Here is a 72,089-nt window from a genome sequence, read left to right as displayed (position 1 = left end):
ATACTTGTAGATCCTATCCTATCTCTTACTACTCCTTCCAATAATTTACCTACTACTGATGTCAAATTTACCAGCCTATAATTTCCCAGATTACATTTAGAGCCTTTTTTAAACAACAGAACAACATGAGCTATCCTCCAATCCTCCCGCACCTGACCCATAGATACTGACATTTTAAATCCATCTGCCAATGCCCCTGCAATTTCAACACTAATCTCCTTCAAGGTCTGAGGGAATACCCTGTCAGGTCCTGGGGATTTATCTACTCTGATTTGCCTACAGACAGCAAGCAGCTCCTTCTCTTCAATCTGTATAGTTTCCATGACCTCACTTATTTGCCCTATTTCCATTGACTCAATGCCAGTTTCCTCAGTAAATGCAGATGCAAAAAAAAGATCTCCCCCTTTGCTTTTGGATCCATACATAGCCAACCACTCTGATTTTCAAGAGGACCAATTTTATCCCTTACTATCCTTTTGCTCCTAATATACCTGCAGAAGCTCTTAGGATTATCCTTCACCCTGACTGCCAAAGCAACCTCATGTCTTCTTTTAGCCCTCCTGATTTCTTTCTTAAGTATTTTTTCACACTTTTGATACTCAAGCACCTCATTTGCTCCCTGTTTCCTATACATCTCTCTCTTCTTCTTTATCAGAGTTCCAATATTCCTAGAGAACCAAGGTTCCTTATTCTTATTCACTTTGCCTTTAATCCCAACAGGAACATTGTTCATTGGTTGCTCATCCATCCCGTTGAGTGTGTCTTTCATTGATTGTATTGTGTTTCTTGGACTTACTGCGTATGACCGTAAGAAAATGAATCTCAGGGTTGTGTAAGGTGGCGTATATGTACTTTGATAAAAATTTACTTTGAACATTAGACTTAATGGGCTGAAAAGTCTATTTCCATGCTGTATGATTGTAGGACTCTGTGCCTCTTTGAACAAGGTCAAAAATGATAAGCCTGGTCATTAACTTAGCCCTGTGTTTTACAGAGGACAAGAGTTCTTCATAAGAGCGTCTGAGTACAAACATAGAAATATCATACTGTAGAAATAATGTTGAGACTATACCCTGAAAAATTATGTATATTTCTGGTACCTTTACAGAAAGAAAGATGCGCTTGCAACGGAGAAGATCCAACAAGGGTTTGTCAGATTGATTTTGAGGCAGGGATCTTTGAGGCAGGAGAAAAGATTAAGTTGACTGTCCTCTGCTCTCATGGGTTTAAAATGATTGGCGAACTTATAGGTACACGTACGATTCGTATGGGGCTGAATAGGGAAGATGTTTTCCTTGACTGGGATGTACAGAACAAAGGGTGGCAATGTGGAAGTAAGTGGTTGTCATTCTAAAGAGAGATAAGTAAATATTTTTTATCCAGAAGATAATTAATCTTTGGAATTCTCTACCCAAGACAGCTGTTGTGGCTCATTCACTGTCAAACACAGCCTTGACAAATCCCACAAAGCTCTAAATGTACACTTAAGACAGAGTGATGGATCTTTAGTTATTGACAGAATCAGGAGGTACTGAAGGAAAAGCGGTGATGAGCTGAAATATTCTATCTGATGGATTATTCTTGCTCTTATGAATCGAGCTGCACAACCACTTTGCTGCTGCACCATTTGGACAGTGATTTCAAAGGCCACGAGCAGGACAATGGAATTTTAATTTACATAAGCTCTCCTGCCTGCTTAATGGGAGTTTAATGAAACTCATCCAAAAATTCACAGAAAAACATTAGCAGAGACATTAAGACAAGTGAAAGAGGTAGGCTTTAGAAGAGAGAATTAAAGGAAAGTAGGCAGTGAAACTGCGGTGGGGGAGGGGGGTGGGGCAGACCCGTAAGCCGCAAACCTCGAGGCTGAAACGACAGATGATATTACCATCAGGAGTGGATAAGAAATAAGGACAAGGATGTAGAAACGCAAACATTAGAAAATCTGCAGATGCTGGAAATCCAAGTAACACACACAAAATACTAGAGGAACTCAGCAGGCCAGGCAGCATCTATGGAAAACAGAGCAGTCGACGTTCCAGGCCGAGACCCTTCAGAAGGACAATACAAACAGTTTGTACCAAAGGATCTTAAAATCTCACATGGGTATTCCTCTTAATGTTGTATGTTGGATGATCTTCACCCCATGTTCCAAGCTTTAAAAGCAACCACGTACAATAAACTGATCTGGAATTGTTTCTCACTCACTCTGCATTCTCCACACTCTCACAGTCAGCATTATATCATGACATGACCGATGGTCTGGCGCGCGTACCTGGATCCACGGCACCCACTACATCATCACGTGCCAGTTTCCAACCGCCTAAAATTGAGGAAAAGCTTTGCTACAGTGGAGGAACTACCGCACGGAACATTCCCCCAAACATACAGGATTGACCTTTGGCAGCAAACAGAAGCCAGAAGCCCACCAAACAATACAGTGCAAGACCCCACAGAAACGTTGCCAGACGGGGCTCTGCTTGACAGACGGGAGTGGTCTGCTCTCAACAGAGCGAGAGCGGGAGTTTGTAGGACGGGAGACAATTTGGTGAAGTGAGGTTTAAAGACCAGCGAGTCCTGTGAGTGTGGTGAAAGGGTGAACACGTTCTGTGCAACTGCCCAATCTCACCTGATTTAGCTGACACTGGCCTGCTCAACATCAACGAGAACGACCGTCTGTCTGGTGTGACAAGCCGTGATGATGATGACGATGATGCTGTACCGTAGTACTCTTCTGGACCGGCACTCAAAGTCTCTGTGTGACTACAAATGTTATTTAAAATTGTGTATACCAGCCGGATGTACAGAACAAGTCCATTCATTGAAACGACAGGAAGGATATAGATTGTCAACTGCTTTGTGTTGAGAAATCTCTGTGTTACCATTTTCTCAGGAACAAGGTAAAAAACTTAATGTGAGGAAAAGCAGTGGTTCATTCTTGGTTATTCCACTCAAGCCCCCTCCCCTTCACCCTTTTACACGGAATCCTGTAGTGTGGCCGATTTGCCTCATCACAATCAGGTTTAATATCACCGGCATCTGTCGTGAAGCTTTCAGCAGCAGCACAATCAATACATGATAATATAGAAAAAAACTGAATTGCAGTAAGTATATATATTTATATTAAATAGTTGAATTCAGATAAGGGTGATGCAGAGAAAAAAACAAATAAAAAAGGTAGTAAGGTCATGTTCATGGGTTCAATGTCCATTTAGAAATCAAATGGCAGAGGTGAAGAGGCTGTTCCTGAATCACTGAGTGCCTTCAGGCTTCTGTTAACAATGTGAAGAGGGCATATTCTGGGTAGTGGGGGTCCTTAATAAGGGACACAGCCATTCTGAGGCACTATTCCTTGAAGATGTCATATGAAATGAATTAAATAGGGCACCACATTAGCATTGTGGTTAGAGAGACACTATTACAACCTAGGACGTCAGAATTCAGACTTCAATTCCAACACTGCAAAGGGTTTGATTCTCTCTGTGACTGCATGGGTTTCCTCTGGGTTCTCCGGTTTCCTCCCGCATCCAAAGATGTACCAATTATTAGGAGAATTGGTCATTGTAAATTGTTCTACGATTATGCTAGGGTTAAATAGCTGGGTGCTGGACAGCTGATCTGTTCCAAACTGTACCCCCAAGTATATAATTACTAAATAAATGTTCACAACAGCCTCTTAAGTACATGGTTTAACAGTGAAATGGGTGGTAACCAGCACAGCGAGGGCAAGAGAGATTTCCACTTGAGCATTATGAAATTGAAGATTGAAGGGAGCTGGTTTCAAGTTCACTACATCATGTCACTAACCTGTTGTTGTGCCTCTCTGCACCTTGTGGTGCGTCGGACGGCAACCTTGCCGTTTCTTTAGCATTTGTCTGCCTTTTTTTTTGTGAGGCCGAGTTGCCGGCTCGACACTCAACCCAGCATGGATGGAAGGCGTGCAAGAAGCCAGCCAGATAGAAATCTGGTGACGTCAGGTAAGGGTGCCACCACACCACTGGCCAAATAATCTCACTAATTTACAGTGGCTGGTTTAGTATTGCCTGTAACTCCCATGTAGTCTTAGCTCTGAGACAACAAAAAATGGAAGGTACAAATCCCATCGCAGTGATTAACCAATAAAACATAGGCTGATGTTGTTTATTTAATATTTCAGTAGTATTAAGTAGCGTAAATACATTGATTAAGCAATCTTTGTTGTTTAATTAATTCGATATGAGATTTGTAAAAGTACCTGTATGTCATTACACCACCACATCATATTGCACGCCTCACTACAGATAAAAACAATGTTTACACACATCGTTCAGGCTCTATTGCTTTTCTTTTGATTACTTTTGAAAACATAACAGTGGAGATGAGGAAGCTTTAAACAACCTGACACGACTACCTACCTGTTGAAGTGCAATGAGAAACTTGAGTTAAAAAGTGCAGCAGGATGTCTGAATTAAAAAATGCAGCATGTTTTCTTTGGAAAATGAGATAGTCACATAAAAAAATAGCAAAAAGTGGACAAATTTATGGGTTCATAAACAATGAGTGCCAGGTGATAATAATCATAGATTGAAAGTAAGCAGAAATTGTTTTATTTTACATTGGCAAAATAGACATACTTGAATGCACATGAGGTAACAGGATATTGTACAGAGTGAATTGAGAATTTTTTTGAAGGAAATGAAATAGCCAACCTTCTTTGGAGCATAGAAGGTGGACTTGATAGAGGTATTTAAAATTATGAGGGGGGTAGATAGAGTTGACGTGGATAGCTTTTTCCATTGAGAGAAGGGGAAATTCAAACAAGAGGACATGAGTTGAGAATTAAGGGCAAAAGTTTAGGGGTAACACGAGGGGGAACTTCTTTACTCAGAGAGTGGTAGCTGTGTGAAACGAGCTTCCAGTAGAAGTGGTAGAGGCAGGTTCGGTATTGTCATTTAAAAAAAGTTGGATAGGTATATGGACAAGAAAGGAATGGAGGGTTATGGGCTGAGTGCAGGTCGGTGGGACTAGGTGAGAGTAAGCGTTCGGCATGGACTAGAAGGGCCAAGATGGCCTGTTTCCGTCCTGTAATTGTTATATGGTTGTATGAAAAGCAAGTGCAAGTTTTGCTGAGTGCAGTGGGATTGAAGGCATACCGTTTGCTTAGAAGCTTGACTGCTCCAACCAAACCAGCTGAAATGAGCTTTGGTGATCTCGTGAAAGTAATGGAGGAACATTTAGTGACAGTGCTATTGCTGATTGCAGAATGCTTTAGGTTTCATAAGCAGAATCAAAAGGAAGATGAGTCCATGTCAGTTTAGGTGACTGAATTGAAGAAGCTGTCTGAGCATTGTCAGTGATGGGCTTAATGATGCACCCAGAGATTGCTTAGTTTTTTGGAATCTTACAAGAAAGCATTCAAGAACATCGTGTAACTGAAGCACAACTCACATTTTAAAGAGCAGTTAAAGAGCTGTATCAATGGAGACAGCAAACAGAGATGCAGTTGAGTTGCAGTCAGAAACGAAAGTGAACATGAGCAAAATTGAAACATCTGCCTGGCGGGGGCTCACATACAGCAGACTAATGCAGGTTTTAATGACGAAACTCGCAGAACATGCAACATGATAGGGTGCGTATAAAGAGCATGGCAGGCAGAGAAAAATAAAAGGACTGTACTGGGAAGAGAAAGCGATTAAAAGCCAAGTTGCCATTTCAAAAAGAACATTAATCGGCACGCTGCTGATGAAAAATCTAGTAATGAAGAATGTGACCACAGGACTGGGTAGCCTCAAGGTTTACAATGTGGAAATTAACATGAAACTAAGCAATATGAAGTGAACGGTAAATTATTTAAAATAGAATTGGATGCTGGCTTGGCTGGTTCAGTTATTCCACAAAATGAGTTTGAACAGCATTTCAAAGTTACTGAACTGAAGCCTGGAGACAACTGAGAACTTATACTGGAGAACAGATAACTCCTGTGGGGATGACATTCATAACAATGAGATACAAAAAAACAACAAACCACATTGGGCTTGTGTGCAGTATAAACAGGAGGGCCAGCATTGTGGGGCTATGATTGGCTGAGACAACTACAGCTTGCTGGGAGATTTTCATGCCACATCCCCTGTAATAGAGTCGACTGAAAGCGAATTAAGAAAGGTGCTGGGTGATGCCCCAGTGGCATTCAAGAATGGAACTAGAAAACTTATCAAGGGTAAAATATTTTTAAATGAAAATGGCACGTTTAATTTTTGTAAAGCCCGCCCAGTTCCCTATGCCATCCGTGATAAAGTAGCCAGTGAGCTCGATCACATGGAGACTGAAGAAATTCTTTCCGAGTTTGAGTGGAGCTCATGGGCAATGCTGGTGGCCCCAGTAGCCAAGAAGAATGGGTCTGTCTGGATCTGTGGTGACTTTAAGGTCAACATCAACCCAATACTGGAATAGATGAATACCCTCTGCCCGGGACAGAGGATATCTTCGCAAACCTTTCTGGAGGAGAACACTGCAGCAAAGTGGACTTAGCTGAGGCCTACCTGCAGATGGAGATGGAAGAAGAGTCCTAAGTGTTTCTCGCCGTGAACACTCACAAAGGGTTTTATCACTGTACTAGGCTTAGATATACTAGGCATCTGCACCTGCACTCTGACTACAGACCACGTTCTGCATGGTTGCCTAGGCACTCATGTGTTACCTGGATGACATCACTGGTATTGGTAAGGATCACAAGGTTACATCTCAAAAATCGCAGGACAGTGTTAAAAGATTGGAAGATTATGGGCTCAGAATACAGCAAGTGTGAATCCTTTAAACCAAGCAAAATTTACGGCAGTCACACTATTCACGCACAAGGGTTATGAAAGTGTGCTGAGAAAATTCAAGCAGTGGTGAATGCCCCAAGGCAAAGGATATGTCACAATTACAGTCCATTTTAGGATTTGTCAACTACTGTAACGGGTTTCTGCCAAACCTGCCTACTTTGCTCCAGCCCTCGAATTCATTACTGCAGCTCGGGGAGAAATAGTGATGGACAAAACAGGGAAATGGCTTTCAAAAAAGAAAAGGAATGCAGAGATGGGCTCTATTTCTTGGAGCACACAAGTACAAGGTCTAATTCAGGAGTACAACTAGTCATGGAAGTGCTGATGAGTGTCCCATTTACCCTTGGAAAAGGAAATACCTGAAGATTTTATAATAAAGGGCACTCTTCTTGACGCGTTCTCCCCAATACAAACTGAGTCTTCTAAAGAAAAAAACACACACTGCCTTTGGTCTAACACAAAATGGCTGGAATGTGCAGCAGAAACTCCAGTTCACCCGTTTTTACCATGCTGGGATGAACTTGCCCTTGATGGGGGCTGTCTTATGTGGGGATTAATAGTTGCTGTAGCATCCAAAAAGTGTTGGAAGAGCTAGATGCCGGTCATCTAGGTGTGGTCAAAATGAAAGCATTGACTTGAAGCTTTGGGATAGGTCATCAAATCGAAAAGCCTGCCGTGTACTGTTTGGGATGCCAGCTCACCCGGATGAAAGGCATCGAGAGCTGTCAGAACTACTTGCTGCAGTCCCAGAGCCAACTCTTGCGACCACACAAAGGAGGTCCCAGAACCTGAGATTGTTTCACAGCCACAAGTCTCACCTGTCAAGCAAAGTGACCCTGTCCGACAAGAGTCAGAAATCCTCCACAGTGATTAAATCTTTAGGCCTGAATGTGGACATCTATGTAATAGAAGTATTATATAATATACTGGATATACATATATGTTTATAAGTTCTATATTGACTTGGGGTTTATAGCTAATCAGGGAGGAGTGAATGAGTATTTAATATTTCACTACTATCTGAGTAATATTTGAAATATATTGTCTGATTAAGCATTCTTTGTTTAAATAATTAATTACGGGTTACAGTATACTGTATGTAAAAGCATGCAAATGGTTTATGCCATCATGCAACCACATCATTTTGCATGCGGTGCACCTTGCTGAAAGTAAAAACGAAGTTTGCACACAGGCTCACTTGTTTTTCTTTCAATTAATTTTATGTTTTGAAGTTACAAAACATAGTGGTTGACACTAGTGATGTACTGAGGGTGTGCCATGCTGTCAGGTCAACATAAAGTTCCTATTTCAAAATAAAGCAGCGATATTAATATTAATATAGCAGGGCAGATCAAGGCAAAGTTAATATGTTTCATAAACTACGTTGTATTTGACCAAGTTATCAAAGTACATGCAATGTGTATTGTAGATGAAGGGGAACTGGTAGACATAATACTTAAATATCTAGGAAGCAGTTCAGTAAGGTGCTGCATCAATGATTATTGCAGAACATAAAGAATCATTGTGACGTAGCAATACATTGGATTGAAGACAAGATTGTCTGGTCAGCAGATAAAAATGGGCAACACATACAAAGTGCTGGAGGAACTCGGCAGGTCAGGCAGCATCTATTGAGGGAAATGAACAGTCAATATTTTGGGCCAAGACCCTTGTCCCTGGATGCTGCCTGACCTGCTGAGTTGCTCCAGCATTTTGCATGTTTTGCTCTGCAGAATCTCATGTTTAGGTAAAAGTGGATCTTTTTGGCAAAATGTAACGAGTGACGTCCTGTAGGGATCAGTGCTGGCGCCTCAGCTTTTCTAAGAAGAAGCCTGGCAGTTCAAGTGGGCATGGTGATTAATGGGGTAGTTGGCTTTGCCTAATGCCACCAGTGAGAGCTTCATTGCCTACCTGATACTGGAGCAAAGGATATCCAGTTACAGTGGGTCCCTGCAGGGACCTGAAAATTAAAGAGGAGAAAGGAGGAAATTCTACTGAGAGAGAATCAGGAATTCTCAACTAAATGACAAGAAAGAGGATCACTGATTACAACCAAGAGCATAAACAAGCCAACCAAGGACAAACTGATTGGGAGTTTGAATCCAGGTTGGTAGAGTGCTGTGGAAATAGGAGGTTCCGTTCTGCGAGCCACTGGTACTGTTACTGAGTACCACTACTACTACTGTACCACTACTGTACCACTACTGTTAATCTGGCCTGAACCCAAACTCCAGGCAGAAAGGAGAAACTGGTTTGTAAAAGAGACTAAATTAATAAATGGAATTAGGAAGACCAGTCAGGAACAATAGTAAAATTAGAGATTTTCAGCTAGAAATTGGTTATCTCGATTCTGCTGGTAAAGGAAATGAAACTTAAACTGCTGCAGCAGAAAGAATGAATAAAATAGGAAGAAGATTTTAACCAGCTCATTCATGGGCACCAGACTCCCCACCATTGAGGACATCATCAAAGGGCAATGTGTCAGAAAGGTGACATCCATCATGAAGGACCACCACCACCCAGGACATGCCCTCTTCTCGTTTCTGCCATCAGAGGGGAGGTACGGCAGCCTGACACGCACTCAATGTTTTAAGAACAGTTTCTTCCCAACCACCATTCAGATTCCTGAACAGACAAGGAATCAATGAACACCACGTCACTATTTTTGTTCTTTCTTTGCACTATTTAATTAATCTTTAAATATATTTCCTATCATAATTGTTTGCATTGCATTATGCTAGCAGCACAAAACAATACATTTCACGCCAGTGATGTTAATTCCATTCTGAGCTAAAGGATGAATTTGGGCCTTTTGCCCAAACTAGAACTTTGTGTGTTTACAGTGAATATAATAAGTAGAATGAATTAGAGGCTCCATTACAGACTGGGGGCTATAAGATAATGACCTGTACTGAGACCAACTGGTGCTCAAATTGAAAAGTCTGGTTTTAAAGCCTTTAGAAAGGGGAAGGAAGCCAGAAGAAGGTTAGATTATTAGTTACTAATAACATTAATACATTATTGAGATGGTATGAAAATCAAATAACTTGCAGATGCTGGAATTAAAATAACAAGGAACCTAACTCAGCAGTGGGAGATGCCTCTGGCCTTGTAACATTTTAATTAATTTATTTATTTCGAGATACGGTGTGTAATAGGCCCTTCCAGTCTTTGAAACTGCGGTGCCAGCAGCCCACAGTTTAACCCTGGCCTAATCACAGGACAATTTACAATGACCAGTGTTACACCTGCAGCCCCCTCCTTTGTGAGAATCACAAGATCACTATTGATTTGGATCAGGAGACCCAGGAAATGAGAGAGGGACGTGCTGAATGTCTTGTTACCCCCGGCCATATAAAGCTACGGGACATGGCCATTGTCTCTTGGGGACGGACTTGTGTATTACAATACTGTGCTACGTGGAAGCCCTCAGGCAATGTGGGCTGGTTGAGGGAGGGATTGCGTCACCCCAACCTGATTGACATCTGAGACCCTGTGAGTCAGGATAAAAGAGGGTCTGTGGGAACAGCCCCTCAGACACACCAGAAGAAACGCTAGCGATCCCGTAATAGCAGAAGCCGGTGGGGAGGCCACGTGCATTCGGTTCCATGTGCCCCGGAAACCGGTGCCCTTTACCATGGAAAAACGGCTTTTAGCTAACAACGGAGAACCCAACTCCCAACGACTCGAAGGATAGATATCATAAAAGGACTGGGGCAAGTTTTAAACCCGTCTTTCCCTCAAACCAAAACGCTACAGCTTGAACGAACTAACAGTGACTTTTATATTTCCATCGGACAATACATTATCCCCTAGACAACGATAGAGCTATTTCTTATTGATTATTATTATACTGATTATTTTATTATTTTATTAATTATTATATTGATTATTGATTATTATATTATTTAGTATTGACGATGTATATTATCTGTATGTTTGCATTGATCTTATTTTTGTGTATTTTTATCAATAAATACTGTTAAAAATAGTACCATCAGACTTCAACGGACCTCTCTATCTTTGCTGGTAAGTGACCCAGTTACGGGGTTCGTAGTCAATACATCTTTGAACCATGGGAAGCACCCGGAGGAAACCCACACATTCCAGATGGAGAAATACAGAGGATGCTGGGGCTGAACTCTGACGTCCCAAACTGTAATAGCATTGTGCTAACTGCTACGCTATCATGGCGCCTGGTAACCATAATACCAGCACCAAAAGTGCAGAGTATTTCATTCCAGAGATAAGAAAGGCCCCTCAAGCAAAAACCTTCCTGCTTTTGAGAGAAGCATTAATTTCCATCTTTGTTTGCTAAAGCTGGCTAATTTGTTAAGAAGCTTATGCACATCATGAGTACATTTATGTTAATTTACTAAAGCATTATGTTATAGAATCAAATCAGTAATGAGCCACATGTAGTTAAATAACTGAAATGGAATAGAATGTTTATGTAATAGTCTTTATTATGTGCTTCAAGCCGCTGTTACATTTTAAAACCACAGTTATTAAGATTCGTGATATGATAAGGCTATCTTTAATGGGATGAGTAACAGGTTGAAATTAGTAAAGTAATCAGAGATGTTCTCAGTTAATGCTGCAGGTGAACAGCATGGGTGTTCAGAACAATCATTTCCATAAAGAGCAAGAGCACTTAGTGAACACCACAGTGGGCAAATGAGATGAGAGTTTATGTAAAGTTAAAGGAAACAATGGGACATTCAGAAGTGTTAATAATAATCCAAGTGCATAATCCTCAGAGGGGTGTCAAGGATATTTAAAAAAGCCAGGGAAGGCAACAGATCCCCACACTCTCCCCACCCAGATTCACCTGAGGCAGGTCTAGACATCTGTACAAACTGGCTCACCTTCAGCTACAGACTGGCTGCATGGCATAATGAGGTCTTGGTGGCAATTAGGTCTAGAGGGTGTTGTTCTGAGACCCTGCCTTTAGAACACTAATTACCTTTTAGAGCAGACAAAACTCGGAGAGTATTCTCACTTTGTGTTAAGGCCAGTGGAGCAGGGTGTGCATTTTTGTGCTTTCAGAAGTCCTTGATATTCAAATATAATTAAAGCTGGTTAATGAATTAAATCAATTAAATTAATTTAAAAACTTAGTTCTTAGAAAAAGATAGATGTAGTAATTCCCTGAATGAGGAGTCCGTACATTCTTTGAAGTTTGTGTGGAATTAGCATGTCACTTAAAACTTTGACAAACTTCTGTAGATGCACAGGGGAGAGAATGCAGCCTGGTTTGGAAACAATAATGCCTAGGAACAGAAAAGTCTATGAAAAGTGGTGGATGCAGCCCAGTCCGTCACAGACAAAACCCTCCCCACTACAAAGAGCAGTATCCATCGTCAAGGATTCCCCACCATCTGGCTATGCCCTCCTCTACCATCAGGTAACAGGTACAAAGCCTTAGTTCCCACACCACCGGCTTCGGGAACCTACAGCCATCAGACTCCTGAACTAGTGTGGATAACTTTTGCACACCTTAACTCCGAACTGATTCCACAATCAAAAGACTCACTTTCAAGTACTCTACAAATCACATTCTCAGACGTTTTATATATATAAATAACAGCCTTTATGAGTAGTTTTTCATAAATTAGGCAGGAGCATTTGAGTGGGAGTTCAATTTGGAGGCATCTGGAAGGAGTCTGTATGTTCTCCTCATAAACCTTAAATCATGCTCCAGTTTTCTCCCAGAGTCCAAGGGTATGTTGGTATGTTAATTGGTTTTGTAAATTTTCCTGTGAATAGATTAGGGTTAAATAGGTAGGTAGTTCCTTGTCCTGCTGGAGATGTTGATGGTGGTGGAGCTCCTGCTGGTGATGCTGATGGTAGTGGAGTTCCTGCTGGTGAAGTTGATGGTGGTGGAGCTCCTGCTGGTGATGTTGATGATGGTGGAGCTCCTGCTGGAGATGTTGATGGTAGTGGAGCTCCTGCTGGAGATGTTGATGGTAGTGGAGCTCCTGCCGGTGATGCTGATGTTGGTGGAGCTCCTGCTGGTGATGTTGATGTTGGTGGAGCTCGTGCTGGTGATGTTGATGTTGGTGGAGCTCCTGCTGGTGATGTTGATGGTCGTGGAGCTCCTGCTGGTGATGCTGATGTTGGTGGAGTTCCTGCTGGTGAAGTTGATGTTGGTGGATCTCCTGCTGGTGATGTTGATGTTGGTGGAGCTCCTGCTGGTGATGTTGATGGTGGTGGAGCTCCTGCTGGTGAAGTTGATGTTGGTGGAGCTCCTGCCGGTGATGCTGATGTTGGTGGAGCTCCTGCTGGTGATGTTGATGTTGATGGAGTTCCTGCTGGTGAAGTTGATGGTGGTGGAGCTCCTGCTGGTGATGTTGATGTTGGTGGAGTTCCTGCTGGTGATGTTGATGGTGGTGGAGCTCCTGCTGGTGATGTTGATGGTGATGGAGCTCCTGCTGGTGATGTTGATATTGGTGGAGTTCCTGCTGGTGATGTTGATGGTGATGGAGCTCCTGCTGGTGATGTTGATGTTGGTGGAGTTCCTGCTGGTGAAGTTGATGGTGGTGGAGCTCCTGCTGGTGAAGTTGATGTTGGTGGAGCTCCTGCTGGTGATGTTGATGGTGGTGGAGCTCCTGCTGGTGAAGTTGATGGTGGTGGAGCTCCTGCTGGTGAAGCTGATGGTAGTGGAGCTCCTGCTGGTGATGTTGATGGTGGTGGAGCTCCTGCTGATGATGTTGATGTTGGTGGAGCTCCTGCTGGTGATGCTGATGTTGCTGGAGCTCCTGCTGGTGAAGTTGATGGTGGTGGAACTCCTGCTGGTGAAGCTGAAGGTAGTGGAGCTCCTGCTGGTGTTGATGTTGGTGGAGCTCCTGCTGGTGCTGTTGATGGTGGTGGAGCTCCTGCTGGTGATGTTGATGTTGTTGGAGCTCCTGCTGGTGATGTTGATGTTGGTGGAGCTCGTGCTGGTGATGTTGATGTTGGTGGAGCTCCTGCTGGTGATGTTGATGGTCGTGGAGCTCCTGCTGGTGATGTTGATGTTGGTGGAGCTCCTGCTGGTGATGTTGATGTTGGTGGAGCTCCTGCTCGTGAAGTTGATGTTGGTGGAGCTCCTGCTGGTGAAGTTGATGGTGGTGGAGCTCCTGCTGGTGAAGTTGATGTTGGTGGAGCTCCTGCTGGTGATGTTGATGGTGGTGGAGCTCCTGCTGGTGATGTTGATGGTGGTGGAGCTCCTGCTGGTGATGTTGATGGTGATGGAGCTCCTGCTGGTGATGTTGATGTTGGTGGAGCTCCTGCTGGTGATGTTGATGTTGGTGGAGCTCCTGCTGGTGATGTTGTTGTTGGTGGAGCTCCTGCTGGTGAAGTTGATGGTGGTGGAGCTCCTGCTGGTGAAGTTGATGTCGGTGGAGCTCCTGCTGGTGATGTTGATGGTGGTGGAGCTCCTGCTGGTGATGTTGATGGTGATGGAGCTCCTGCTGGTGATGTTGATGTTGGTGGAGCTCCTGCTGGTGATGTTGATCTTGTTGGAGCTCCTGCTGGTGATGTTGATGTTGGTGGAGCTCCTGCTGGTGATGTTGATCTTGTTGGAGCTCCTGCTGGTGATGTTGATGTTGGTGGAGCTCCTGCTGGTGATGTTGATGTTGGTGGAGCTCCTGCTGGTGAAGTTGATGGTGGTGGAGCTCCTGATGGTGATGTTGATGTTGGTGGAGCTCCTGCTGGTGATGTTGATCTTGTTGGAGCTCCTGCTGGTGATGTTGATGTTGGTGGAGCTCCTGCTGGTGATGTTGATCTTGTTGGAGCTCCTGCTGGTGATGTTGATGTTGGTGGAGCTCCTGCTGGTGATGTTGATGTTGGTGGAGCTCCTGCTGGTGAAGTTGATGGTGGTGGAGCTCCTGATGGTGATGTTGATGTTGGTGGAGTTCCTGCTGGTGAAGCTGATGGTGGTGGAACCCCTTTTGCTCCTGGTCCTGCTATTGACTCTTAGAACACAGAACAGTGCAGCACAGGAAAAAAGGCCCTTCAGTCCACGACGTGCCAAAACTTTCCCTGCACCTACCCAATGCTGGTATCTCTCCATTCTCTACACATTGATATAGAGTGCCCATCTACGGGCCCCTTAGCCACTTCTGTGGTACCTGGCTCCTCCGCCACCTTTGGCAGCACATTCAAGGGACCTACTGCTTGTAGTCGTCATTTCAAACCTGGGGACAGAATTGTCAGCTGCCTACTCTATCTATGCCTCTCATAATGTTATAAACCTCCATCACGTCTCCCCTCCAGCTCTGCTGCTCCAGGAAAAGTCAACCCAGGTTTGTCCAACCTCTCCTTTAGCTCAGGCCCTCTGGTCCAGGCAAACCTGTTCTGCACCTTCTCCAGAGTCTCCATATCTTTCCTACGATGGGCAGCCAGAACTTAATGCAATACTTCAAGTGTGGCCTCGCAAAAGATGCAGATGAAGTGGCAACATAACTCCTTAACCTTTGCACTGAATGTCCTGACTAACAAAGATGAGCAAGCCATGCACCCTCTTTGCCATTTTGTCAACGTGTGCTGTTGCTGCTGAAGGACAAGCACCTATTGCTAGTGGAATTCCTGCTGATCTTGGACCTACTAGTGCTTCTGCTGGAGGAGCTCCTGTTGCTGCTGATTTGGTTGCTGATGCCTCGTTGCTGTTGATTTTGATGGTGTTGTTGCGGCAGATGGAATTCCTGTGCTGCTGGTTTTGCTGGTGATGTTACTGTTGGAGAAGTTGCTATAGCTACTGGTTTTGCTGATGACGTCTGCTGCTGGGGGAGTGCGTGCCATTCCAATGCCTGCACCCACTGCTGATACTGCTAATCATCTCTGAACCTCAGCTGTGGGCGAGACACCCTGGTAACTGATCAGAGTTCCAGTGTGCAGCTCAGGCATACAGACTTCTAGATTTACTGACACAAGAAAGTCTGCAGATGCTGTAAATCCAAAGCAACACTCACAAAATGCTGGAGAGGCTCAGCATGTTATGGAACCCGCATTCCAGTTCTTGATCCGGTCCGCGGACTCCAGGTCTTCTAGTTGTCCCTCCTGTCACCCTTGAGCCCTGTCACACCTGTGGATCACCGTGGCTTGTTTGGACTCAAGGAGGTGTACCTGATGTCCATCGGCTGGCGGTGAATATAGGGGGTTCTGGGGCTGAGTGGTTGTCCTGTTCCTCTGGCTTGGAGCTCCCCTGGTTAAAGATGAGTTCTTTGAGCAAGTCTGGCAGTTGCCCTGGATCTAGTTCCCTTCCTATCCCTTGCCTCTGTCGGGCAAGCCAGGCTGGACTGCTGTTGTCCGGTGGGGGTCTCTGCCCCTTTCCATCCCTCGCTGCTGATGGGTTGTGCCCTGCAACCTACCCAGGTGCCCTGTGACCTGCTCAGGCCCCTGTGTTCCTGCCTGGGAGGTCAGGGCCCTGCCTAGGAACTCCTGAACCTTGCCTGAACTCTGGGATCCTCCTGCCTTGCCTGAACTCTAAGACTCTCCTGGAACCCCAGAATCACCTTGAATGTCACGTCCCTCACGCACACCACGGTCACCACATCTTCTCTATTGTTTAGTTGTTCCTGTCCTGCCCCTAGTACTTCAGTGCCTGCGTCCTGTGCTTGGGTCCAGCCTCCTGTCCCCAGATGACACAGCAGGCCAGGCAGCACCTATGAAAAAAAGGAAACAGTTGAGGTTTCAGGCTGAGACCCTTCATCAGGACTGAGCAGGAAGGGGGAGATGTCTGAATAAAATGTGGTGAGAGGGGAAGGAGGTTAGCTGGAGGTGATAGGTGAAGCCAGATGGGTAGGAAAGGTCAAGGGCAGGTGAAGAAAGAATCTGATAAGAGAGGAGAGTAGACAATAGGAGGAAGGGAAGGGAGAGGGGACTTGAGGAAGTAAGAGGCAGGTGAGAAGTGAAAAATCAGAATGGGGAATAGATTGGGGGAGGGGTTAAATTTGTTTACCAGAATGAGAAATCGATATATCAAGCCATCAGGTTGGAGGCTACCCAGATGGAACGTAGGCTGTTGCTCCTCCACCCTGAGGGTGGCCTCGCCCAGGCACAAGAGGAGACCATGGACTGGAATGGAAATTGAAATGTCTAGCTGAGGTAGATTCTCAACACAAGTACAAATGACCGTCGGGAGCAGTTGTGTGGTACCAGATTGGATGGAAACATTTTCCTATCGTTTCTCCAGCCCCACAAATGTTGTCATGTTCTCACTTTGCTGTTACAGTGAACTCTAGGAATCCTGGGCAGCTCCAAGTACCACAGTGTAATTGCACAGGGCACATTACTCCCACTCTAGTTGAATGAGTAACATATTAAAATTGACAACATGCTATCTAAAGTGATTTGCTCACAGGCTGAAGCCCAGCAGTTAGGCGCAGAATCGGAGCCAGACTCCCGCCTATTTTTTTGGCTTACTACCTCTTCCTTCCAAATTCCACTCTCGGAGATGCTAAAAACTATCTGTCTGTGTCAGTTTTCACTGTAGAGGAAGAAGATATTCCAGGGGAACTAATGAATCAAGGACTGCAGTTCATTAAAATTGCAGTGGAAAATAAATAAAGGAAAAGCAAAAAGAAATTGCAAAATCTGAATAGAAATAGAAACTGTCAGAGATGAGGTGGCAACTGTGAAGAAAGAAACTGAGGTAATATTTAAGGTCAACAACCCAACAGGCCAGTTGGTCAGAGCCCTGGGTCTGCTGGGAAAATTGGAGATCAATGTCCGGTGAGCCCGAGGCTGAATCCGAGCCTAGGTCCTCCAAAGGCTGAAGGCCAAAGAAGACAGCCGTCCTGTGGTTGGAGAACTGTGTATGCATGTGGGTGGGAGGGAAAATGGGGCTTGTTTTGCTGTAGTTTCTTTGCTTGTCGTGTTCTGTGTGGGTCTGCGGAGCATTGTGAACATGCCGGAATAGGCAGTAAAATTTGTGGGCTGCCCCCTATCATACCTTTACGTGTGCTGGTTTGTTGATTGCTAATGCAAATGATGCATGTTACTGTATGTTCTGATGGGCACGTTACAATCAAAATTCAAAGATTCAAAGCACATTTATCATCAAAGTAGCTTCCCACAGATAGCCACAAAACACAATAAGATCATGGAACCCATTCAAAGAAAAACATCAGAACCCAACACTCAGAACAAAACGGACTGTACAAATGGCATAAAAAAGCAACTGAAAAACATAGAATATAAAACACCAAACTACCAAAGTTATCAAAAGAATCCAGGCATATTTAATCCAGCTCAGTCCCATCCAACCCAGCCCTGAGTTGTTCATTATCTTAAAAATACCCGATCAAAATTGCACAAATAAAAGTGACCAGAAACACATCATAGTGTGAACTAGAGTCCAATTCAAATCAGGTCGACTGAACTTTGCCCAAGCCCCAGGAGTTCAGCAGCATCAAGGGAGCAGCTGGAAGACAGCACAGAACACCTACTCGCCTTCCCCTCGCACTCGGTGATTTCAGTCTTCAATGCTGTAATTGCCAAAAAATGGAGCTGATCATGAGCCCGCACCCCTCCAGGTTTCTTGGCTTCCAGACCAGACACTTCGCTTGAAACGATTAGAGACAGCAAAGTGCCAGGTTGCTCAATCAGCCTGAAGACTCAGCAACCAATCACAGGCTCCTACAGCAGCAGGAACACCGGCCTGAAGACTCAGCACCAATCACAGGCTCCTACAGCAGCAGGACCACCGGTGAAAGACTCAGCAACCAATCACAGGCTCCTACAGCAGCAGGATCACCGGTGAAAGACTCAGCAACCAATCACAGGCTCCTACAGCAGCAGGACCACCGGTGAAAGACTCAGCAACCAATCACAGGCTCCTACAGCAGCAGGATCACCGGTGAAAGACTCAGCAACCAATCACAGGCTCCTACAGCAGCAGGACCACCGGTGAAAGACTCAGCAACCAATCACAGGCTCCTACAGCAGCAGGACCACCGGTGAAAGACTCAGCACCAATCACAGGCTCCTACAGCAGCAGGATCACCGGCCTGAAGACTCAGCAACCAATCACAGGCTCCTACAGCAGCAGGACCACCAGCCTGAAGGCTCAGCACCAATCACAGGCTCCTACAGCAGCAGGACCACCGGTGAAAGAAAAAGAGGTAAATGAAATAAAAGAGAGAGTTTCATGAACTGACTGGAAGAGGTCACCCTTGGTCGTGTTGGTCACTGGCTTCATCTTCTTCCAGATCTTGAATCATAAATCATGAGTCCTTCAGCAGAATGCAAAATTGAGAAGACATATCTGTTTTTAAGCTGCAGCAAAGGTGAATGTGTAGGGAACAGGGATAGCTTCGGATCGGGCTAAGAGCAACAAGACATACTTATTTTCTTAATCCCCTTGCTCAATGAGGGAAGTACTGAGCCATAAGGTTTCATATTGTACAAGTCTACATTTCACTGCTGATGGACAACAGCACCTCAAGGGTGCCCAGTTTCGAGCTGCTAGCTCCAGTCCGAGTCTTTGCCATTTAGCACACGTGATGGAGGATGTTCTCAGTGGGAAAATCTACGCTCTGGCCAAGTATTTGGTCACTGGTCTTAAACCCGCCCCCCTCCCCCCCAGCACAAAGTCCAATTGAAGGGACTACTCGAAAAGCGTTACCCTATCTCTTGCTTTACTGTACGCATAGGTGGGTGAGAGGGATGTAATGAATCCCACCAGTATATGTGAATGCAGATTAGGCAGCTGAGGACCCACTGATAGACAACCTATCAGGAGAACATCATACTCGACTGCAGCGATTGCACTACACTGGAATGAGAGGGAAGTGACTGACATTGACTGGTGCGAGGTGCACTGGGACCACAAATGTTCACTGTAGTTGTTAATGACTTAGATAAGAGAATAGAGGTCGATCCATCTACATTTACAGGTGAATAGAAGCATAATAAACCACACAGCTGGGAGCATAAATTTACAAAGAGTCAGTGATAGATTAACTGCCAACATTCTGTCAAAAGCATTTGGATATAGCTGCTCTGGAATTTGGACCGAAACAGCAGATATCAAAATATTTAATGAAGTGTCATTGAGTTAGAAAGAATAACGGAGCAGACGTTGCCATTGACTCCATTTCCAAACACTACATCCAGGGAAAGATAAATTTGCTTAGAAGGAGCACATTACATATGTTTGTTGGAATATAAATGATGGGACTTTGGGACAGTCTTCAACTTAAAGCCAGGCATACGGGCCAGGAAGCACATCTTAGAAGCCTGGAATTCTCACACAAACTGATCAACCTTTTTCTGACTTGCCATGGTACAAAACTGGGTGAATGAAGTTAAGGGACAGGCTAGAGATGTCCAAGGTGAATGGTGATACTATGTCCAATTGTAAAATGCTGGAGACAATGTAAGTTTGAAATAAAAACATAAATGTTGGGAATATTCTGCAGATCAGGCAGCATCAGCAGAGGGAGATGAGATTAGTATTTCAGCCTGATGACCTTTCATCGGAGCCAATGGAACACTGTGGAAGGGCAGTTGGAACACAATGACAGGAATACTGATCACACTATCATCAACTTAGCCACAGGAATCAATGGGAGATCATGATGATACATTCTCCTGTTTGACAGGAACACAAAAACAGAGGTAAATCATTCAACCTGTGAGCCTGTTCCTCCTCTCAGTCTGTTCACGATAGATCTGTACCTTGACATCCTCTACCAGCTCGGTTCCATTACTGTGATTAATGATGCTCTGTCTGCTTCACTTCTGGAATGTACTGTTGGCACGGTTACCACAGCTTTTTGAGGGCTTGCACTTGTTAATTATAAAAATAAATTTCATTTTGACATCAACAGCCAATGTCTCATTTGAAGAAGTGCCACCTTTTGCACCACTCTCCAAGTAGAGGAAATACTGCAGGTTTTATAGATTCATAGAGTCATAGAAAAGTACAGCACAGAAGCAGGCCCTTCAGCCCATCTAGTCCATGCCAAACTATTTAAACAAGTAACATCAACCTACATCTGGACCATAGCTCTCCATAACCCTGCCAGCCACGTACCTCTCCAAACTTCTTTTAAACGTTAAAATTGAGCTTGCATGCAGCACTTGTGCTGGCAGCTCATTCCACACACCTACACTCTCTGATTGAAGAAGTTTCCCTTCATGTTCCCCTTAAACTTTTCACCTTGCACTCTTAAACATGACTCCTAGTTGTAGTCTCGCTCAACCTCAGTGGAAAAAGCCTGCTTGTAATTACCGTATCCATACCCCACATAATTCTATATACCTCATCAAATATCCCCCTCAATCTTCTACATTCCAAGGAATAAAGTCCTAACCTATTCAATCCTTCCTGGTAACTCAGGACCTCCAGACCCACCAACATCCTTGTAAACTTTACTTGTACTCTTTCAACCTTATTTATATCTTTCCTGTAGGCCGGTGACCAAAACTACACACAATACCCTAAATTAGGCCTCACCAACTTCAAAATAACATCCCATCTCCTGTACTCAATACTTTGATTTATGAAGACAAATGTGCCAAAAACTTTCTTTATGATCCTTCCTACTTGTATGGCCGTCTTCTGTGAATTATGGACCTGTATTCCAGATCCCTTTGTTCTACTACTCTCCTCAGTACCTTCAATGTGTAGGACCTAACCTGGTTGGTCCTACCAAAGTGCCTCACCTTGCTCATGTCTGTACTAAATTCCATGTGTCAATTTTCAGCCTATTTTTCCCCCTGGTCCGGATACCATTGCAAGCTCTGAGTATGTCTCACTGTCCACAATCTTGGTGTCCCTAGTCTTGGTGTCATCTGCAAATTTGCTGATTCAGTTAACCACGTTATCATCCAGATCATTGATATCGATGACAAATGATAACTGAGCCAGCATCGATCCCTGCAGCACTCCACTGGTCACAGGTCTCCAGTCAGAGAAGCAACCATCTACTACCATTCTCTGGCTTTTCCCTCAGATCCAATGTCTGATCTAATTTACTACCTCATCTTGAATACCAAGTGACTGAACCTTCTTCAGCAACGTCCCAGGCAGGACCTTGTCAAATGCCTTCCTTAAAGACCACATAGACAGCATCAATGCCTTGCCTTCCTCCACTTACCTCATAACTTACTGGAAAAACTCTATAAGATTGGTTAGACAAGACCTACCATGCGCAAACACATGCTGACTATCCTTAATCAGTCCATGTCTATCCAAATACTTATATATCTGGTCCCTCAGAATAACTTCCAATAACTTCCCCATTACTGATGTCAGGCTCACTAGCCTATAATTTCCTGGTTTATTTTTAGAGCCTTTCTTAAACAGCAGAATAACATCAACTATCCACCAATCCTCTGGTACCCCATCTGTCACCAAGGATGATTTTAACTTCTCTGCTAGGGCTCCTGAAATTCCTGCAATTGCCACCCACAGGGTCTGAGGGAACACCTTGACAGGCCATGGCGATTTATCCACCTTAATTTCCCTCAAGACAGCAGACACTTCTTCCTCCATAACCTCAGTACTGCTTTGCCTCATTTTTATAGACTCCATGTCCATCTCTTGGGTAAATACAGATGCAAAGAATCCATTTAAGTTCTCCTTCATCATCTTGGCTCCATACATGGATTGCCCCTCTGATCTTCCAGAGGACCAATTTTATCCTTTGCAATCCTTTTGCTCTGAACATATCTATAGAATCCCTTAGGATTGTCTTTCAGATTGTCTGCTCAGACAGCAGCATGGTTTTGTTTAGTCTTGATTTCTTTCTTTGTTAATCCAGCCTTAAGTGATTTTAATTATCTCAGTCAATTCACCCTTAACCTTCCTGAATGAACAGAATACAAGTCTCGTTCATATATCCTGGCTTCTGAATTTAACACTTCCAACCTCATTCCAGTGGATCTGAGCTGCACCCAATGCAAATCTATCCTGTCTGGGGTGGGTTGCTTCGAACTAAATGCAGTACTCACAGATTGGGTCTAAACAGAACTCTGTACGGATGGTACTGAAACTTCATTTACCTCTTCTGCAACTACTGTTGAAGCAATCATCTCTTTAGCTATATTATTACTGGCTTTTTGTGCCCAGCATTTGTCCTCCAAAATCTCTCTGATCCTTCACAAGTTCTGTAACTTCATTTAGAAAATGTATACACATAGAAACATAGAAAACCTACGGCACAATACAGGCCCTTCAGCCCACAAAGCTGTGCCAAGCATGTCCCTACCTTAGAACTACCTAGGCTTATCCATAGCCCTCTGTTTTTCTGTCTCTTAAAAGACCCTATCATATCCGCCTCCACCACCGCCGCCGACAGCCCATTCCACGCACTCACCACTCCCTGCGAAATAAAATTACTCCTGATATCTCATCTGTACCTACTTCCAAGCACCTTAAAACTGTGCCCTCTCGTGCTAGCCATTTCAGCCCTGGGAAAAAGCTTCTGACCATCCACACGATCAATGCCTCTCAACATCTTATACACCTCTATCAGGTCACCTCTCATCCTCCATCGCTCCAAGGAGAAAAGGCCGAGTTCACTCACCCTATTCTCATAAGGCATGCTCCCCAATCCAGGCAACATCCTTGTAAATCTCCTCTGCACCCTTTCTATGGCTTCCATAGAAAGCCATATAGCTGCAACATTACCTCTCAGCTCCTAAACTCAATTCCATGATTGATGAAGGCCAATGCACCGTGTGCCTTCTTAACCACAGAGTCAACCTGTGCAGCAGCTTTGAATGTCCTATGGACTCAGACCCCAAGATCCCTCTGATCCTCCACACTGCCAAGAGTTTTACCGTTAATACTATACTCTGCCATCATATTTAACCTACCAAAATGAACTACCTCACACTTATCCGGGTTGAACTCTATCTGCCACTTCTCAGCTCGGTTTTGCATCCTATCAATGTCCCGCTGTAACCTCTGACATGATTCGTAAAACCCCCAATCTTTGTAACAGCCCAGAATTTACTAGCCTGCTGTTGGTGAGTTCTGGGCTGATTTTTACAGGAACTTCACCCAGGGAGCTTCTCAGGAAAGTGAACGCAATTATATCAGCAAGGCTTTATACAGCATGAGGCCTTCAGCTATAAACGGCATCAAGTGCAGATAAGCCTCACCCACAGAAATATCGAGAAATGAGCTGGCTAAGGCACCATCCCGGTATAGTTCGATGTCAAAATGCTCATTGGGTACATATCTAGATGGGCCAAAGGGCTCATTTCTTTGCTGTCTGGCACAATGCTCAATATGTTTCTGAATATCTCTGACATTCAAGGCTATTAAAATTTAATCTCATTACTAGAACTTCAAAAAATAAATTAAGTATAGCAATTACCGACGCTATAAAATCTTTAAAAAAAACTATTTGGAACAGAATAATCTCAAAACCAAAAATCTAAATAAGCTCAGCCATTGAAATGAGTGGACTGCGTGAACATTAGCCCAAATCTGACTCGGCACCGACTGACTGGGCAGATTCCTCAGTGTACGTGCTGAAGGTCTGCATGAGTCCAGAAGCAAGGACGGTTTAGCCAAGTCAAAGTTCAATGTTCAAAGTAAATTTACCTGGCACTGTCAGAGCTATTTCCTTGCAGAGATTCACAGTAGAACAAAGAAGTCAATGAAAAACAGCACACGATCAAAGACCGAAATCAATGACATAAAGTCACTATAAATGTGTCAGTAAATTTGGGACTTCTATTGTTGGCCTATTTTGCAAGAGCTTCAAGCTTCCTCAAAATTAATTAAGCAAATGTCACTAATTCCACAAAGAACTGCTGGCATTCTTCAAAAAAAATCCTTTGATCCAGCTTTCACAGTCCATACAAATTTCCTACACCGATCTCGTTCACTCACGTCAATATGTCTTCATGACTTTATGCTCTGAGCTGCACTATTTACCGCAACTGATTTAGAGTTGTCAGCAAACTACTCACATAATTAAGAGGTACATTAAAAAAACATAACATTTTGTTGACAGGTTTTGACATTTTGGAAATGCTTTCCTCTTTGTTCAGAAGTGATTGAGCAATTCTCTATCTTTATCAGAGGATTATGGTTAACGAAACCATAGGGGAAATCCCTTTTTGTGAAGCTCCATCATCTGTAAAATCCTGATTGGCCTGTGCCTCATCCCTGTGTAGTGCATGATGGACTTTCAAAATCAGACAGGAAGCAGGGAGCTCATTTGATGAGGATTATCAAACAATGACTAACATTACCTTCCCGAGAGCTCTCAAATCATTCATTAGATTGTACGCTTGCTACCTTCCTTCAGATTCAATGACCCTATATAATGTGTAAATAAGTCCAGGACTAATCTCTGCCTCTAAAAGAATAAGATAATGCAAGTGCAGAAGCTATCTACCATGTGACCATTATCAGCATCTTTGCTATCAACACTCTTCTGCAATGAGGCTAAATTCAGAAGGAAATACAGCAAGAGGGAATTACAGTAACAGACTTTCTATCATTGAATTCTGCTTCTGTGACTTTGATCTGAAGGTATCTTTGCATTTTAACTCACCAGGATAATCTCAACAGATGAATATTTGCATACTGGAGCAGGCAACATGATAATCCAAGCTGGTAGCAACTGATGGAGACCTGCAGCTGTGATATACAATAAAAGCAATTTGCTTTTTTTTTGCCCTTAAAAGCCATGAATAATTTTGTGCTTAGGATGGGAATTGATAAATCAACTTACATAAACATGAGTCTTAAGTGTTTTGTTTCTTGAAAACATGAAAGTCCTTCAGCATGTGACAAACTAGGTCAAAATCTTTAGAGTTGGCAGCTTGAACATATTCTCATGTAGTTAGGGGAAAAAAACACATTTCTTTTGTCATTGAAAAACCACAGAGCAGCTTATTTGCTTGTAAAATTGCTTTGGTTCAAAAGATTTTTTCCCCCAGCTTGTCAGATTTTTTAATATTCCTGCAACCTAAAAAGTATGTTCAAACACAAACTGGGCAGGGGAATGCCCAATTACCAATTCTCATGGCACATCGGGATAAAATATCTCCCTTCGGTTTTGACTGTTTCCTTTGTTAGAAATATGTCTGATGAATCACACTGAGGGAATGTCCTTTATTTATGGTTTGTTCTCAATGAAATACCTTTCCAACTGGACTCGTGCTCCAGACTACTGCCAATGATGATCCTGAGCAGGGCTAAGCTGGGATACCAGAGTGACCCTGAAGAAGACACTCTTTGACCTTCCTTCCATTCTGGTGAAGGGAACTGCCCCCACACTGCACTGTACCCCTAGAGAGTGCACCCATACTCGGGTATGCTCAGCATAGGAAACAAAGCCACAGGAGCTCAATCTTCGATAGGCTGCTTACTATCAACATTTACTTCACATTCGTCACCCTAACATTTCATGGCAAATGACAGAATATTTTTTAAAGTCAGTCGTCTTCTGCTGTATTTTATTCCTGTTTTATATCCTCTTGAGCAAGTTTACTTTAAATTTTTAAAGGAATGAATGAGATGGACTGACTCAATTGGTACGAATTTCAGAGTCACATAATAAACTGCCCATGCTCAAGGCAGTGTAGATGGCACGTAGTTTATTTCACCTTCAAACAGGCTGGTGGGGTGGGCAGGCCACTGACACGTGACACTCAGCACAGTTGGGTATGAAGTGAAGTGTTCCAGTGGGACGGATAATGCATGCACACCTGTGCTGTTGGATTCATTAACCACAATGACGAATAGAGCCAGACTCATGGGCATGGGGGAGGGAGGGGAAGCTGAGAGAGGCGGAGATAGAGAGGAAGGGAAGAGGGGGAGAGAAGTAGATAGACAGAGATGGTAACGTGAACAGGGCACAACTTGGATGGTGGGGGTTTTTGATGATGAACGCCACCTTCTTGAGGCCCTAGCTTCTAAAGGGTGGAGAACAGTAAGAGGGCAGCCAGAGTGGGGAATGGAAAAAGGGGGAAGGGGAAAGTTACCAAATCGATGCTCATGCAATCGATGGTCCCTATCCGCATTTCCATGGCAACACTCTTCTCTCCAATCAGATTCCGCCTTCTCCAGCCCTTTATCTTTCCACCTAAACCTTCCCAGCTTCTCACTTCACCACCCCCCAACTCACCTGGCTTCACTTACCAGCTGGTAACTTGCATTCTTTCCCCTCTCTCCATCTTCATTTTCTGCCCTCCTCCCCACTTCCTTTCCAGTCCTGCTGAAGGGTCTTGGTATGAAACATCGACTGTTTATTCCTCCCTGCACTTGCTGAGTCCCACCAGCATTCTGGGTGTGTTACTCTGCATTGCCGGCATCTGCAGAATTTCTTGTGTTTAAAGTTCTATATGTCTCTGTTTTGAACCCATTCAAGGATGAATTCTCCATGACCCTTCAGGGTAGGGAATTCCAAACATTCACCACACTCTAAGTGAAGACATTTCTCGTCATCTCCATCCTTATGGCCTTCCCATTATTTTATGACTGGCGTCCTGCAGGCTGGAGGATCTTCCTACGATCATCTAATGAGCCCACAAAGAGTTTGTGCTGATAGGTGGCTCCGTGACAGAACTACAAGAGCCTCTGCCTCCCCGTGCCAGAGACTGGTTTCAATCCTGACCTCTGGTCCCAACTACATGGAGCGTGCATGTTCTCCTTGTGACCACATGGTTCCCTCCCACATCCCAAAGGCGTGCGGTTTGGTTGTGTAATGGCCAGAGTAGCTTGCCCTTAGTTTGTAAATGAATATGACACTACCTCCAGCTAGAAAATTGTATTCATTTCTGTGTATTATCCTTTAGGAAGGAAGAAAAGGCTTTGACAATGTTGTAGAAGAGATGTTGGAATGAGAATTTATTGTCATTTAAGAGCAACTGGAGTCTCTTGGAGTGCACATATATTCATCTACACTTTACAGAGTAAATAACAGTTTTCCAGTGGTTGTAGACATGGCAACCAGAGGGAAGAGATTTAAGGAGATTAGCAAACAAAAATCAGAAATAACTGCTTGGAATTTTGCTGGTAAAGGGAAACAAATTTGGGACCTCCACTGCACAAATGGACAGCACCAGAGGTTGGGCCTGAAGCTGGATCTCAGGAGCTGTGAGTTAGCTGCACTAGTTGCCCCTTCTCTGAGGATGCTCACCTCATCACGGCAGCGAGGCTTGTGAATCCCTGAGATCCTGAGAGAGATACGACCTGGAGTTCAGCTATCTGGTACTTAGCTCCTCGTTGGGAAGGTCAAGGGGGAGGTTTCAAACAGAGAGCAATCCAGTCAGGACCTGGGGCAGTCACAATAGCAGTGAAGGTTCCCCAGTTCTCCTGCATTCCATGCCACTGCACCCTGACCCTGATCTGCCAAGGACCGTTTGGTGGCTGCCTGTGTGTCAGCCTCCCCACGTTAAACAAAGTCACACATGTGGTCTCCACTAAGGCAATCCAACCTAACCTCCTGCTAAAGTCCCTTTGTGACCAGCAAGTGGCAAAGAGGGCAGGATCATGAGGTGTGGGAGCCTCTAGTCACGAGTACCCTCCACAGTAACTGAGGCTCATCAATAGACAAACTCTTAAGGGATCATCATATTCAACGTGCGCGATTGCACCACTACTACCAGTTGTGCCACGGTTCTGTCCTTAGGGGTAGGAATATGCAGAGACAACTAAAGGGATTGTTCTTTCTAACAGCGGCCGGGGATGCAATGGGTTGAAGGGCTTTCATTTCTTTTAGACAGTACAGATGTGATGGGTCTAGCTGTATTTCATTATTCCAGATGTTGTTCCTGTCATGGAACAGTTTGAGAGATGACATTTGTAAATATGAATCTTCCACATTTTCCTTTGCATCAGCAGGGCTCAGGCAAATGGCACTGAGAATTATCTGAGCTTCCAATATTTGTTTAAAAAGGCCTTTCCCAGAATAATTCAAACAGATCAAAGATGCTCAGAAAATAGATCAGCTTTGCTGAGTCACTCTTAATAAAAGCAACATTGAACAGAGGGAATAAAGACATACTCACCAGAAATAACTGATGTGTACAAACTGTAGAACATGTCAGTTCAAAGTGATATTTAATCTAAGGATAGTGTGACAAAAACATGTTTTACACTGACAGAAAGAACTTGGTGTAATGCAGTATCTGTCATGACTCCATTGGGAGGTAAGTTTTACATCAAATTATAACTTGTGTTTTCATTTTTGGTTCATTTTTCCGTTTCATTTTGTGTTCAGAAAAATCAGACCACGTGGCTGACGACAAAGTCTTCAGAAAGACACACAGATACGGAAGCAGGAGTGACCCGCCTGCCCCAAACTCGAGATGCATCAGGGTGTGCTGAGGGAGGGTTGGGGACCTGATGCGTTAACTGAGCGTTTCTAGCACCTTCGCTTCTTATAGCAGATTTCCAACCTCTGAAATCTCAATCAACCTTTTTTCTCTGCAAAATGCAACAGTCTTAATTAATAATAAGAACATGCAAAGTCATATCAGTGTTAAAATTTATCTCCTTTGCCATAAGCTATTTTTGTTGCCATTTACGTGATTTTTTTGTGCATGGAGGGAGGGCTGTTCTGCTTTGAACAGGTTCCATGGTTTTCTTTGTTTTGTGGTTGTCTGTGGGAAGACAAATCTCAGGGTTGTGTACTGCATACAGACTTTGATAAAAAATGTACTTTGAACTTTTCTGAGATCATTGTCATTCACATTGTCATTCAAGTGTGCCGCATAAATGGGATCAGCATGTGCATATTAAAAAGCACATGCTACATCCTTCACCGCGGATGGTCACCTGTCATGGTGAGCTTAGCTCCAGGTAGGCTCTCTCTTGGCGGTAAGGTCGAGGGGTACGTTCCAGACATGGGGTGACCTCAACAGTGAAACTGATGGAAGGTGCTAACACCTCACAATGGCAGTGAAACTGGAGACAACAGTAAAGGATCCCCAGTCATTTTGCAATCCATGCCACTGGATCCCAACCCCGATTTTTTCAAGGAACTTGCGATGGTGGGCCAAGCATCAGACTCCTCACATTAAATAAAGATGTTCTCCATTAAGGAAATCGAGCCAAACTTGTCAGATTAAGTCACCCACCAATAGGCAACATTATTAGCAAAACATCATACTCAACTCGAGTGATTGCACTGCTCTGCTGCATCATGGGTAGATCATTGGGAATAATTGAAGAGGAACTTGACAGAGGCATAGATAGGGTGAATATCCAGTACCTTTTTCCCAGGGCACGAACAGCAAACACCAGAGGGCATATGTACAAAATTAAGGGAGGGAAGTTTAGGGGAGACATCAGAGTAATACTCCTCTATATTACTGTAACCCCTCAGGACCCTACACTCCTCCCTATCTCTAACCCCCTCTGGCCTCTACACTCCTTTGTATCTCTGTGACCCCTCAGGCCTCTACACTCCTCCCTATCTCTGTAACCCCCCCCCCCGGCCCCTACACTTCTCCCTATCTCTGTAACCCCTCTGGCCCCTACACTCCTCCCTATCTCTGTAACCCCTCTGGCCCCTACACTCCTCCCTATCTCTGTAACCCCCTCAGGACCCTACACTCCTCCCTATCTCTGTAACCCCTCTGGCACCTACACTCCCTATCTCTGTAACCCCCTCAGGACCCTACACTCCTCCCTATCTCTGTAACCCCTCTGGCCCCTACACTCCTCCCTATCTCTGTAACCCCACAGGCCCGTACACTCCTCCCTATCTCTATAACCCCCTCTGGCCCCTACACTCCTCGCTATCTCTGTATCTCCCTCTGGCCATTACACCACTCTATTACTGTAACTCCCACTGGTCCCTACACTGCTCCCTATCTCTTTAAATCCCTCTGGCCCCTACACTCCTCCCTATCTCTGTAACCCTCTCACACCCCTACACTCCTCCCTATCTCTATAACCCCCTCTGGCCCTATACTCCTCTCTATGTCTGTAACCCCCTCTGGGTCTACACTCCTCCGTATCTCTGTAACCCTCTCACACCCCTACACTCCTCCCTGTCTCTACAACCCCCTCTGTCCCTATACTCCTCTCTATGTCTGTAACCCGCTCCAAACCCTATTAGCTGGGTCTTGAAAATAATCTTATTTCAGACTGAAAAGATTGGTAACCTTTGTTAATGTATTAGAAATAGAGGAGCCTGTGTGCCCAGCAAGGGCCCATGAAGAACACTGTAACAATCCAGAGGAATAAGATGTAAGTTGAAAGTTTAATGGCTGCCAGCTTTGGTCTCCTGTAGTTCCCCACAACTAAACCGGGGTTTTAAGTTTACAGACACGGGTTGGGTGTTAACATCAGCACCGATCACCCAATCGCCATGGTTTTGAGAAGAGAGAGGCAGGAGCAGGCCAGGGTCCAGGATGGACAAAGGTCCATCAGGTCAATCAGGAGAGAGGGAGGGTGGAGAACGGGATTAGGAGAGAAGAATGATTATAATTTGGTTTTGGTGGAGGGAGGGAATAGGGACTCTGCAGGGAGGGAGGCTGGAGGTAAGACTTTGAAGAAAGAGAGAATTGTTAGATTCAATGACTGGGTGAGCCTGGGGTTTAGGCTGGGCTTACAGTACAATTGTGGTTAACCTACTAAATTAACAACCAAAGTACAGGCCCATAGATCCCAGAACTACCAGTGCAGTGGGAGCAAGGGTTTTTAATTCATGCACTACTGTCTGATAGCCCGAGCAACATGGGTTCAATCCTGACCTCAATGCTATCTTTGTGGAGTTTGTAAGACCCCAGTGACCATGAGGGTTTCCTGTATTTGCCCCACTTTCCTCCCACATCCGGAACATGTGATGTTTGGCAGGTTACATAGCCACTGTAAATTGCCCTGACTGGGTGAGTGTGTCATAGAAGCAGGTGATGGGGTTGGGGGCAGTGGGGGGGGGGGGGGTGGAATTAAGTGTGTTAGTGTAAGGTTAGTGTGAAAATAGTTGATTGATGGGCAGTGCCGATTTGATAGGCCCAGGGGCCTGTTTTAATCCTGCATTGTCTATTTCTTTTTAGTTCAAGCACAAATAAGGAGTGAAAATAAATACTAGTTATGCCCACGTCACGTGAATTAGTACATGAAAAGGCAGAGGGTGTAGTAGGTAGGTGTGTGGAGTGAGTGGGAGGGGGGAAGGCTTCGTCAGAGTATGATAGAGCGCTGTGTGCCGCAGAAAGGAGAACAGTGATGAGGAAAGTTAGGGATTGGAGCTGGGGAGAGTGAAGACCGAGATCTGGAAGAAGATATAAGCTGTGAAAAGTGTGAATAAGATAGTTTGTCAGGGCGGATATGTTCTTCTTCTCCTGACTTAAGTCCCACTTAAAGGTGCTTTACCGCCACCAACTGGACTGGAGTGTGGTGTAGATTGGGAAACAAAACTCTCTCTAGTTCTTTATCAAATGAAAACTAAGTAATTCCAAAAAGTCCTATAAATTGTAAACAATGAAAGACAATATTGTGAATTAAATAACTTAGTAAAATTTTTAAATGAAGGCTATTAACCCCAAAGATAATAGTGAAGCCTGCATTTGATTTCTTTCAACCTTATATGCTTCACATTGTAATTGAATGGGTTCAACTGTTTCATAATGATGACAAAATCTACACACCCCAGAGTGGTTTTCCAACTAGATACAAGGAATAATTAATCCCGTATGCCCAATTCTAAGTTGTCAATATAATTCCTTCCTTTCTTGTTTTACCCCCTTCTCCCATCAGTCCAGCAGTTTTATGTATTCTGTAAAGGAGTCTCCCCTTATGCCCATTATCCCACAAGTCTTGCCATAATCCTTGAGTCCTTAGCTCCACTGACCCCTTAGGTTCTGATTTGATAAGACGAAGGTCTATATCCGCAGTTGAAATTTTAACAGCTTTTTTGGCAAATAATCGACCTGCTCATTCCCCTCAACACCTCTGTGTGCCGGGACCCCCAAGAAAAGGACACGTAAACCAATACTTTGAATATGAAATAAAGTCTGAAGAGCGTCCAGCGGTAAATCTGACCTCCTGCTGGAATGACCTGTTTTAAGATTCGTCAAAACTGAAAAAGAATCTGAACAACTTCCAGCTTTGCAAGGGCAGATTTCCTCCACCCACTGTAAGCCCAAAATGATGGCAGCCATTTCTGCAGTATACACTGATTAATGGTTAGTAAGACCATTTCTTTATCGTTATCTGCAATTCCGGCACAAAAACAGCCACACGAACATTCCGGGTTAAATTATCTTTCGATCCATCAGTAAAAATGGTTAACATATCACAATAATTTTCCTTAACATATTGATGAACCCTTAGGTATATCAGAGTATTTAGACTTCATTGAATCACATAACCTAAAATCAACTAAAGCCACTGGGAAAAAACAAGGTGGGGTTACCAAGAAAGCTACAGTGGGACATATTGCATAAACCAGCAAACCCATGTTCCTAGTGTGATAAGAACCCAGCCTCCCAAAACTAAAATCACTCTTCTTGTGACATTCCCAAGTCTTCCAACATAATCTGCTCCCTCAAATTAATCCAGTATGTTAACATGAACTTCAACCTCCACAACTGTTAGTTGCTCCATTGCTTACAGTAAAGCTGAAACATGGACATCTACCCTGCGTAGTCACTTTATTAGGTACACCTGTACATGATCGTTAATGCACATAGCCAATCATGTGGCAGCATCTCAATTATAAAAGCATGCAGACATGGTCAAGAGGTTCAGTTGTGGTTCAGACCAAACAACAGAAGGGGAAAGACACATGAACTAAATGACTTTGGCCGTGGAATGATTGTTGGTGCCAGATAGGGTGGTCTGAGTATTTCAAAAACTGCTTATCTCCTGGGTTTTTCATACACAGCAGTCTCTAGAGTTTACAGAGAATGGTGTGAAAAACCAAAAAAAATCCAGTGAGTGGCAGTTCTCTGGGCGAAATTGCCTTTTTAATGAGAGGTCAGTGGAGGACGGTCATATTGATTCAAGCTAACTGGACGATGACAGTAACTAAAATAACCACTCATTACAACAGTGGTGTGTGGATGAGTATCTCTGAACAGACAATACATCGAACCTTGAAGTAGATGGGCTACAGCGGCAGAAGATACTCTCACCGGCCACTGTATTACATACAGGAGGTTCATACTTTTCATAGGTTTACATCTGAAGTATGTATGTTTCAAAGTTACAATCCTAGTTATATGTTCTATATTTATGAGTTGTGACTAAGTACAGCTCCAATGCCACGTTTAAATTTGCTGATGACAGCATTATTGTTGTCCAGATCAAGGGTGCTAGCAAATTGGCACATACTGTAGGAGGGAGATTGAAAAACTGGTTGAGTGGTGCCAAAACAACATCTTCTCACTCAATGTCAGCAAAACCAAAGAGATGTTTATTGACTACACAAGGAAAAAGTCCATGAACCAGTCCTCATTGGGGGATCGGAAGTGCAGAGGGTCGGTAAGTTTAAATCTTTGGTAGTTACCATGTCGGAGGATCTGTCCTGGGACCAGCACGGAAGTGCCATCACAGGGAAGCACAACGGCACCTCTACTTTCTTCGAAGTTTGCACAGATACGGCATGTCATCTAAAACTTTGGTAATGCACAGAGGAAAGTTCCGCGACTGGTTGAACCACAGCCTGGAATGCAAACACCAATGTCCAGGAACTGAGAAGTCTACAAGAAAGTGGTGGATACAGCCCAGTCCGACACAGACAAACCCTCCCTTCCCTCAGCACACTTGCAGGGAGCACTGTCACAAGAAAGCAGCGTCCATCGTCTAGGCCATGCTCTCTGGTCACTACCACCGTTGTACCTCGTCGTACTCCACCAGGTCCAGGAACAGACAAACATCTCAGGCTGATTAACATCGCTCCTCCTGAACTGACTCCAGAACCAACAGAATCACTTTCAAGGACTCTGCAACTTATGTTCTCAGTGTTTGTTTATTTATTTATTTGTTTGTTTGTTTGTTTGTTTATTTATATTATTTGCACGTTTTGTCTTATTTTGCACATTGGTTGTCTGGCAGTCTTTGTTTATGTCTGGTATTTTAAAAAATAAATTCTACTGTGTTTCTTTAATTTTCTGTAAATGCCTCCAAGAAGATGAATCTCAGTGTAGTGTATGGTGACGTGTGCATACTTTGATGATAAATTTATTTTGACAATGACTTTGGAAGTCTAGGATGGAGATCCAAGGGTCAGTTGTGAGGAAAGAAGAGGCCCAGACAAATGAGGTGGCACCATGACCAACACACTCGGCAGATCCGGGAGGAGAAACAACGGAGTGCAAGGGCTCCCAACCTTTTTTATGCCATGGACTCCTATCATTAGCCAAGGGAGCTGTGGACCCCAGGCAAGATGGGAGCAGAGAGGGGTGAGAGAATCCTGCTGTCGACACTGTAGGGAAAGAGTGAAAGTTTAGGTAAATGAGATGAAGGATTCTCATTGGAGGGAGTAAGGGGGGAGGGGAAAAGAAAGTTCCCAGCTGACCATGACTGAAACGTTGAGTTGGGAGATTCGAAATGAAAAAAACTGGAATTAGTTTTTGAAGAGGACAAGAAAGAGGATGATTAAAACTAAAGCCATGCCATCTTATAACCTTCTTCCCCCCGGCAGTTAATCTGGTCAAAAGCTGTAACAAGGTAGCCCCCACCCTCTGTATTTTCACTTTTCACCCTTTCACTGCACTGCCCTGAAAACACTTTAAACAAGTTTTATAATGCTGGTTACATTGTAAATACATGCCGGTATTTATGTTTATTCTATATCTGCACTCTAACCTCTAACTTTATATTTTCTATAGTTCTTTATTCTTTACAAGTGTGGATTGTTGTTGTTTACGGTTGCATGTCCCATCAACACACCACAGCAAATTCCTAATACGTGTAAATGTACGTGGTGAATAAAGTTGATTCTTGATCCTTGAAGGGGAGGAAGTGATGTTACAGGAGAGAGCACAGGCTGTAGGATCTCCTGTACTGTTCTTTCTACAGTCTGCTATCGCTAGGTAACACTATTGCCATGACAATCAGTTGAGGATTTAAGCCAGTTCTCATTGGAGGATCAGAGCTTAGCATTAGAGAGGGCTAGCAACTTTAAGTAACTGGGTGTTACTATTTCAGAGGACCTGTCCTGGATGCAGTACGAAAGTGCATTTGTGAAGGAAGCACACATAGCAGTGTCTCTACTTCCTTATGAGTCTGCAGAGATTCAGCATGACATCTAAGACGTTGACAAACTTCTGTATATGTGTAATGGGGAATATATTGACTAGCTGCATTACAACCTGGTATGGAAACACCAATGGCTTTGAATGGAAAAGATAGTGAATTCAGCCCAGTACATCGCGGGAAAAGCCCTCCCAACCATTGCCCTGCTGTAGGAAATCAACATTCATTTTCAGAGGCCATGCTGTCTCCTCACTACTGTCATCAGGTAGAAGGTACAGGTGCCTCAGGACTCACACCACCAGGTTCAAGAACAGTTACTACCCCTCGATCATCAGGCTCTTGAACAAAGTGGTTAACTACACTCACTTGCCCACCATTGAAATGCTCTCATAACCAGTGATCTCACTTTTAAGGGCTCTCTATCTCATTATCTCATGTTCTTGGTATTTATTTATATTTGCATTTGCAGTTTGTGTCTTGGTTGATCATCATTGATTCTGTCATAGTAACTTCTCTATAGATTTGCTGAGTATGCCCACAAGAAAATTAATCTCAGGGTTTTATATCGTGACTTTGATAATAAAATTTACTTTAACTTTGAAAAGTCCCACTTCAAAGAATGAACCAAAATAGAGGCCACCTATGGGACTGGGAATGTTGTACTTGCCATTTTCAAATAAGGCATGAACACAATGACTGCAGATGATTGCAGGTAAATCCCATGGCATTACTTTACCTGGGTTTATTACCTGCTGTATTGGTCTCCATTAGTCAGGGGATTAGGTTCAAGAGCCCCGAGGTCACGTTGCGGCTCTATAAAGTCCTGCTTAGACCACCCTTGGAATATTGTGTTCAGTTCTGGTTGGCTCATTATTGGAAGGATGTGAAAGCTTTGGAGAGAGTGCAGAGGATATTTACTGCCTGAATTAGGAAGCATGTCTAATGAAGATAGACTGAGTGAGCCAGGGACTTTCTCTCTGGAGTGAAAGCGGATGAGAGCTACCTTGATGGAGGTGTACGAGTTGATAAGAGGCACAGATTAAATGGACAGCCGGAGACTTTCTCCCAGGGCAGAAATGGCTAATCCGAGGGAACGTAATTTTAAGGTAACGGGGAGAATGTATTGAGGGGATGGAGAGGTAAGTTTTCTCTACACAGAGTGTTAAGTCCATGAAACGCCCTGTAGGGATGGTGGTCGAGGCAGATGCATTAGGGGATTCAAGAAACTCTTAGATAAGCACATGGATGATAGAGGGATGGAGGGCTGTGTAGGACAGAAGGGTTAGATTGATCTTAGAGGAGGTTAACAGGTCGGCATAACATCATGGGCTGAAGGGCCTGTACTGTGCTGTAGTGTTCTACAGTCTATGTATTTTGTCTAATCAGCAACATTAAAACAAGTTAAGCAATTATTATCATATGCATGCTTGGGAGATATTTTTCTATATAAATTTAACTTTTCTATATAAACCTACCCACCCTTCCACTGTTAGGTTCCCATCCTTCCTGCCCACTGCATCCCCTCTGCCTCTGTTGACGAGCAGCTTTCTGGACTTCTGGCATGGCAACAACAGGCACAAGGTCACAAGCAGTGTTATTCCAGGGACTCAGCCTTCACTAGGTAAACTGGCGCAGGACGGAAAATCACATGTAATGCGATCAGATGTCCCATGATCAACGTATTCAGAATCAAACTTGGAAGCTCTCCAGGTAGGATACTAGAAGACCAAGACTGCACCTTCTCAAATAGCACCCTTGGATCTCCTTCATCCTCCTGAAAGGAAGACAGAGATCTCAGTTTAACAACTAATGTGAGAGATGACACGTTGGATATCAACTTAGAGCATGTGGTTGAACAGGAGCGTGGATCCACTTTGTTCTGACACTGGGCCAAGAACAGACAGTTCAGACCCTAATCACCAACTGTACATGACAGATCAGATGTAAAATTGACCTGGCTGGTGGATTATAGAGAACTGCATGAATTGGGCACCATTTGCTCAATTATATCAAAGAATTGAACAGCGTCACTGACAGCCAGAGAAAGGCTGTAATGGAAAGTAGAAACAGAACTAATGGCCTGAAATGTTAACTGTTCCTCATTCCAGAAATGCAGCCTGAGCACTGAATGCTCCCAGCATTTGTATGTTTTAGACCAGCACTTGCAGCTTCTGCTTTTCACTTATCGACAGAGTTCATTGCTGGCTCCCTTGCATTAGATATTTTAGCCGTGACACAGACCACATTTTTGACTGGACAGGACTGTTTGCAAATGCAGGCTTTTGAGCTGTTTTGTAAAGACAGGAGCCTTGGGGTTGATATTTTCCTTGAGTAATAGAACAAATTGGCCAATAGAGAACTGATGGTAATGCTCATGTTTTGTCCAAGTTCATTGTATCCTGTAACAGACAAATTATTATTCTGCTGCCAGTCTGTATGAAGTTTCAAAGCATTATTGTTCACATTCTTGAACCCAATAGCCAGGGTTAGTTGCAAATTAGACAGATATTTTCTCTTTTTTTCTGAAAATATTCAAGGCTAAGTATGTAATTATTAAGTATCTCTGGCCTGGCTAATTCAAAGTTTAGTTGCACTGCCAGCTAGCTGTTTTATTGCATTTTCCCTTACATCTAGATAAACAGACAAGACAAGCTTCTTATGTTATTAAAATGGATTATTGCCTTTGAATATTGTAGTACAGTAAAATTTCAATAATCTAACATGAGCATCGGGTCCATGTGGTTCCATTTCCCATTCTCCTTTTAAACTCACCAAGATTCTGTTTCCGGTGCTCTCTCTAAACTCAGCAGGTTCACTGTAAAATCTATTATACTCCTGAGTAACATCCGCCCCTACACCTCCTCCCTCACCACCAAACAGTCCTTCCAGGTGAGGCGACACATCACCTGCGAATCTCTCTGGGCTATTTATCATATCCGGTGCTCCCTGTGCGGCCTCCTCTGCATCGACGAGCCCCAGTGCATATTGTGGGGAGGGTGCATCATCCAGTACCTTGGCTCTGTTCGCTGCAGGATCTCCTGGTGGCTGCCCATTTCAATTTGACCTAATCACATTCTGACCTGTCTGTCCATGGCCGCCTCTACTGCCACGAATGAGACCGAACTCAGGCTGGAGAAGCAACATCTCATATTGCATCTGGGTAAGCTCCAACATGATGGCATGAGCACAGATTTCTCTAACTTCTGAAAATTGCTCCCCTCCCTCTCTTTTACCATTCCCCATTCTGGTTACCCTTTCAGCTATTCTCTTCTCCTTGCCTGCCCATCACCTTCTTATACCCCTCCCCTTTCCTTTTCTTCCATGGTCCACTGTCCTCTCCAATCAGATTCCTTCTATTCACCCCTTTACCTCTTCAATTCACCTGTCTCCTCACCGGGTTTCAGCTACCACCTCCTTCTGCTCCCCCTCCCCCACCTTCTAATTCTGGCCTCCTTCCCAGTTCTGGTGAAGGATCTTGACCAAGACATCGGCTCATCAAATGGACTGTTGCCTGATTAGCCGAGTTCCTTCAGCACTTTGTGTGAGTTGGTCAATATTTCTATCATGTGCAGAATCACTTGTGTTTTAAAAAAAAGAAACAAAGTTGTGCTGCTATTTTTATAAGAGTAGCAACTTACATTGCTGAAGATCTGTTATTCCAGCACCAAAGTTCTGGCGGTGCCGGATTATTGGTTTAGCTGAAACATCTATGGGTAATGAGAACGGGCAGATGATCTTTATTCAGTTTGACCTCAAGGCAAAACTTTATTATCCATCATTAGCTCTCCTTGAGAAGATGGCGAGGAGCTGCCTTCTTGAACGATTCTCGTCTGAGTGGTGATGGTGCTCTCACAATGCTGTTGGCAAGGGAGTTCAAGAATTTAAATGCAGCGACAGCGAAAGGTTGTCGACATATTTTAAAGTCAAGACGATTTGTGATTTGGAAGGGATTTGTAGACGATGCTGCTTCCTTGCAGCTGTTGCTCTGGTCCTTCTTGGTGGTAGAAGCTCCAGGGCTTGGAGGAGCAAAGCAGTGTTTGAATGAGTGTAGTCCTCATAAAGCTATGGTCACGGGCATCAAGGGGAAAACATCCCAGTGGCTGGAGTTGTACCTTGCTCAAAGGAAATGGCTGTGGTTATGTGTGGCCAGTCACTGCAGGACTTCCTGAGACCACAGAGTCCTTGGCTCTTTCATCAATGACCATCATTAAAAGAACAGTGGGAATCGCTCAAATGATTACTATAGCTGCAGTGCACTTGGTTTGTGGTACACGTTGTGGCTACTGTGCACCAGTGGTGGTGGTAATAGATGCTTAAGGTGGTGTTCATCAATAAGCTGCCTTCTCTTGAGAGTTGCACCTATTCAAGCAAGCTGAGAGTAATCTACCACACTCCTGATTTGTGCCCTGTATCGGTCAGAATGTTTTGGGATGCTCGGAAAAAAGTCAATCACAACAAGACACTCAGAGTCTGACCTGCTGGTATATGGCTGGTCCACTTGCTTCCTGGTCAATAATAGGGGACCTGGCAGTGGCAACACTGTGAAATGTCAAGGGTTGTGAGACCCTTTTTGTAGATGGTCATTATTTGACATTTGTTGACCTGCACCTGAATGTTGACTAAGTTGTATGGGAAGAGCATAAAGGATCATCTGGACCAAAATGTTGATTGTTTATTCTTCTCCATAAATGCCGCCTGACCTGCTGTGTTCCTCCAGCATTTTGTGTGTATTACTCTGGATTTCCACCATCTACAGAACTTCTTGTGTTTAGAAGCTGTGAAGTTTACAGGCATATTGCTTCATTTGCCCAGGAATTGGTTATGAAATTAAACATTGTGCTTTCATCAGAAAACATTCCCATTATTCTTTTAATGATGGTCATTGATGAAAGAGCCAAGGACTCTGTGGCCTCAACCCGGACCTGGAGTGACTGACCACACATAACCACAGCCACTTCCCTTGAGCAAGGTACAACTCCAGCCACTGGAACGTTTTGTCCTTGATGCCTGTGACTATAGCTTTATGAGGACTACATAATACCACACTCAGTCAGTTGATCTCAAGAGTAGTCAATCTTACCTCACAATCAGCACATTAATCCATATTTGAATCAATGCTGCATTCATGCGGACCTGGGCCTGGGTTTGAGTGGTCTGGCTGGAACCAAAACCATGCCATTGGTGAGCAGGGAGTCAGAGACCAACGGTCCCCTGGTGGCTCGTTGGCTGCACTTTCCATGGCTTTTCGAAAGATGGAGAAGGAGACTGATTGGCAGGCATTACCTGGGTGGAATTTCTCCTTCATTTTGTAAACAGGACGTAGCTGGGCAATTTTCCATGCTGCCAGGTGTGGTAAGTAGCTCATTGTAATACTCTTGATCATCTTTGTTTGTGCACAATGCCAGAGTTTTGAGATGAGGCACCTCTCCATTGGTCACCCACTGTATTTTACAGAAGCTGATATGTGGTACCTCTACCTATCTGATCGATTATAGGGAATATTCACATTGCATCCTGCTTTCCTTACTGCTATTTCTCCTGAATTATTTGATCAGACACTATTCCAGTTGTGTCCAGCTACCCCAAGAGTCATTTCAATGCTTTGTGTTTCACCTACGAGCTTCTAAGTTTGTAGTCCAGGAGCAGCTAAAGAACCGAGAAAATAACTCTTAACAACATTTATTTCTGTATGGGGCATTTGGTGGGAGTTCTGCATGAACATAAACTGGTTCCTCTATACTGCTCATCTTTCTGCACTGGTAAAGCAGGCTTGATAAAGACAAACACAAGTTCAAATATTATTTGCCTTTCACACGTATGCCCTCTTGTGCTTTATGTGTCCATCAGTCATCTGCTGCAAGAGAAGCTGAGCTCTCTTACGAATTCTATCGCCCAGTATCGAAAGGGAGAGTTGCCCTTTACTCTGCCAGTATTCCTGGTCTTCATACAGGGAACATAGAAGCACTTCAGGCAGGCACTGCGAGGAAATGACCTTGAGAGTTCGCAGAGGTAACCTGCAGCAAAACAGGACATGTCTTTCAAAATATAGACGTATGAGAAAATGATTCCAATTATATATCTAATATTGAAAAAATGACTGTTAAAGACTATTGATCAGACTTTTTCTATGATAAACGGACCCCTGGCCTCACAATCTGCTTGATAATGGTCTTACATGTTACTGTTATGCTTTCTCTATAACTTCAATATTCTATCCTTCATTCTGTGGTCGTTTTTCTCTTTCACCACCTGATGCCCTGAAGCAGTGAAATGATCTGTATGGATGGCAATGCAAAGAAAAGTTTCCCTCGGTACCTCAGCGTAAGTGACAATAAACCAAGTTACCAGTTACCTTTGACACATTATAGGAACCTCATCAGATCAAACACTGACACACAGGCAAGGACAGACTTTGTAAGTCAAAGTTTTCAATGCTTGAAGGAAGGGAGTGATCCGTAGAGAGCAGCCTCTGAGCTTTGGAGCAGCTGATTGAAGACACAGCTGGGTGGAAAAATGTCCATTCAACCGGATTGGAAGAGTACGGGATTCATGAAGAGTTGGAGAATTTGACAAGGCTCGAGAGGCTGGGAGGATCTTGGAAAGACTGGAAATTTAGAAATGGAGTTTTAAAATAATGCCATCAGTTACATTTATCATTAGAAACAAATGCAGCCAGCCTTCAAAAATCAAATTTAGCCTGATAACTTTCAAAGCACTTGACACATTAATAAATAAACTCCTGTAGATGGAAATCAGAACTTTACAAAGTGGACAATAAAAATATTGTAACATTCAATGTCCTTAAATGGATATTGGCCCACAATATTAATCTCTGAAGCAAAAATCTTGTAAATGTTGGGAAACCGAAACAAAAGCAAAAATGCTTGAAAATATTCAGCCAGTCAGGCAGTGTCTGTGAAGAGTGAAAAATGGATTTAGCATTCCAGGTCAGCTTCCATTCTGATGAAGGTTCACGTAGTTGAAGTACTAATGCTGTTTCCCTCTGCAGAGATATTGTCTGACCAATGGAGCAGCTCCAGCATTTTCGGTTTCAATTAAATATTCTGCCAGATACGAAAGTTCTCATTTCTATTTTGGTTCAGTTTCCAATCTATTGAGGATTTTCACATCAACATAACCCGCAGACGTTCAGTTCTGCTTAAATCTTGTTTTCTGCATTAGATGTTACTGCCGAACACAGTATGATTTCCAATTTAATGCAGTTTTTCCCAAGTTAACCCTAGAGCGGCAGAACCTCGGCAGACAGAAAACACAGCAAACAGGTAGCAAGATGCGGGAATTACTACCTGGGGTCAATAACCCTCCAGTACTGACCAGTGATAGAAACAACTGAGTTTGTTCACACCCGACTGCACACTTTGTAGAGCTGCTGCCTCTCAGTTCCAGGAAGCCAGGTTCACCTCAGATGCTGTCTATGTGGAGTTTGCATGTTCTCTCTGGTAACTGCATGGGTTTCCTCCCAGTGTGCCTGTGGTGAACTATGTGCCTGTCGGGACATGCCCCTGCTGACTGCTCCTGTGGCTCCTCCCACAGGCCCCTGTATAAAGGAGATCTGCGGCCTGACGCTCGGCCTCAGTCTCCAGGACATTGTATGATAGACACTCACTCCTGGTTCCTTCTTCCAGTCAATAAAAGCCGATATCTCGCCTTACGTCTCAGAGTGAGTTATTGATGGTGCATCAGTGCCCACGTCACAAAATAGGTTAAATGGTCCCCGTGCTCTGATCATTTGTAGAATCTGATGGGATGTTGATGAAGAAGGGATTTATTTAAGATTAGTTTAATTCTGTCAGTGCACTCAGTTGGCCAAAGGCTTGTTATATGTTCCCCGGAATGTTATGCAGACCCAGTGTTACCCCTTTCTTCTTCCGATATGCAACACCTGCAGATTTCATTTGGTTTATTGTATTCTTAAAATGTTGTTCATAAGCGTCAAACCTCCTACACTGTAGCGGAACTGGAGAACAAGCTAACAACATCTATGAATGAATTGGTCAAGTCTGCAAACTTCCAAAACAATTCTATATATTTTACATCTCTCCCAGCTCTTGGAAGCAATTTATTTCAAAATATTGTTGGATGGAGAAGGGGGACAAATGAACTTTATGAATGGTGTCATCCGTTAGTAAATCCTAACTTTGTCTGTGAGGTGAGACAGCCCATTGTACTTCATTCCTCAGTGACCTAAGATCATAAGTGCTGAATTGTGATCAGCTGGTTTACACAATTTCATACAATCATTCCACTGCCCAGTGGAGTGGGAATGGCTCAGGGTTCTTCTCAAACAATTCCCTCCATCACTAGCCTCTGATGCACTTCTGAAACTTGTAATTCTCTGCAGGAAGTGACAAGAATTCAAATCAGTCTTTTTTATAGCAACAAAGGCCCTTTGGACAAGCTGCTAAAATGGACTTCTTAGGCCAAAAGGCCTGGTCATCATCATGAAGTGTTTCGGGAGGCTCGTCATGAGGCATATCAAGACCCTGCTGCCCCCCTCACTGGACCCCCTGCAGTTTGGGTACCGTCCCAACCACTCAACAGATGACACCATTGCCACCACCCTCCACCTGGCGCTAACCCACCTGGATAAAAAAGACACATATGTTCAGATGCTGTTCATAGACTTTAGTTCAGCATTCAACACAATCATCCCTCAGAAACTGATTGGAAAGCTGAGCCTACTGGGCCTGAACACCTCCCTCTGCAACTGGATCCTAGACTTCCTGACTGGGAGATCTCAGTCAGTCTGGATCAGGAGCAGCATCTCCAACACCATCACACTGAGCATGGGGGCCCCCCAGGGCTGTGTGCTCAGTCCACTGCTGTTCATTCTGCTGACCCACGACTGTGCTGCAACACACAGCTCGAACCACATCATCAAGTTCGCCGATGACACGACCGTGGTGGGTCTCATCAGCAAGAACGATGAGTCAGCTTACAGAGAGGAGGTGCAGTGGCTAACGGACTGGTGCAGAGCCAACGACCTGTCTCTGAATGTGAACAAAACAAAAAAGATGGTTGTTGACTTCAGGAGAGCACGGAGCGACCACTCCCCACTGAACAATGATGGCTCCTCGGTAGAGATCGTAAAGAGCACCAAATTTCTTGGTGTTCACCTGACGGAGAATATCACCTGGTCCCTCAACACCAGCTCCATAGCAAAGAAAGCCCAGCAGGATCTCTATTTTTTACAAAGGCTGAGGTAAGTCCATCTCCCACCCCCATCCTCATCACATTCTACAGGGTTTGTATTGAGAGCATCCTGAGCAGCTGCATCACTGCCTGGTTCAGAAATTGCACCATCTTGGATCGCAAGACCCTGCAGCGGATAGTGAGGTCAGCTGAGAAGATCATCGGGGTCTGTCTTCCCACCATCACGGACATTTACACTACACGCTGCATCCACAAAGGAAACAGCATTATGAAGGACCCCATGCACCCCTCATACAATCTCTTTTCCCTCCTGCCGTCTGGGAAAAGGCTCCGAAGCATTTGGGCTCTCATGACCAGACTATGTAACAGTTTCTTCCCCCAAGCTATCAGACTCCTCAATACCCGAAGCCTGGACTGACACCTTGCCCTACAGTCCTGTTCATTATTTATTGTAATGCCGGTACTGTTTTTGTGCACTTTATGCAGTCCTGTGTAGGTCTGTAGTCTAGTGTAGCTTTCTCTGTGTTTTTTTTTATTACGTAGTTCAGTCTAGTTTTTGTACTGTGTCATGTAACACCATGGTCCTGAAAAACATTGTCTCATTTCTACTATGCGCTGTACCAGCAGTTATGGTCGAAATGACAATAAAAGTGACTTGACTTGACTTGACTTGGTTTGAGGTTACAACTTTGATGTGTAATTTATTATTGTTTCGTTACAACAGTGCCAGTAACATTATGCTGTCTTACACAAACATACACCTCACACTTTATGTCAGCCTGTCAATCTTCAAGCCATGTCACACGGGGACTTGTGCTAAGCATCAGGAAATGTAGAGGAGGCTTCAACCTAAAGTAGAGCAGCAGAGATGATTTAGCAGTGAACAATAATAATCAACTGCAAAATAACAAGAGAGAACAGATACCAAACACACAGGCAACAAAATAACTGAAGGCTAGGAGCAACTGGTTGAGGCTGGCTGGTTGGATGGGTGAACAAGGACTGGGGATGGGAGCTGGGTTTAAATAGGTTGCAGGTGATGCGTTGGAAATGAGTGGCAGGTGAATCCTGTTAGCTGGGTGGAGACTGGGAGGAGCCTGCATGTGTAGATTTGACACTAATATTATTTTGTGACTGTATGTGCTGGATCGTAACTATATATGCTGTGTATGACTACACTTACATGCTGCATTTTGCATCTTGGCCACAAGGAACCGATGTTTCATTTAGCTGCATACATATGTATTGCTGAATGACAATAAACTTGAACTTTATTTTAACATTTTTCCATGTAGTGGATGAGCACTTACCAATCCAAATCATTGAAAGTGAATGTGCGTTTATCACTCGCTCTGTTAAAGCTGGCCAAAATTATCTCAACATCCTGAAATAAACAAAATATTTATGGTAGAAATGAAGAGAATTCCCGTTGGTAGCATGCGAAGTGTATTAGTGAACATGACTGCATCCAAGACACTAAAGACACATCACAATGGAACATGGAATAAGGACAGAAGCACTTTGTTGGAACGGCTGTTTTTGAGCAGAAGCAGGAGCAGGTCCATGCACATGGCCACGGGAAGACAGAGGCTGAATAATCTCCTGCTGTAAAGCTACTTTTGTAACTGGGAAGAGATGCCAAAACCCATGTGTAGAATTGGGGGTATTATCTCTTTCAGAGAAGTTTGTTGTAGCGACAGAGGGACAGGACAGTTGCCGAGCACTATCACTGCCCTGTGCCATAGAGCGCCACTTTTCCTGGAAGCTAAGGGATCATTACTCTGCTAAATTGATCAGCGGCACATATTGCTAGCAAACGAGCACATCGCCTCTTTGCTCAGGCCAGATCAGTTTTCAGAGTGTGGTGGTAACCAAATTCTGTGCTGCCGTTTCCAGACTCATTACATCCAAACACATGGCAAAGCTTCTGTTGCCCTGGGATTGCCGGTGGCTCCTAGCCATACCGCTTCTTCCGTGGAGCCATAGAGCACACAGAACAGGAACAGTCCCTTCGGCCCATCTAGTCCTTGCCTGCCTGGTCTCATTCACCTGCACCTGGCAATGGCCCTCCATAACTTTGTCATCCTATACAGTTATTTATTTAGCAATGCAGCATGGAGTAGGCCCTTCCGGCTCTTCGAGCCATCCTGCCCCAGCAACCCCTGACAATCCCGATCAACCCTAACCTAATCACAATTACCCTACCCAGTACATCTTTGGATTGTGGACGGAAACCAGGGGACCCAGAGAAAACCCACACATTCCATTGAGAGGACGAACGGAGGACGGCACCGGAGTTGAACTCCAGACTCCGGAACAGCCCAAGCTGTGAAAACGTCACGCTAACTGCTACACTACCCATGTTATAATTGAACCCGCAGCAATGACTTCCAGCAGCAGCTCATTCCACCCTCGTGCTACTTCGAGTGGAAGCAGTCACCTCAGGTTTCATTTCAATATTTCACCTTCACCCCTAAGCTATGCCTCTAGTTTCAGTCTCACCCAACACAGGGAGACAAAGCCTGCATGGCTTCACCTTATTTACACCACTCACAACTTGTACATCTCTATAAGATCTGCCCGCATTGTCCTGCACCACAGGGGATAAGGTCCTAAGCCATTCAATATTTCCCTCAGCCCTCAAGTCTCAGCACCACCTGTACAAATTTTCTCTACACTCTTTCAAGCTTACAGATCTTTCCTGTAGGTAGCTGACCAGGACTGCCTACATTCCAAATTTGGTGCACCAATATCATATGCAACTTCAACATAACATCCCAACTCTGGTACTCAACACCCTGATTTATGAAGACCCATGTTCTAAAAGCTCTCTTTATGATAGGATGCCATTTTCAAGGAATTATGGATCTGTATTCTCTGTTTTACCAAACACCTCAGTGCCTTACAATTCACTCTGTAAGCCTTACCCTAGTTTGTCCTCCCAAAGAACGACACTCAGAGTTGTCTGCATTAAATACCATCTTCCATTTTCTCAGCTCGTCCGGACCCCGCTGCAAGCTTTGCTAGCCTTCCTTGGCTGTCCACTACCTGCAAATTTGCTAATCCAGTTTACCACATTATCTTCTAAATCAGTCAGATACAGTAGATGACAAACAACAGACCCCTGGGGCACACGGCTAGTCACAGTCCTCCAACAATTGTGCTGTTTTACATGAGGAGCTCATCACCACACCAAGGGCAACACGAGACTCCGGGGGTCGAGCAACCCACTGCACAAAAACAGCAGCTCTGCAAGAGAACGTTTCTCCCCCAGTGTTCACTGCTTCTCAATTCTGCTGCATGTTTATGAACAATTTTGATACCCACATCCAAAATTACTCAAAGCCAGCCAAACAAAAACATAGCATTAAAAAATAAAAATTATTACGGATGCACAATTAAAAATTCAAACTGACTTAATTAAATCAAATTAAAAGTTTGGCTTACCTTCCACCCATTAGATAATTTTTTTTCCCATTCACTTGATTGGTCACCTGCTGGACAATTCAGACCAAATGTACTACAGTGAACTGAAAATCCAGCATGCTCGGGGCTTTGCTGAGGGTGGCTTAACAGAATTTCTGGGCTAATGTATGTTTCTATATTAGTACTTCAACACATTTTTAATTCACGTTTTTTTTAGGTGTTACCTAGTATCATGAGCAGTAAACAATTTGCTGGAGGAGCTCAGCCGGTTGAGCAGCACCTGCGAGGGCAAGGGATGCTTTCGATCGAGATTCTGCATCATGCGATAACAGAATATGCCGCTGTGACCTTGTTAAGGTTGAAGGGAGTGTGGGAAAATGGAACCCTGGGCGGTTCACAGGAACCTGAGTTGGGAGGATTATGAGAACCGAGTTTGAAGGGAGTGAGGGAATCCCGAATACAGCATGAGAACCATGCTCCAGTAAGTGGAAGGATTCGCAGGAAGAATGAGAATATTTGAAAGACATTAGGACAGATGCATGGATAGGAAAAGTTTCGAGGGGTATGGGCCAAATGCAAGCAAAAATGCTCAGGTAAATGCATTTTGGTCAACATGGCTGAATCTATAAAAGGCAAGTTATTACCTCCACTGAGAAAGACTGAGAATGAGGGAACTGGGTGTTCCAGTACATGGATGATGAAAAGTTAGCAGACAGGTCCAACAAGTACCTAAGAAGGAAAACAGCACAGGGGTGCTATTTAAAAATAGGGAGGCTAAGATGCAGTTGTATAGAATGCTGGAGGCGCCTTAACCACACCTCTAATCTAAAAAAGAATGGAGTAGCATTGGAGACAGTCCAAAAAAAGTTCCACTTGGCTAATTATTGAGATGAAAGGGCTGTCCTGACAAAAGAGTGAAGCTGGCTTGAGGCTGTGTTCCTCGGAGGTAAGGAGAGTAAGGGGTGGCCTTATTGAAGCACATAAAGATCTTAAGGGGCTTGGCAGGGTAGATGCTGAGATGTTTTCACTAGTTAGAGGGTCATGATCAAGGGAACATAATTGAAAGATGTGTGACTGGTCACTAAAAATAGATTCATGGAAATTTCTTCTCTGATAGGGTAGTGAGTCTCTCTGAAAATGCCTGCTCCTGCGTGTGAGATCTTGAGATACATTCAATGTGGAATTAGATAAAAATCTGAAAGATAGAGAATTGAGGGCTTCGGGGAAGTGGCACGGATGACTGAGGCCAACATAGATGAGCTGTGATAACACTGAGGGGCGGGAAGGTCCTGTGGCCTATACCTGCTTGAGTTATCGGCTTCCAGTTAACTTGGCGCTGGATCAGCAGATGGACTTGTCAGCCACAGGGCTGGCATTTGCAGAAGTTTTGGACAGGGAGTGCTGAGGGCTTGTGCAAGCATTCCACGTCCAGTTCCTCTGTCTGGGAACTGCCTGGCCACTGCGCTGGTCTCAGCAGATGTACCCCAGTGCACAGGAAGGGAACAGAAAATGGTTCATCGGGTGTACAGCCAATAAGTATATTGTCAATACTTACACTTTAAAAAAAGTACATGATGTTTAAATGTGCAAACCTAAAAGAAAGATTTGCTGATGTGGGCACTGTACTTTTATTTCGGTTAATTTTGGTATCAAGTTACCTGTGCTTGCTTCCAAAGTATCCTACACTCTCAATGTCATCTCCAACAACCTTTCAACTGCCTGCCTGCAGCTGGGAAGTGTGACTCTTGCCCTTTGCGAGCACCACTGGTGCTGAATCATATCAGCTAACTGGATCTGCCTGCTGCTGACTGACAATGCGAGATTTCATCGTTTGAGCATGATTAATGTCTGCAGCAGCCTGAACAAGGCAGGGGTTATCCACTCAATCCACTCAAGGAGGTCTCTTCATCCTTGGTGAATCAAATAAGGTTTTACAAAACAACTTTAACTAATTCCGTGTCTGAGATTATAGAGACACACGAGACTGCTGGAATCTGGAGCAACCAAACAATCTGCTGGAGGAAGTCAACAGTTTGTGCAGCATCTGTGAGAAGAAAGGAATTTTTTTCTTGCTGCAGATGCTACTCAAACTGTTTGCTTCCTCCAGCAGATTCTTTGTGCTTCAGATTATGAAAGTACCTCTAGAAAAACAAAATTAAAGCCCTATTTGATCCAGTACTTGCATTGAACAGGAAGTCCCAAATTGATATTTCTGGAAAATTTTAGCACAACTATACTGAAAAATTAATATCAGGAATAATCTCACCTTCAAATTATGTTTCTGAAATATGTTAATGAACTTTGCCCCTCCATCAGCAACCTCGTGATGATTTATGTTCTGGAAATAATTTGAATCAAATCATTAAACTAAACATTGCTCTGTTCAGCATTTACACTCCTGCATCACTGCTGAGTGTAAGATGAGTAACTTATACTAACTATCAAAGTCAATACTTACAAGGACTTCCTTTAGACGATTTACTAAACTTGCCAACGATTGCAGTGGGACACCCCATACAGAATCTGAAAGCAGACAGCCTGCCAGCCCAATAATGAAATATCTCAGAAGTATCATGATTCAAAATCAGCAAGTTGATAAAGGACCAATAAGTATCTGCGTGTTTTCTCAGATCTGGCTCAAGGAAGACTGGTGCCCAGCAATGTCCTGCTTACATTTATACCTGCCACTTGTATAATTTTAGCTCTGCAAAAATACCCAATTCACACATGCTTTGCAATTTATTGAAGTTCTGATGGTGTTAGAGAGGATGGGACAAACCTGTAGTCCTGAGGTTTGGTTTGTGAGGTTTCACTCCATAACTTCCTCCAGACAAAGCAAGGTTGACATATCGCCTAATTAGATCATGTAGATCCTAAGATCTCTGCTCTAAAGAGTTTTCAGAGATCCTTCAAAAGAATGTTGCATCACATCAATTTCTGGTGCGGGAAAATCTCTGGTTGGGTGGGCCACCAGCGTCAAAATAATTATCCTTTCTGCCAGTAATGGTAAGTTCACTGAGTAATTATTTCTTTTATATGGTAAAATGTGAGGTTGCTTAGGATACAACAAAGGACATCATCAAAGGTTTGAAACTCCTCAAATAATCAGTCTCCTCAGCATTTGAAATCCACAAATAGCCTAATGCTTATTCAATGGGAAGAAATTTATACATACAGAATTCAGCTGTTGCATGATTTTGATTGTCATTGTTACTGCTGATATATATTATAATTTCTCCTGAATTTCAGGTATCAAAGTAAATTACTAATTTTTCTCAGGTATGTCTTCATGGATGTTGAAAGGGTTGGACAGAGTAGATGTGGAAAGGCTGTTTCCCTTGGTGGGTGAGTCCAGGACAAGAGGTCACAGTCTTAGAATTAAAGGGTACCCATTTAAAACAGAGATGAGGAGAAATTTTTTTAGCCAGAGGGTCGTGGATTTATGGAATTCGTTGCCACATACAGCTGTGGAGGCCCAATCATTGAGGGTGTTTGAGGAGATTGACAGGTATCTAATTAGTCAGGGTATCAAGGGATATGAGAAAAAGCTGGAAATTGGAACTAGACAGGAGAATAGTTTAGCTCATGGTGGACTGGTAGAGCAGACTCGATGGGCCGAATGGCCTACTTCTGCTCTTTTGTCTTGTGAGCTTGTGACAAGCTTGGTGGGACTACAATGAATACAAAAAATGCTGGAGATACTTAGAAGGTCAGGCAGTATCTGTGGAGAGAGAAATAGAATGAGTGAATTTATAAACAGAGAATTTATAAAAGGATGTGAGGTGTCACAGAGAACAAAGGGGAAGATTTGTGGCAAAACATGAGAGGCAACAGAGTCTGGTTAAGGAGATTTCAGAAGTAGATCTGGTAGGGGTGGACATAGAAAAAGACAATGAATGTGTAATTACCAGCAGAAAAGAGAAGGGCAGAAAAGGAGAGCAACAAGGCTAGAACCACCGACTCTGAGACCAGAGTGCTGTACTACGCCCAGTCAGAGGGTAGGGTGCTGTTCCTTGACATTGCCCTGGGCTTTCTCAAAAAATGTGGGAGGTCAAGAACTGGTTGGACAAACAATTAGGAACTTGGAGACTCTCTAATGGACTGATGGGGTCATTTTGAAAAGGGATTATCTAATTTACTTCAAACCATTGTTTTATTTTATATAATTCTTTATTCTTTAGATTGTTATTGTTTGTTTTGGTTGTACACTGTGCCAACATGCAACTGCAAATCCCTAATACATGTAAAAGGCCTGTGGGTTCGACAATATACACTTGTATGTGTGTGTGTGCGTGTGCTTGTACCTGTGTAAAAGAGAAAGAGTCACATAATCCCCCCCACAAAAGTGCTGAAACCTAAATTCCCCTGCACCACCCTGCTCTCTTCTAGCTATTACCCTCAATGCTAACATATAACTCTGATAAATAACAAAGTTTAAGATAAATATTAATGACCAAAAGAAGACCAACATTCAAGGAATAATCTAGGAAATTATTTAAATTAGACTCCAAGAATAAGCTGAGCCTGACATTAGCAGTGGGTAATTATTGGGAGGTATTCTAAGAGACAAATATAAGTATTTGGATAGACAGGGCCTGATTGGGGATAATCAGCGTGGCTTTGTGCTTGGTAGGCCACATCTTACCAAACTCAAGGAGGCCACGAGGGAAGCTGATGAAGAAAGGCAGTAGCCGTTGTTTACATGGACTTTAGCAAGGTCTTTGACAAAGTCAGCCCTCGCTCTGAAGGTTCAGCCGCTTGGCATTCAAGATGAGGTAGTAAGTTTGATTCAACATTGGCTTTGTGGGAGAAGACAGAGAGTGGTGGCAGATGATGGGCCTCTTTCATCGGAAGCCTGTGACTCGTAATGTGTCATAGGCATCGGTGCTGGGTCCTTCGTTGTTTGTGATCTATATCAATGATGTGGATGATAATGTGTTAACTGGATCAGCAAATTTGAAGAATGGGAGTGTAGTTGACAGCGAGGATGACTATCAGAGATTGCAATGGGATCTGGACCAGATGGAAAAATGATAGATGGAATTTAATGCAGATAAGCATGAAGCATTGCACTTTGGGAGGACCAGCCAGGGTAGTACTTACACAGCGCACGACCGGGCACTGAGGAGTGCTGGAGAACAAATCAATCTGGGAATGCAGATCTATAATTCCTTGAAAGTGGGATCACAAAGAGAGGTTTTAGCACACTGGTCTTCATAAATCAATGTATTGAGGACAGGAGCTGGGATGTTATGCTGAAGTTGTATAAGACATTGGTGAGGGCAAACTTGGAGTATTGTTGCAAGTCTGGTTACTTACCTACAGGAAATATATCAATAAGATTGAAAGAATATGGAGAAAATTTACAAGTATATTGTTGAGTCTTGAGGACCTGAGTTGCAGGGAAAGGTTGAAGAGGTTGGAACTTTAATCCCTGGGGTGTAGGGGAATGAGGAAAGATTTGATAGAGGTATGCACAATACAGATAGGCTAAATGCAAGCAGACTTTTTCCAGTGAGTTTGGGTGAGACTAGGAGTTGAAATAATAGTTTACAATTGAAAGATGAATAACTTAAGGGGAACCTTAGGGAGAAACTTCTTCATTGGGAGGGTGAGCAAGTGTGGAATGAACTGCCAGCAGAAGTGGTGCATGACAGCATTTAGGAGAAGTTTGCATGGGCACATGGATGAGAGGGGTATGAAGGGCAATGGCCCGGGCGTAGGTCGAGGGGAGTCGGCAGGATAACAGTTTGGTGTGGATTAGATGGACAGGAGGCTGTTTCTGAACTGTACTGTTCTCTAACCCTGTGACTGATGGTTTTTAAATAGCTCTCATATTCTAATTATGCCAGAAAGCCAGGGTTGCTCATATCAATCTGTTTATTTATTTATTTAGCCATAGGACGCACAGTAGCCGTACTGGCCCTTCGAGCCGTGTCACCCCAGTAAGCCCACAACTCCACTTAACCCTAACCTGATCACGGGACAAGTTACAATGACCAACCAACCCAACCAGCAACACACACAAAATGCTGGTGGAACGCAGCAGGCCAGGCAGCGTCTATAGGGAGAAGCACTGTCGACGTTTCGGGCCGAGACCCTTCGTCAGGACTAATTGAAAGGAAAGATAGTAAGAGATTCGAAAGTAGTGGGGGGAGGGGGAAATGTGAAATGATAGGAGAAGACCGGAGGGGGTGGGATGAAGCTAAGAGCTGGAAAGGTGATTGGTGAAAGAGATACCAAGCTGGAGAAGGGAAAGGATCATGGGACGGGAGGCCTCGGGAGAAAGAAATGGAGAGAAAGAAAGAGAAAGAAAGGGGGGGGGGGAAGCACCAGAGGGAGATGGAGAACAGGCAAACAACTAAATATATGAATAGGGGAACAAGTGGTACACCTGCCCTTACACTTCCTCCCTCACCACCATTCAGGGCCCCAGACAGTCCTTCCAGGTGAGGCGACACTTCACCTGTGAGTCGGCTGGTGTGGTATACTGTGTCCGGAGCTCCAGGTGTGGCCTTTTATATATTGGTGAGATCCGACGCAGACTGGGAGACCGTTTCGCTGAACACCTACGCTCTGTCCGCCAGAGAAAACAGGATCTCCCAGTGGCCACTCATTTTAATTCCACGTCCCATTCCCATTCTGATATGTCTATCCATGGCCTCCTCTACAGTCAAGATGAAGCCACACTCAGGTTGGAGGAATAACACCTTATATACCGGCTGGGTAGCCTCCAACTTGATGGCATGAACATTGACTTCTCTAACTTCCCTTAATGCTCCTCCTCCCCTTCTTATCCTATCCCTGACATATTTAGTTGTTTGCCTATTCTCCATCTCCCTCTGGTGCTCCCCCCCACCTTTCTTTCTCTCTAGACCTCCCGTCCCATGATCTTTTCCCTTCTCCAGCTCGGTATCACTTTCACCAATCACCGTTCCAGCTGTTAGCTTCATCCCACCCCCTCCAGTCTTCTCCTATCATTTCACATTTCCCCCTCCCCCCACTTCTTTCAAATCTCTTACTATCTTTCCTTTCGGTTAGTCCTGACGAAGGGTCTCGGCCCGAAACGTTGACATTGTTTTTCCTTATAGATGCTGCCTGGCCTGCTGTGTTCCACCAGCATTTTGTGTGTTGTTGTTTGAATTTCCAGTACCTGCAGATTTCCTCATGTTTAACCTACCCAGTGTGTCTTTGGACTGTGGGAGGAAGCTGGAGCACCTGGAGGAAACCCACACATTCCGTGGGAAGGTCGTACAGGGATTCCTTACAGAACAGCACCAGAGTTGAACTCCGAACTCTGGTACGCCCCGAGCTGCGATACTGTCACAATAACCACTGCGCTACTGTAGTGCCCACTGTCATATTTCCTGGCAAAATTTTTATACAAGTTTTATTGAAGTATTAATTCAATTTCTCTTTCTACAGATGATGCAGTGGATTTCCAGAATTTTCTGCTTATATTTAATACTTCCAGCACCTGCAATATTTTGATGTCTTTATGTGAATTACTACCCGATTCCTTTCAGTACATTGCAAGCGATAGAAAGGAAACAGAGACAAATACAGTGAGATTTGAGAGCAGGTTCTGCCTGGCCCACAAATGATTTGTGGTACAAACCAGAAAGAACGTTTGAGCAACATCAACAGATTTCCTGTAGGGAATGTATTGTCCAAATGTATTAGAGCACAGAGGGGCGATCTTTTATTTTACAGAAACCTTTTCTTATCAAGAGCAATGGCAAATGAGGTTACAAGCCAAAACTACAGCGGATTCCTGGATAACTTAAAGTCACAACCTTCTGAACTACAGCCTCAGTTTTTTAAGCTGCAGCTACAGTATTTCTCAGATAAAGGCCCTGATGAATAGAAAGCAGTGGCTACTGTTTCTGCTACCAAGTGGGTTACCAGACATTCCCAGGATTATACAGATAGGCCACTCAGCCTATCATGATCATGCTAGCTCTTTGACACCATTTTCCAATCAGCCCTATATTTTGTTTCTCTCCATTTCTACCCTATCTACACCCCTCCCAAATTTATACAATGTAATGTTAAGAATGAAAACAGCAAACATCTAATTGGGTATTTTTCCAGTACATTTCATCTTTCTGTAACTGTTTCTCACGTATCACTATGTTGCTGGAAAACACCCTTTATTAAAAGGACAAACATTTTATTAAAAGAAAGAAGGGATGAGAATAGGCTCAAAGAAGGTTCATGAAATTGATTGCAGGATTGAAAGGCTTGTCAAATAAGTGTTTGATGGCTCTGGGTCTCTAATCATTGGAATTCAGGAGAATGAAGGGTGGCCTCATTGAAAACTACCAAATGTTGAAAGACCTCAATAGAGTGGATGTAGAAGAATGTCTGCTATAATGGGGGAGTCTAAGACCAGAGGACACAGATAAAGTGGATGTGGAGAGGATGTCTCCTATAGTGGGGGAGTCTAAGACCAGAGGACACAGATAAAGTGGATGTGGAGAGGATGTCTCCTATAGTGGGGGAGTCTAAGACCAGAGGACACAGATAAAGTGGATGTGGAGAGGATGTCTCCTATAGTGGGGGAGTCTAGGACCAGAGGACACAGCCTCAGAATGGAGGGTCGTCCTTTTAGAATGGAGATGAGGAGGAATTTCTTTAACCAGAGAGTGGTGAATCTGTGGAATTTAAGGCAGTGGTGGATAAATTAGTCAGGGTATGAAGAGATACAGAGAGAAGGCAGGAAGGAGATTGGGGCTGAGAGGAAAATTGGATTAGCCAAGATGAAATGGAGGAGCAGACTCGACAGAGCAAATGGCCTAATTCTGCTCCTATATCTTAAGGCCTTATGGTCTAAATACTATAGGCCAACATAGAAACACATGTTAGTCCTGCTTGCTGCAATGTGATTTATATGTCAAGCAACTATGAAAGAGGGTGAAATATAACGAAGTGTGTTAATATCATTTATACCATTCCCTCCTTTTTCAAGAGCACTTCATTGGCCCACTGCTTGAAATGGGTGCCACATGTATACGTAAAATCATGCTTCTTCCCATATATAAAGTTCCGCCAGCTGCTCAGTGTAATCACACTTAGTGTGAAGGAAGTATGGAGCAACTGTTTCCTCTGGCAAGTGGGAGAGTAACTAGAGATAACACAATTAGAGCTATCGGCAAAGAAACTAGTAGGGTAATGGGAAAAATCATTTTTTGACATAAGTTTGCTATGAATTGGAAGTCAGAAAAATGTCAACGCTAGATTCTGTAGGAATTTCAAGAGCCAATTGGAAAGATGCTTGAAGTATGCAAAATATGCAAAAAACATATAGGTCTGTTCTGCGGGTTGAAGTTCTAAATTAGAGAAAGGCCAGTTTTGATGGTATCGGAAATCATCTGGCAAGTGAGGATTGGGACAGGCTGTTTTCTGGCAGAAGTGTACTTGGTATGTTGGGGGTGGGGGGGCTTCAAAAGAGAAATTTTGAGAGCACAAACCTCATATGCACCTGTCAGAATAAAGGGTAAAGATAACAGGTGTAGGGAACCTTGCTTTTCAAATGAAATTGAGGTGCTTGGCAAGTATAGGCAGGTATGAACAAATGAAGGGCTTTTGGAGTATAGTAAATGCAAAAGAATACTGAAGAAAGAAATCAGGAGAGCTAAAATACGGAATGAGATTGCCTAGTGGACAAGGTGAAGGAGTTTCCTAACGGATTCTACAGATACATAAAGAGCAAAAGGATTGCAAGTGACAAAATTGGTCCTCTTGAAGGTTAGAACGGTAATCCAGGTGTGGAGCCAAAACAGATGAGGGAATTCTTAAATAAATATTTTGCATATGTATTGTTACGTACCCGTGGGTATCTTGTACTTGTCACGTGACAATGGTGTTGAAGCTATACTGGACTTAAGGTAGTGGTCTTGTGATTGTGGAGTGACGTCATTTTCCTGCCAGTAGAGGTCATGTGACAGGTTTTTTTTAACGGGGTATAAAAGGAGGACCCCTCCCTGTGAGGAGGGGCAGTTCATGGCTGGATTTGCCATTTTGACTTCATGCCACTGCGTGGTCCAATATTATGACGCAGTTTGGTTGAAAGATGGAGTTTTATTTAATGCCTAAAGTTAAAAAGGTCATTGCCGGCAATTTCTTTATAATACTGTCAGTTAAAAATCAGTGGAGAGTGAAGATCTGAGTTCGGGAGCTAAAAGATCAAGGAAAGTCGATTTCGACGGTGAAACAGGTTTGACCTTGTTTGATCCTCATTCGGAAGGAATTTGTTTGCTGTCCCCATGGTAACCCCTGTGAATAATAGCAGAAAGGGTTGGGTACAGTTTTGTCAAGGAAAGGTCAGTGCCTTTTCATCTTCGTAAATTCTCCGGGAAAAGTATAGTTCGACTGGGAACCGCAACAACACGACGTGAAAGAGAATTTAAAGAGTCTAAAAAGTCTCTCCTTTAATGGACTGTAAGCATTTTGAACTTTTGCAGTACTACTTTGAAGAACTGTTTTTGCAACATTGCTTTAAGAACTGTTTTCGCTTTATTCCTTTAAGAACTGTTTAAGCTGCCGCACAGCAGCTGATTTCTGATTACGTTAGTTGTTTGTTTACTTTTGGGGGTTTGTTTTTCAGTGTTTTAATAAATATTTTATTTGTTATAAAAAAAACCCTGCCTCACTTATATATTTATTGTTGCTGAATCCGTAACAGTATTTACTCGGAACATAAACACAAATTCTCTAGAAGTGAGGCAAAGTGGCATCGACTTCATGGACTATATTCAGATTATAGAGGAGGTGTTTACTGTCCTGAGGCAAATCTGGTGGATAAATCCCCAGGGCCTGACAAGGTGTTCCGTCAGACCCTGCTGGAGGCAAGTGCAGAAACTGCTGGGGCCCCAGCAGAAATACTTAAATCATCCTCAGAGACCAGAGAGGTAGCTGATGTTGTTCCACTGTTTAAGAAAGGCTCTAAACATCAACCAAGAAATTATAGGCCTGTACGTCTGACATCAGTAGTGGGAAAGTTATTAGAAGGTTCTCTAAAGGACCGGATAGACATGGGCTGATTAAGGAAAGTCAGCATGACTTTGTGCACGTTAGGCTGTATAGAGTTTATCAAGGAAGTTATCAGGAAAGTGCACGAAGGCAAGGCAGTGAATGTTGTCTATATGTACTTTACAAAGGCACTTGACAAGGCCCTGCATGGGAGGCTGGTCAAGAAGCTTCAACTGCTCGACATTCAAGATGAGGTAGTAAATTGGATTAGATATTGGCTTTGTGGGAGAAGCCAGAGAGTGTAGTATTTGGAGGCCGGTGACTAGTGGAGAGTGGCAGGGATTGGTGCTGGGTCTGTTGTTGTTTGTCATCTATATCAATGATCTGGATGATAATGTGGTTAACTGGATCAGCAAACTTGCAGATGACACCAAGATTTGGGGTGTAACGGACACCAAGAAAGACTATCACGGCTTGCAGTGGGATCTGGATCAGCTGGAAAAATGGCAGATGGACTTTAACTTAGACAAATGCAGAGTATTGCCCTTCGGTAGGACCAACCAGGGTAGATCTCACACAGTGAGTGGTAGGGCACTGAGGAGTGTGGTACAACAAAGGGATCCGGGAATACAGGTCCATAATTCATTGAAAGTGGCATCACAGGTAGATCGGGTTGTAAAGGAAGCTTTTAACTCATTGACCTGCATACATCAAAGTGTTGAGTACAGGAGATGGGATGTTATGTTGAAGTTGTATAAGACATTGGAGATGCCTAATTTGGAGTATTGTGTGCAGTTTTGGCCACCTACCTACAGTAATGATGTAAGTAAGGTTGAAAGAGTACAGAGAAAAATTACAAGGATGTTGGTGGGTCTGGAGGACCTGAGTTATAGAGAAAGATTGAATAGGTTAGGACTTTATTCCTTGGAACGTAGAAGGGGTATAGATAGGGTAAATGCAAGCAGACTTTTTCCACTGAGGATGGATGGGAATGCAACCAGAGGTCATGGGTTAAAGGTGAAAGGTGAAAATTTTAAGGGGAACATGAGGGGAGAGTTCTTCACTCAGAAGGTCATGAGAGTGCGGAATGAGCTGCCAGCACAAGTGGTGCAGGTAAGCTTGAAGCAAAGGTTGAATATGCACATTGATGGCGGGTATAGATGGCTGTGGTCCCGGTGCAGACCAATAGGAGTAGGCAGTTTAAATGGTATTGACATGGACTAGATAGGGAAAAGGGCCTGTTTCAGTCCTCTGAAGAGGACTAATTGCACTGCTGTAGTAACGTAAGTACAAGAGATGGTGCAGATACAGGAAATGCAGAGTAATTGTGGAGGAGTCAGCAGGTCAGTCAGCATCCACGGAGAGGAATAAACAGGCAACATTTTGGTCTGAGACCCTTCACCAGGAAACTGGTGGAAATGAACTGGACAAAGAGCTACCACGCTTACAATGAGCTGAGGACCTCTTTCTATACACTGACATTCGATCATCTCAGAATCCTTTAATTCCAGCTTTCCATCAATTGATACTTCCCCTAAAAGAGAACAGAATGTGCAGGAATGGTGAGGGAAGCACATTCAATTACAATTTGAACACATGGTTGTAAAAGGGAACTTAGCAAAGCTATGGGACCAATTGTACAGTTCCTCATTCAATGATTCAATTTGGTTCAGGAACAATGGGGCAAATCAAAGGTCAAGGTAAATTCATAATCAAAGCAGGTATATATCACCATACACTACCCAATGATTCATCTTGTGGGCATTCACAGGAGAAAAAAGAAATGCAATAGAATGAATGAAAAACTGCACACCAAGACTGGCAAACAATCAACGTACAAAGACAAACTCTGCAAATTCAAAAAATACATGGTTAATATTGAGAAAGCTACCTGCAGTGTCCTTGAAAATAAGTCCACAGGTTATGGAATCAGTTCAGTGTTGACATGTGTGAAATTATCCACACTGGTTCAGGGGTCTGATGGCTGCAGGACAATAATTGTTCCTGAACCTGATGGTATAGGAGCTAAGGATCACACACCACCCCGTTCAGGAAATGGCAGCCTTTTCTGTGGCATAGGCCTTGGTAGCAGAAAGCAATTTAGCTCACCTACATCATGCAAAGGAAGATGAGAAGAGATCACATGGAAACACATAAAATTATGAAAGGATAGATAAGATAGAGGCAGAGAAGTTGTTTCCACTTGTAGCTGAGACTAGAGCTAAGGGAAATGGCCTCAAGGTTCAGGGGAGTGCGTTTAGGTCAGCGATGAGGAGGAACTGCTTTTCCTAGAGGGAGGTGAATCTGTGGAATTCTCTCCCAATGAATCAGTGGAGGGACCTCAGTAAATATATTTAAGACAAAGTTGGATAGATTTTTGCATTGGAGCAGAATGAAGGGTTAAGGGGAAAGGACAGGAAGCTTGAGATGAGTCCATGTCAGATCGGTGGTGAACTTGTGGAGTGGTGGAGCAGGCTCAACGGGCCAGATGGCCTACTCCTGCTCCGATTCCATGGCACTACCATTGAGCAAGAGGCTGAAAACCACAGCCCAGAGTTCAGTGTCCTCACCGAGAGACACGGGAGGCTGAAAACCAGACCCCAGGGTTCAGTGTCCTCACCGAGAGAAACGGGAGGCTGAAAACCACAGCCCAGGGTTCAGTGTCCTCACCGAGAGACACGGGAGGCTGAAAACCAGACCCCAGAGTTCAGTGTCCTCACCGAGAGACACGGGAGGCTGAAAACCACAGCCCAGGGTTCAGTGTCCTCACCGAGAGACACGGGAGGCTGAAAACCAGACCCCAGGGTTCAGTGTCCTCACCGAGAGACACGGGAGGCTGAAAACCAGACCCCAGGGTTCAGTGTCCTCACCGAGAGAAACGGGAGGCTGAAAACCACAGCCCAGGGTTCAGTGTCCTCACCGAGAGAGACGGGAGGCTGAAAACCACAGCCCAGGGTTCAGTGTCCTCACCGAGAGACACGGGAGGCTGAAAACCAGACCCCAGGGTTCAGTGTCCTCACCGAGAGACACGGGAGGCTGAAAACCAGACCCCAGGGTTCAGTGTCCTCAACGAGAGACACGGGAGGCTGAAAACCACAGCCCAGGGTTCAGTGTCCTCACCGAGAGACACGGGAGGCTGAAAACCAGACCCCAAGGTTCAGTGTCCTCACCGAGAGACACGGGAGGCTGAAAACCAGACCCCAGGGTTCAGTGTCCTCAACGAGAGACACGGGAGGCTGAAAACCAGACCCCAAGGTTCAGTGTCCTCACCGAGAGACACGGGAGGCTGAAAACCAGACCCCAGGGTTCAGTGTCCTCACCGAGAGAGACGGGAGGCTGAAAACCAGACCCCAGGGTTCAGTGTCCTCACCGAGAGACACGGGAGGCTGAAAACCACAGCCCAGGGTTCAGTGTCCTCACCGAGAGACACGGGAGGCTGAAAACCAGACCCCAGGGTTCAGTGTCCTCACTGAGAGACACGGGAGGCTGAAAACCACAGCCCAGGGTTCAGTGTCCTCACCGAGAGACACGGGAGTCTGAAAACCACAACCCAGGGTTCAGTGTCCTCACCGAGAGACACGGGAGGCTGAAAACCAGACCCCAGGGTTCAGTGTCCTCACCGAGAGACACGGGAGGCTGAAAACCAGACCCCAGGGTTCAGTGTCCTCACCGAGAGAGACGGGAGGCTGAAAACCAGACCCCAGGGTTCAGTGTCCTCACCGAGAGACACGGGAGGCTGAAAACCACAGCCCAGGGTTCAGTGTCCTCACCGAGAGACACGGGAGGCTGAAAACCACAGCCCAGGGTTCAGTGTCCTCACTGAGAGACACGGGAGGCTGAAAACCAGACCCCAGGGTTCAGTGTCCTCACCGAGAGACACGGGAGGCTGAAAACCAGACCCCAGGGTTCAGTGTCCTCACTGAGAGACACGGGAGGCTGAAAACCAGACCCCAGGGTTCAGTGTCCTCACCGAGAGACACGGGAGGCTGAAAACCACAGCCCAGGGTTCAGTGTCCTCACTGAGAGACACGGGAGGCTGAAAACCAGACCCCAGGGTTCAGTGTCCTCACCGAGAGACACGGGAGGCTGAAAACCAGACCCCAGGGTTCAGTGTCCTCAACGAGAGACACGGGAGGCTGAAAACCAGACCCCAGGGTTCAGTGTCCTCACCGAGAGACACGGGAGGCTGAAAACCAGACCCCAGGGTTCAGTGTCCTCACCGAGAGACACGGGAGGCTGAAAACCAGACCCCAGAGTTCAGTGTCCTCACCGAGAGACACGGGAGGCTGAAATCCACAGCCCAGGGTTCAGTGTCCTCACCGAGAGACACGGGAGGCTGAAAACCAGACCCCAGGGTTCAGTGTCCTCACCGAGAGACACGGGAGGCTGAAAACCACAGCCCAGGGTTCAGTGTCCTCACCAAGAGAGACGGGAGGCTGAAAACCAGACCCCAGGGTTCAGTGTCCTCACCGAGAGACACGGGAGGCTGAAAACCAGACCCCAGGGTTCAGTGTCCTCACTGAGAGACACGGGAGGCTGAAAACCAGACCCCAGGGTTCAGTGTCCTCACCGAGAGACACGGGAGGCTGAAAACCACAGCCCAGGGTTCAGTGTCCTCACTGAGAGACACGGGAGGCTGAAAACCAGACCCCAGGTTTCAGTGTCCTCACCGAGAGACACGGGAGGCTGAAAACCAGACCCCAGGGTTCAGTGTCCTCACCGAGAGACACGGGAGGCTGAAAACCACAGCCCAGGGTTCAGTGTCCTCACTGAGAGACACGGGAGGCTGAAAACCAGACCCCAGGGTTCAGTGTCCTCACCGAGAGACACGGGAGGCTGAAAACCAGACCCCAGGGTTCAGTGTCCTCACCGAGAGACACGGGAGGCTGAAAACCAGACCCCAGGGTTCAGTGTCCTCACTGAGAGACACGGGAGGCTGAAAACCAGACCCCAGGGTTCAGTGTCCTCACCGAGAGACACGGGAGGCTGAAAACCACAGCCCAGGGTTCAGTGTCCTCACGGCTGCCTTCAAGTCTTGGACCGATTTGGAAAAAACCCTAATAGTAATATAGAACATGCAGGGAAGATTTACCAGGATGCTTTCTGCTTTACAGAGCTTGAATTCAGAGAGTAAGTTAAGTTAGCTGGGGGTTTTCTCTTTGGAGCAAAAGAGAATGAAGGATGACTTGATGGAAGTGTGCCAGATGATAATAGGCATAGATTGAGTAGACAGCCAGAGACTGTTCAGCCCAAGGCAGAAATACAACAGGACTTCATTTAAAGGTCAAGGGGGGGAAGTATAGGGGAGGGGGGAGGAGATGTCAGAAGTAAGTTTTTACACAATGAATATTGAGTGTCTGGAACAAACCTGCCAGAGGTGGTGCTTGAGGCAGGTATATTAGGGGCATTTAAGATAGGCACATAGATGATAGAAAACCAGAGTGCTATGTGGGAACGAAGGGTTTGATTGATATTAGAGCAGATTACAGGGTTGGCACAACAGTGTGGACCAAAGAGCCTGTACTGTGCTGTAATGTTCTATGCTCGCTGAACTTCAGACTATTATTTGTATCTTCCTCTCTTGACTGCACTAGTGTTGTTTAATCATGTAAGTTTTGTATTATTTATGTTAATTCAAGTTAATGTTTGTCATGTTTGGAATGCATTGAGTTGCTGTTGCAGACAAAACAACATCTAAGGCAATTATACCCTGTGTATGTATGCCTGTGACCCCAAGCTTGAACCTGGCACCTGCCTACCTGAGGTCACAATGGGCACAAAGAGCAGGCTACTTCTCTGGGTAACAGTGGAGCTGGGTGCTGAGGCCAGTCTGGGGAAGAGGAATGGAGAGCAAGTGAAGAGCAGGAAGGGTGAGGGTGAACTTGCAGTGATCTTTGGGGTGGGCAGTGTCAGAAGGGAACACACTGTGGAACTTGGAGCAAGACAATGGTTAGGATAATGCCCAAGCAAGCATAGCATGAAGGTAATGTGCAGTCAGCCCAGGCAAGAAAGACCTTGGAGACTGTAGCTTCCCTTCACACAGAGACTGTAGCTTCCCTTCACACAGGGGACAGGAGTCATATGGAGACAAGAGAATGATGTAAGAATGTAAGCCTCATTTAAGGGACAATTACCTTACTAACTTTATAGTATCTTCAGTTGTTAGCTTGCTGTTTCTATTGGCTCTTAACACTTGTATTGCGAATGGTGATGGAACTTGCAAATAAGGAACCGAACATATGGAAGGTTACCATTTGGTCAATAACCATAATCACTAGTTAATTCTGTATAAAAGTTTGAGTCTCTGATCCTCATTTCTCTTCAGAATAGTGCGGTGACAGGAGTCCTAGTGCGTAAGTAAATAAAGTGTGAATGAGTAATGGGGGCAAGTTTTCAGAGTCCCGTTAATTGGCAACAACAGCAGCCACCTCAGTGCAAGTAACTGGCCTCAGTATAGGGAGTGTTGGCCTGAAAATTCTTACCCCACTTCCAGCAATGTGAACCTCTGAGAGGCCTGCGTAATATCACTTGGAGGCAAGAGGGTTGAAGAAAGAAACATAAAATCATCTGAAGGAGCTGAAGACGGCCCTCAAATTAATTAAAATATTGTAAACACAAGAAAATCGGCAGATGCTGGAAATTCAAGCACCACACACAAACTGCTGGTAGAACACAACAGGCCAGTCAGCAAATCCATAGAAAAGAGTAAACAGTCAACATTTCAGGTCAAGGCCCTTCGTCAGAACTTGATAAAAAAGATGAGAAGTCAGAATAAGAAGGTGAGGGGAGGGGAGGAAGAAGTTTAAGGTGGTCGGTGATAGGTGAAACCGGGAGAGGAGAGGGGTACAGTGAAGTGCTGGGAGGTCGATTGGTGAAGGAGATAAAGGGCTGGAGAAGGGGGAGCGGCATATCCAAACGTTAGATTTACCTGGATAAAGTAATTCAGCAGCTCCAGACTGTTTTCCTGGACGCACACTCCTCCGTCGCTTTCCTGGCATTTCCTAAAGACAGATGGGAACTGGGCGAGGCGGAAGGTGTCCTTCTGCCGGCTCGTACCCTGAAGCAGAAGCATCCGTGGGTCCCACCACACGACAGGCTTTGCCGACCCGTCTGTGTACTGCTGCGGGAGCAGCTGGGTCCTCCACCGGCGTGCGACCACCGGCTGGCTGATGTTGAGCCCGAGAATTCGATGCAAGTGAAAAGCGGTGACTTCCCGCAGGTCACTCAGTCCCTTCACTAATCCGCAGGCTCCCGCTCGGCACTGATCCCTGCTGCCCCCAACAGCAAGCGAGTTGTTAGTGCTCAACACCACACAGACCGTCTGGTCGTCCCGAGTGCCCTGTCCAGCCTCTAGGACAGACCCTCTGGCCATGAGCTCCATCAGCTCTCGGTCTCGCCGGCTGAACCACCGGAGCAGTTTGCTTGGAGATGCTCCATCCAGGAAATTGACTGAATGGAACCCATCAAACCAAAGGCAGTGCTTGCTTGCTTTTGCTGCCCTCTTTCCCTTCTCATTCTGTTTTATCTGTAGTGCTGGGCTATTGGTCCTCGCCAATTCCTGAGCAGTCCCTTTGTCCCTGGCTTTGTTTGAAACCTCTACAATTTCATTGTCCTGTCCCAACCACCTGATTCCATCAGTGCCTTTAGGCTTTTGATGAAACTGTCGTTTCTCAGTCTTGTGATTCAGATTTGACTCCATGATCTGCACAGACTCTGCAAAGTGCCTTGGCTTGTAGTGTCTCCCAGACTGGAAAATGCTGTTGTGGGCACTCCTGGCCTTAGGCCTATTTGCTCCTGTATGAGGCTGCTCAGGATGCTGAACGTGCAGCCTGTTCCCCATCGCCATTGAGCTGAGATCCTCTGCTTGCATCATACAAAGCAAAAGAGACACAGACGCTAGGAAGCAGGCACATAAAAACACAATCTTCCTGCATTGTTTCATACTTCCCATTCCTATGGATATCCGAGGCACATGAAAAACTGCTCAAATCTTCAATCTTGATCACGTTGCTCAGGTAGGTTTAACAACCCTTTAAGAATCTTTCAACTGAGTCTGTCGTTTCGCTCTCTATCTCTGCTTGGTCCAACACAGCCTCTGTGCTGAATCCAGAGTAATGAATATTTGGGAGATCTTTAAAGGCAATGCCCTAATTAAATAGCTTAGATGTGCTTTTTATATAGATAATGAATGGCTGGAAGCTGGAGCGCAGCTGAAAACTACTTAGGGGTTCAGGCGAGGTCCCAAACTAGAAAAATAAAATGCACACGTTTTTAAATTTCTGTCTTTGTTTCAGATAATAGTTTAAAATATTCTTAAACCTGTAGCTTCAGGCAGAATAAGCATTTCAGTTTCAAATGGGGCCTTAATCTTACCTCCAACAGCTTTACGATACTTTACATCAGTGCAATATATACACCCATTTTATACATGTTGCTTTGTGCTATACAGTAATACTTATTCATGGGATTTTATGGAAGTGTAGGTTAATGTGAGGTGGGGAAACACATGCATAATTTATAACCACCGACATTGAGTCGGGATTCACTTTAAGAAGACGGTCTGACATGATGTCCTAATGACGTGATTTTTTTTACCATGCTTTATGTTCTGTGTTTGGTTGACAATAAAATGAGTTGTTACGGCTTCTCTTAAACTCCAAATGCCCCTACTGCTTTCTTACGAAAACCTACACTGGTGACCCAACGATATCCATTGTAGGTTTTTGTACATAAAGCGGCAGAGGTGGTTTCACGTTTAAGGGAAACCGAAACAGCTCACTTTGTTGTCGACCAAATGCACGTCATCAAGAGTGGTAAAAAAACTCCACGTCATGACGTCATCACGTCAGATTGGTCTCGCAAAGTGAGCCCAACTCAAAGTCGGTGGCTGTGAATTACGTAGACGTTTCCACACCTCACATTACTCAGCAAAAGGATATACCATATATATCACGTGATATAGAGTAGCACAGAACGTTGTACATGATATACACATCGTTAATGCTACCTTACATCAGTGTGTTGCATACTTGAAACAATAAAGTGGTGTGATGCACGCGCTGTTCTGTGGTATTTAATACACTATTTTATAAAACTAAGCAGTACAAATACTGTTTTACTGGTATTTCTGTGCCTTTGCTGCAAAGAAGTAGTTAATATAAGGATTCTACACTAAAAATAAGCCACAACCACAGAAAGTTCACTCCACCGGTAATTAAAGGAGTGTGATGCCATTAGGTTGAAACCACAATTGTCTTGTATCCACGTAACAAGGACAGCATTTGTAATGACACCTCAGTGAGGACTAATGTGAGCTTATTCACAGAAATTGAAAATAAATAAACTACCGCATGAAGTGGCAAGTGGCTTTTGTGACGATGCTGCAGCTTGCCCATGTAACGAAGGACGAACTTCCCTGTCATACCAAACATATCCCTAATATGCAGCACTAAAGTGAGCCGGAAAGAAGCAAAAAGAAATAATTTGCTAGACAAGCATAGATAGCTCACCTTACATGTAAGAAGTGTGAAGTGTTAAAGCTCCCAGCTTGGAATTGAATTCCGTATTTGTGGCACCACCAACTAAGAGTATGTAGTTTGGGTAGTCAGCTTTTGTGAGCTGACTTGCAGAGTTGAGTAATCTACAATGATCTTCTCCCTCCCTTTTATCGTTCCATTACGTTGGTACTGTTGACTGCCTCTGAAAGTTTAGAAAGGCTCCTGCAAAATAACTAGATTCAGCAATGAAGGCAGAGGTGTGGTTTGCTTTCTTTTGATGCAGTTAAATCCTGTCCAACTTCGCACATCATTAAAAACAACTTGAAGCCATAAGGAGATCTCCAGCCGCCAATCATTTAACCTAAAGGGGCAGTCCAATAATAATGCTAGAACATTACACTAGAGAACTTACTAATTAATATATGTTTAGTGACACTTCATTTTCAAATTTCTGTTCAGGGCAGTTACCAGGGTAGTTCCAAGCTGGCAGTTACCTGCCCTGTCTAGAATTTACCTCCATATAACTTTCTTTGATAACAGTGGAGGTCAAATACAGATACCTTTTTAAGTTTAAGTTCAATAAATTTATTAATGACAAACAAATGCTGGCACCAAACTCAACTACAGATACAGTAAGAGCAGCACCTGAATCATTATGCAGTGGACAGCAAAGATTGACATGTCATATACACCGTCTGTTACACAGTACTTCCTTCAGAAATGGACTTCACGTCACTTCAGTACTTGCTCAGCCCCACTCTGGTCACGGGCATGCAGGAAATCAGACAGCTCCCCTGTGCAAGCTTCTGTTGTTTGTGACGTGGAGTTCACTCGTTCTGTGCAGGTGTCTGGGTGCCACTGCACTTGCACATGCAGTTCAATCTGCTCACATTGCTCCCTGATGTTTGTAATGGGATCTTCATCTTCAACCTCAGGCCCTCCAGTATTGGACACCCCATCGTCCTCTATACACATCATACCATCCTTGCTTCCTCCTATCTGCTGTATGTTTACAATATTAGATTCTCATCAGGGAGGCAAGTTGAAGATTGATTCCCATCATGTTGTAACATTGTTTACTGGAGGTGGAAGAAAGGCCTCTGTATCTGGCCTGGTCTGTGCTCCTGTTGAAAGGTCGTTTAATGGTGGTATCAGTCGTACCAGAAGGTTCTGCTTTCGTACAAATGATTGCCTTTCCAGATTAGTACAACCAGGCATGCTGATCTTCTGTGTGAACTACTCTGAAGAGGTAATTGGTCATAAAACAGTAAAGGTCTTTTTCCCACACTCCAACACCATGACCCAATCAGACTCCACATGGGCCCAGAACAATACAAACCAGAATCGCTCTGGTCGAATTGGATGTCAAACTGTGCTGCTTTGCGACTTGGCAGCTGTTACTCACCCACCTAATCCGACGCACACTTACACTTGCAAACTTTTGGCAGCCTTTCTGAACTAATTCATTAAAGCAATTTCATAGATCATATGTTCAGCCAGTCAACCTCAAGCAAGTAAAATTATTATTTTCAAAATGATCAACAGGATTTATTTCTTTGCTAATAATAATGTGACTTTATCCTGTTTATACATATTTGAACATTAACCATCACTGCCTTTGTTTTCTTATTTTTAAGTAAAGCTTTCAATGCAAAATAAACATTATTTAGATAAGAACTACAATAATCTGTACAGCAACATAACTCTTAATTTTATAAACCTCACATTTTCTGGTGCCTCACAATAGTCCTGGAACTGACTGTAGCACTAACAAATTATAACGTTCCAAAACCACTCACCATTAATGAAGTAACACACACAAAAACAAACACGAGGAAATCTGCTGATTTGATGCTGGAATTCCAAGCAACCCACACAAAATGCTGGAGGAACTCAGCAGGCCAGGCAGCATCTATGGAAAAGAGTAAACAGTTGACATCTCGGGCTGAGACCCTTCAGCAGGACTCAAGACATTGCATACCATTACAGAAGGACAGCTTCAAGGCAAAGAGAAAATGGCTGAAAACAAAACAAGTGTATACAGAGAGACTCAGTCTGTCTCACTACCATCAAGAGAGCAACTTCTCAATTTTCCATCTGTGTTCCCCGTCACGTCAGCTGCCATGTAAAATTGAGAAACATATCTTTTACTGTGACACCAGATTGACAGAAGGGGGGATCTCATCAAATATCACAAGGCCTAAAACAGAGTGGACATGGAGAGGATATTTCCAGGGAGAACAGTCGCAGGACAGAACGCCATCCTTTAGAACAGAGATGGAGAGGAATTTCTTTAGCCAGAGGGTGGTGATTCTGGGGAATTCATTGCCACAGACGGTTGAGGAGACCAAGTCAGTGGGTACATTTTAAAATGGAGGTTGATACGTTCTTGATTTGTAAGGGCGTCATAAGTTATGGGGAGAAGACAGGAAAAATTGGGTTGAGAGGGATATAATTCAGCCATGATGGAACGGTCTAATTCTGCTCTTATGCCTCAGAGGAAGTGCCTGAATTGGACCCAGATAAATTGAACTACTTGCATTTCCCTCCTGAACTGCCAGAAAGTTTGATATTGATAAAGAGCATATTGAACGGATAATGGATGGTTGTGTGTTGTCTTGTTTGCAACAGTAACACTAACTAGAAGATTCAGTGTAGACCATTCGGGAGTCTGTAGGTGGAATATGCAGGTGACACAGTGTTCAGCTTTATCAGTCAACCATTATTATTCTTTGATATCCACTCTAAAGCATCAGCAGATATTAGAAATTTGCAGTGAGGGTGGGATAAAACAGCATGGGGCAGAGAAAGGTTCTTTCAGAGTCTGAGTCAAGCAGAGGGGTGGTATCAGTCCCAGTGGAACAGCGGTGGTCCCACAACAGTCTCAGCAGAGACAGTTGGCAACCCTTGGTTTAGTGCAAGCATCAATAAAGGGATTATAAGGAGCACAGAAATGTGGGCAGCCAACGCTACATAGTTCGTGCACTGGGATCACTTCTGGCCCTTTTTCTCTATTACAGAATGACCTTCGGTCAGCATTGGCAGTTCAGCGGGACATCAAGATAACACTTCCTCATACTGCAGGAACTTGCTTGCCGCATCGCC

At 44.2% G+C, this 72,089-nt stretch overlaps 1 protein-coding gene across 1 annotated transcript; it reads right to left on the bottom strand.

Moving 5' to 3' along the window:
- Window positions 1-41,597: 41,597 nt before the first annotated feature.
- On the bottom strand, window positions 41,598-67,327 carry LOC132407126 (Golgi-associated kinase 1A-like). Its single transcript, XM_059993422.1, has 4 exons — window positions 66,416-67,327; window positions 50,780-50,851; window positions 46,398-46,471; window positions 41,598-41,927 (listed from the first exon to the last, which is right to left on the bottom strand). The coding sequence occupies exons 1-4, from the start codon at window positions 67,325-67,327 to the stop codon at window positions 41,723-41,725; spliced, it is 1,263 nt and encodes a 420-aa protein (XP_059849405.1). The 3' UTR covers window positions 41,598-41,722.
- Window positions 67,328-72,089: the final 4,762 nt, after the last annotated feature.

The sequence above is a fragment of the Hypanus sabinus genome, chromosome 17 (assembly GCF_030144855.1).
Source record: "Hypanus sabinus isolate sHypSab1 chromosome 17, sHypSab1.hap1, whole genome shotgun sequence".
Classification (NCBI taxonomy): domain Eukaryota; kingdom Metazoa; phylum Chordata; class Chondrichthyes; order Myliobatiformes; family Dasyatidae; genus Hypanus; species Hypanus sabinus.
Note: the sequence above shows the minus strand (reverse complement) of the source record. Positions and strands in the feature narration are given on the sequence as shown.

Excerpts from the sequence above, each read along its gene's own strand:
- LOC132407126 (XM_059993422.1), bottom strand. The coding sequence starts at position 67,327 with ATGGGGAACAGGCTGCACGTTCAGCATCCTGAGCAGCCTCATACAGGA. Across the intron at positions 50,852-66,415 it reads TGCTGAATTACTTTATCCAG|AACATAAATCATCACGAGGT; the intron begins GTAAATCTAACG and ends AATTATTTCCAG. Across the intron at positions 46,472-50,779 it reads TTCAGAAACATAATTTGAAG|GATGTTGAGATAATTTTGGC; the intron begins GTGAGATTATTC and ends TGTTTATTTCAG.